The sequence below is a fragment of the Chenopodium quinoa genome, unplaced genomic scaffold (genome assembly GCF_001683475.1).
Source record: "Chenopodium quinoa cultivar QQ74 unplaced genomic scaffold, ASM168347v1, whole genome shotgun sequence".
In the NCBI taxonomy this organism is placed as follows: Eukaryota; Viridiplantae; Streptophyta; class Magnoliopsida; order Caryophyllales; family Amaranthaceae; genus Chenopodium; species Chenopodium quinoa.
The window spans coordinates 10,019,504-10,091,592 of NW_018742204.1; the positions used below are offsets into that span (position 1 = coordinate 10,019,504).

The 72,089-nt window shown below is 36.2% G+C and overlaps 5 protein-coding genes across 5 annotated transcripts; 3 read left to right on the top strand and 2 right to left on the bottom strand.

Moving 5' to 3' along the window:
• Positions 1–9,121: 9,121 nt before the first annotated feature.
• LOC110722472 lies at positions 9,122–9,652 on the bottom strand. The gene has a single exon (XM_021901766.1). It carries the CDS (start codon positions 9,650–9,652, stop codon positions 9,122–9,124), a length of 531 nt encoding a protein of 176 aa, XP_021757458.1.
• Positions 9,653–11,932: 2,280 nt separating this feature from the next.
• LOC110714596 lies at positions 11,933–17,459 on the top strand. Its single transcript, XM_021893176.1, has 3 exons — positions 11,933–12,253; positions 13,354–13,563; positions 16,541–17,459. The coding sequence occupies exons 1-3, from the start codon at positions 12,085–12,087 to the stop codon at positions 17,242–17,244; spliced, it is 1,083 nt and encodes a 360-aa protein (XP_021748868.1). The 5' UTR covers positions 11,933–12,084; the 3' UTR covers positions 17,245–17,459.
• LOC110714697 (sec-independent protein translocase protein TATC, chloroplastic-like) lies at positions 17,413–23,329 on the bottom strand. Its single transcript, XM_021893262.1, has 4 exons — positions 22,977–23,329; positions 20,722–21,005; positions 19,635–19,925; positions 17,413–17,770 (listed from the first exon to the last, which is right to left on the bottom strand). Exons 1-4 carry the CDS (start codon positions 23,254–23,256, stop codon positions 17,561–17,563), a joined length of 1,065 nt encoding a protein of 354 aa, XP_021748954.1. The 5' UTR covers positions 23,257–23,329; the 3' UTR covers positions 17,413–17,560.
• A 4,054-nt stretch (positions 23,330–27,383) lies between these two features.
• On the top strand, positions 27,384–29,061 carry LOC110722551. The gene is made up of 5 exons (XM_021901845.1): positions 27,384–27,656; positions 27,794–27,872; positions 28,036–28,428; positions 28,510–28,913; positions 28,993–29,061. The coding sequence occupies exons 1-5, from the start codon at positions 27,384–27,386 to the stop codon at positions 29,059–29,061; spliced, it is 1,218 nt and encodes a 405-aa protein (XP_021757537.1).
• Positions 29,062–45,388: 16,327 nt separating this feature from the next.
• LOC110722647 lies at positions 45,389–46,420 on the top strand. The gene has a single exon (XM_021901954.1). It carries the CDS (start codon positions 45,389–45,391, stop codon positions 46,418–46,420), a length of 1,032 nt encoding a protein of 343 aa, XP_021757646.1.
• Positions 46,421–72,089: the final 25,669 nt, after the last annotated feature.

The following is a 72,089-nucleotide window of genomic DNA, read 5'->3' on the forward strand; positions in this document are numbered from 1 at the left end:
TAGCATTGATTACGCCAGTTACTAATAAATAAATAAATATTTTTTTTATAAATATTTGATTCGAATACAAGAATGGTAGTATATCCTACCAAACGACCCGTTGTCAAATGGGTTACAATCTATTACAATTCAACCAACAAAACACGTACTCCGAATACTTCCATATATTAAAAATTCGATCACCCACTACATACAATACAAACACTCCAAATAATTCCACACAACTTGAATTCATCCACAACTATACAATACAATACAACAAAATTAACAATACTTTTGAAAAAAACAATTAAAACTTGAATTAAAAAAATCATTGATTTATAATTTAGAAATGTAATAACAATAACCAATAAGCTAAATAAAAGTTGATGTATATATAGAAATGTGTTATATTGTTTTATTGAGCTGTAAATGCGATTAATCATAATATCGATTAACAAGATATTTAGTCTTTCAACAAAAAAATAAGTCTAAAAAACTTAGCCCATTGTTTTTTAATCTCATCCAATTCTACATATGCAAATCTTGCCAAATATTCCTGCAAATATAAAAAACAATGCATGTCTAATATACTTTATAAAATAAAACATCAACCAAAACTCGTATAAAGCATTTTAGCTTGCAAAGAAGAGGTAAATTCATAACTAACCTCTTTCAAATAATTCTTGCAATCGCTATGGAAAGATACTATCTCATACATATATCTCATTACATAATAAGCACATTCGGTACTACCATATTGTTGAGCACACTAATCTATAGTACTATATAAAGAGAAAGGGCTTTTTGGGTGATAAATTTGGCTTTTCCCAAAATGCCCTTCTCAATCTTTAAAATTACCTCAAAAATTGCACAACTGTTTTTGTAAAAAAAAAAAAAAAAAAAAAAAAAAAAAGCATAACAGCTCTTTTACGTGAAACATGGAGTTAATCACTTAACTGTAATGGATGAACAAAATTGACGAAAAAAAAATATCATTAAGCCTATCATTGCTAACAAGCTAACTGCTAATATATATGCATGTTTATCCTAATACGAGTAATAAAAAAATATAATGTACTATGTCATTTCTCACTAACTACTAAGCATTTGACGATTTTTTTTCCTCTGAACAAATCTCCAATACTCAAAATCTGTAACACCATAATTGCTCTTTAATTATACTTGCCTCATTAACCTTTCACAAAAAAAATTGATTAACCCCAAAAATTTATTATTTTGTCTAATAATAAACCATTCAAGTCGATTGTCAAATTTCCAGAAACTATCTTTTATTTAGAAACCATCTTTTATTTCAAGTATTCATCTATTTCGGATTAATTTGATTATTTTCATTATTTCGGATATATGATATTATTATTAGTTGAATTTGCAGGAATTGTTGATTGGTTGATTGGTTGACATCGGACTCAACAAAGAATACAAAATCATGTAAACATTTGTTTACTTTTGGATGGAGTGACATTATCTTCAAAAAGGTAAATAATTTTTTTACTTTTAGTGTATGTAAAAAATAAATTTATCTGTCATTGATTCACGGATTCTATAGTTTGTTTGATTAAAAAAAAACAATGTGATTGCATGATATTAGATTTTGTGATTATAATTAGGATCATGTTTTAAGATAAACCCCATTCCTATATTTTATGTAACCCAGTACAAAATTTTTATTTTTTATTGCAGAATATCAAATTCATCTTCTCCTTTCCATTATTTGAACCCCGTTTCAAATGTCTAAATAATCAGATTGTATGATATTCAACCTGTCATAAATGATAAAAGAAAATATGGGCGAAAATGGTTCTTCCTGAAACGGTATGTATAAATAATTTTCTATTCTGACTTTATACTACACAAGTTAAGAGGCACACGCTATACGTATACAGTAAAAAGAAAATTATATTGTACACACGTAGCGTGTACCTCTTAGCTTGTTCAAATAAACATAGTACATTAATTTAATTAATTAAATAGTACTTTTATTACTAAAAGAACGAAAAAGCAAGAATCAGACGCTTACCTCCATTCTATTGTGTAGTAATTGTGGCTTACTCATTTTGAAAGCATTTGCTTTGAGGTGTGACCTATATACATTGTAAGGTCTAAAGAAAATCATAAAAAGCATCAGATTAAACAAATGAAAATAACTTTTAATTACATGCATATGAGTACGTAGTCTATTTAACTAGGAATGTTGAGTACTATAGTAATGATTTGAATATATAAATTGGTCAATAGGCCACAAGGCCTACTTCTTAGTAACTGATGGAAAGAAGATGAAACTATCTAACTGTTAAGTAGGGTCTTATTGTCAAGTTTAGGGCTGTACAGAGTGCGGTTTAGACCGCACCAAACCGCAATTTTGCGGTTTGGTGCGGTTTTAAAAAATGACCAAACCGCGGTTTGCGGTTTGGTGCGGTTTCAAAAAATATTGAGACCAAACCGGACTGCAAACCGCACTTTAATGCGGTTTGCGATTTTTATACTATATTTTCATTTAAATTATATAAAAGAACTAAATTATATGAGCTAATCTTTAACTATTAGTTAATTAAAGATTAATTAAAAGAGTTTAATATTTGAATTTTAAACTAATAATTATAAAATAAAATAAAAGTTTTGTTTTTAAAAGAATAATTACAATTTTAATAAAATATGGTTAAACCGCAAACCACACCGCACCAAATCGCATTTTGTGGTGCGGTTTGGTGCGGTTTTTTTTAAAAGTGCGGTTTAATTTGGTGCGGTTTGAAAAAATTACAAACCGCACTTTTGCGGTTTGGTGCGGTTTATGATCCAAACCGCACCGCGAACACCCCTAGTCAAGTTATGTCATATCCATAGTTATGAGAGGTAGGGACAATGTGATTACTAATTCCGAATTCCGAACAGAGGGATTATATCATGAGCTATAAGAATCAAATAGTTGACATGAGTTAAAAAATAGTCACTTTTTAAAAAATAGTCACTTAGTTATAAAGATATTAGTTATAAAGAGATGAGTTAAATCCTTCCCTTATTTATTAATCTCCTTTACACCCTTTCTGAAGAAAATAACTACTTTGTCTAACAAAGATATTAGTTTAAAACAAAAGATGTTACCTTGCGGATTCGTTCATAATCATAGAGTTGTGCATAGGCACTTGCTCCAGCAACAATCAATTTGGGTCTGAATAATGTGTCACTTTTCTCCATCTGCAATGGAGTTCCCAATCAAATATAATGAGCTTAATAACAGCCATATTAATTAGTCTGCATGCTTTTAGATTAAGGTATTACTTGATAAAAATAAGTAATTAACTGATGCGTTTATGCCCAAACGCTGAGGGTTTTCTTTTGGTCAATGTTAAACTCAAACGAAGCTAACACAAACCTATGCTAGATTTTGATCAATCGGATCAAAACCAAGCTTGCTCAATCAAACGGATCGAACAAACAAACTTAACTCGTAAGTCTGCAATAATAAACTCAAGAAAACTATTATTTCAACTATGAATAAAAATTACAAACTAATGGCCTTTTATAGACTAGAGTAACCGACATAAGATTCCTACTCCTAATAGGACAACTAGACTAAACACTAATTATAAACCCAATATAACTAGGACTCTATAACTAGTAGGCAACAAGTTGCCAACGTATTACTAAGAAACCAAATAGGAATTAACTTTCTATATTTCTTAAATAATTAATTAAAAGTAAGCTAAAACTACTACTCTAATTTAGTCTACCTTCTCGCCAATGTCGTCCCATTGGAGTACAACCAAATTAAGACTCGTTCCTGCTCTAGCCCCAAAACGACCCTCTGAGTAGGCCACGATCCAATTCAACGATAATAGAAGCCTACTTGGATGACATTTAAGAGATATAGCCTTATCGACCGCTTGACTAACTTGACCCTCTAAAACTCCCGCATCACTCTCCCCTTCTTCGAAAGGAATTGTCCTCAATTCCAAGAATACATCATCACTAAGATATGGAGATAGGTCACCAACATTAAAAGTGGCACTAACACTACCATAGTCACCTGGTAAGTCTAACTTGTAAGCACTACTTCCAATTTTCTCAATAACTTGAAAAGGACCTTCAGCTCTTGGCATTAACTTATTCTTACGCTTGTCAGGGAAACACTCCTTCCTCAAATGCAACCAAACAAGATCACCAGCTTGAAAAGTGGGTTGTTTTCTATGCTTGTTTACTCTTTTTTTATAAGTTTCATTAACTTGCTCAATTCTTTCTCTGACTTGTTGATGTAACTTAATCATTGCCTCCAATTTCTTTTGTGCGTCAATATTAGTAATCTCCTCTTTTGGAAAAGGAATCAGATCAATTGGAAGCATTGGATTTGTACCATAAACCACCTCAAATGGAAAATGCTTTGTAGCAAAAGACGATGACCTATTATAAGCAAACTCTGCATGTGCTAGCTTCAAATCCCGATCCATTTGAGTCTTACTCACCAACCCTCTCAATAGTGTACCAAGTATTCTATTTGTCACCTCGGTTTGTCCATCGGTTTGTGGATGATGAGAAGTACTAAAAAGCAATTTAGTTCCTATCAATTTCCACAAAGTCCTCCAAAAATGACTAAGAAACTTACTATCTCTATCGGAAACAATAGTTTTAGGAACTCCACGTAGACGAACTATCTCCCTAAAATACAAATCGGCCACGTGAGTCGCATCATCCGTTTTGTGACAGGAAATAAAGTGTGCCATCTTTGAGAAATGATCCACCACAACCATGATTGCATCCTTTCCCCTTTGAGTTCTTGGCAATGCCACAATAAAATCCATGGATATATCTTCCCTAGGTCTTTCTGGAACAGGTAAAGGAGTATACAAACCCTTTTGAAAAGAACTCTTTGCCTTTTGGCAAGACTCACAACGAACAACAATATTTTGAACATCTCCAAACATCTTTGGCCAATAAAAATGTTCTTGTAATACCTCAAGGGTTTTATTAATACCAAAATGTCCTGCTATTCCTCCTCCATGTGCCTCTCTGATTAACAACTCCCGCATATTACATTTAGGAATACATAAGCGATTTCCCCGAAAAAGGAAACCATCTTGTATGACATAGCCACCATGTGCACCCCTTTTACAAGAATCAATGACATGAGAAAAAACAGGATCAGCGGCATAATATTCCTTAATCACATCAAATCCAAGTAGTCAAGAATCCATAATAGAGATCAAAGAATGCCTCCTAGAAAGAGCATCTGCAACAATGTTACTTTTCCCATCTTTGTACTTGCAAGAAAAGTGAAACGGTTGTAGGAACTCAACCCATTTAGCATGTCTAGGATTAAGCTTGTGTTTCCCATGAATGTATTTAAGAGCCTCATGATCTGAGTGAAGAACAAAATGACTAGGCCTCAAATAATGGCTCCAATAATCTAAAGCACGAATTATTACATAAACTCCTTGTCATAAGTAGAATAGTTGAGTTTAGCACCACCCAACTTTTCACTAAAATAAGCAATTGGTCGTTTATTCAATAATAATACGGCACTGATACCAACCCCACTAGCATCACACTCTACCTCAAAAGGTTGACTAAAATCAGGTAATGCAAGAACCGGGGTGTAACACCCCAATAATTCTCTCTTAAAAACCTGTGAGAAACCTGTATATAACCTGAACAATTTCAAGAGAATTACTGGTGTGCTACCGCCACGTGTTCAAACGTTAAGGCTATCTCAGAAATTTGCAGCGGAAAACCAAAACAGTTTTAAATAAACCTCAAAACAAAGGAATTAAATCAAAATAAGTATTACAAGAAGGAACCATTAAGGCCCTTATTCAGAACCCAATAAAAAGTAGTAAGTGATTAAATTCAGTGTTCCAATAAACTCAAACCCAAAAGAATTAGTGTCAACTAAAATCGAATTAAATTAAATTCAAACTTTGCAAAATAAATAATATGGAAACAACCAACTCTCTACTCAAGATCCCACAACCCTGATGAATGCTGCATGTGTAAGAACCTGTGGTTATTCTGCTCCCCAATATTACAAGTGTAAAAATTGGATCGTCACAGGGTCATTGAAAGGCGAAGGCCATGACCAAAGAAAGACACACACAAAAGCACGCAGTCAGCAAAACTGAGTACATACAAGCTGCGAAAATAAATTAAGAAAATACCCAACATGCTACTAATATTCAAGCACAAGCATCATTAAATACAGACTCAATTCACGACTCGATTATCAAATTTATTAAGACCTCACTTATTAATATTAACTGACTCATTTATTTATTTCATTGGATTTAGCAATAGACAAGGTTGTCCAACCCATGTCCCATTTGGAACATCAAAAAAGAAAAACCCCATGCCTTCTTTCGGAAACATCAATAAACATCCAACGACCACGGGCACGACTCCGTGACCGTAGTTAGTACGAGAACTCACCTAACTCCTAGTTTTAGAAAAATAATATTTGAAATAAGAGACTCGTAGATCAGACGGCCTCGATAAAAGTACACGACTAATACCCCATGTACCCCAACCCCTGATTGTCATTACTCCAGATGTGCACCATTCCAGAGTTTTATTGCTCATCCATCTTGCACTTTACGTGATTTACAGGTTTAGACTTGGTGATGACTCATATACATATCAATACAAACATCCCAAAAGCAATTCAATCAAACATGACAAATTCTCAATTTAGATTCTTGATTTATTAGTGACAAACAACAATTATTAATTATTCCATTACTACCTCGGTGTATAAACACCTTGAGTGCATAAGGCACCCCAAAACCTTAACCTCGTCTTACAAGACTTGAATTTCTCCTTTACTCATCCTGTTTACATAATCATGAACGAGTAATAATTTGATCTTTACACCAATCACATACCTTTGTCTTTAAGCGCACCTTGCATAATTAAAGCACAAATAATACTTGCATTATAAACTAGTGCACATCATTTGAAATTCACAATGTATAACCAGACAATTTAACCCAGTCAATCCTATATATGATACTAAGTTCTCGGTCCGTCCTTAAACATGCACCTACAAGAAGGTTTCGTATCTTGTACGTACCTTGTGTAAACAATCCGGTTGGCCACTTTAAAACTAGAAGTCGCCTTCTACAAAGTCCTCTCCTAAACCAAACAATTAGAAATAAATCAATACCAAAGAAATTAAAATTACAGCAATACTAACTACTTTAAAACCTCTTAAATCACCAGAATAAAGCCTTTAGATTGTCCCCAAAAGTCAAAGTTAGTAGTATAATATCCCAACTTTAAGTTTACATGTTAGAATTATGAAAATATAGTGTTTTATATCAAATTACAGCAACTTTAAAGTGGGTAAATAAATCTGGAATTTTGTTTTAAATATATAAAATAACCCCATAAGCATAATTACTTGAATTAGTCATTATATAGCAAGTTAGTGTGTTAAAAAACCCAAGAATATATCAATTCAATGCAATTAGAGGCTTCAAAATAAAAGGTATGAAATCTAAAAATTATTTTTAAAGTTAGAATATAAAGTTCAAAGCTTTTTCAATCACAATATACTCACAATGATTATTTTGTAGGTTTAGAAGCATAAAAACACGAAATTAACACTACTTGTTCATAAAAATTGAAACTTTAATAAATCTGAAAATTTATTAAGATAATTATATTTTAATGTAATTTAAACATAGTATGATTAGATAGTTTGATTAACACGTAATCATGCCCTAAAACATGAAAAATCAATGTTTTAAACCCTAAAATATGCAAAATACATAATCTAAAATTTTATTTAATAATTTAGACATACAAAATCCATAAATTTATAATCTTTTGTAATTTATACATACTATTAAAGCCTAATAACAATAATTTTATAATTGAAATCAAATAAAATTTGGATCTTTAATCAAAATAATAAGAAATAAAGAAAGAGAAATAAGAGGAAGGAGAAGAGGGGAGAGCGAACTGCAGTGGTGCGGCGCAGCGGTCAGGCGAGCGCGGCGGCGGTCAGGCGGGCGCGGTGGCAGGGGCGGCGGCAGTTGAAGCTTGGGGTTTTTTTTTCTTCTTCTTGTTAGCTGCTCGTGAATGAAGGAGAAAGAAGGGAGTGAAAGCTCCCTTTTTTTTACGTGAGAGAGGAAAGAAGGGTAAGGGTTTTATTTGGGCTTTATTTGGCTTTGGATTTCCTAATTAGATTAGGAGTAATATTTGGGTTTTGGGCTATAATGTTAAAATTGTTGTACATTAGTTAAAAACATATTAGTTTACTTAAATCTTTTCATAAAAATTAACTTATTTAATGAAACTGACATAAAAATATTTGTAAGAATAATATATAAATAAATTATAATTAAGTTAAAAATATGGGGGATTACACGGGGTCTCACAAAGCTTTTGTTTTATTAATTCAAACGCTCGTTGTGTTGTACCTGACCACTCAAATTTTCCCTTCTTCAAGCATTCAGTTATAGGAGCAGTAACAGTACTAAAATTTTTTTATAAACCTTCTATAAAATGAAGCTAAACCATGAAAAGATCGTACCTCAGTAACGATAGTAGGGGTAGGCCACGACTTGACGGCTTCAATATTTGCAGGATCCACACTAATACCTTCACCAGATATAATGTAACCAAGAAATGTAATTGAAGGAACCATAAAAGAGCATTTTTCCATCTTTCCGAACAACTTTTGTTCCCTCATTTTATCAAATAATTGCCTTAAATGTCCCACATGCTCCACTTCACTCTTACTATAAACAAGAATATCGTCGAGGTACACCACCACGAACTTCCCGAGAAAGGACTTAAGCACCTCATTCATCAATTTCATGAAAGTGCTTGGGGCATTTGTAAGCCCAAAAGGCATCACCATCCACTCATATAGCCCGTGCTTAGTCTTAAAAGTTGTTTTCCATTCATCTCCTTCACGCATGCGAATTTGATGATATCCACTTCTCAAATCAATTTTTGAAAATACAGTAGCACCATGCAACTCATCAATCATATCATCCAATCGAGGAATAGGAAAACGATACTTAATAGTTATATTATTTACCGCCCTACTATCAATGCACATACGCCATGTACCATCTTTTTTTGGCACTAATAATGCAGGAACTGCACATGGACTTATACTCTCTCACACATAACCTCTCCCCATCAACTCTTCAATTTGTCTTTGTAATTCTTTAGTCTCCTCGGGATTGCACATATAGGTTGGTTTGTTAGGAAGTTGAGAACCAAGAATAAGGTCAATTTGATGTTCAATCCCACGTAATGGAGGTAAGTCAGGAGGTAAATCAATAGGAAACACATCCTTATACTCTTCTAATAAAGGTTTTAAGAAGGGATTTGAGGTGTTCTCCCCTTCTTTTGACTCCACCTCTTTCATTAAGATAATATACAACTTACTGCCATCTCTAATTTCCCTCAAAACTTCACCTTCAGTGGCAAACATATTCTCTTTTTTGGGCTTTTTATGGAGTTTGTGTATTTGTTCTCTGGTCAAAGGTTCTAAAATTATTTTTTTCTTGTTAAACAAAAGAGAATAAACATTTTGTTTCCCAAGGTACAACACCTCCCTGTCAAACATCCAAGATCTACCCAACAATAATTGACATGCATCCATAGGAACAACATCACAAAGCACATTATCAACATATGACCCCATGCTAAAAGAAATCAATGCTTGCTCTGATACCACTTGCTGCGTTTATACCCAAACGCTGAAGGTTTTCTTTTGGTCAATGTTAAACTCAAATGGAGCTAACACAAACCTATGCTAGATTTTGATCAATCGGATCAAAACCAAGCTTGCTCAATCAAACGGATCGAACAAACAAACTTAATTCGTAAGTCTGCAATAATAAACTCAAGAAAACTATTATTTCAACTATGAATAAAAATTACAAACTAATGGCCTTTTAAAGACTAGAGTAACCGACATAAGATTCCTACTCCTAATAGGACAACTAGACTAAATACTAATTATAAACCCAATATAACTAGGACTCTATAGCTAGTAGGCAACAAGTTGCCAATGTATTACTAAGAAACCAAATAGGAATTAACTTTCTATATTTCTTAAATAATTAATTAAAAGTAAGCTAAAACTACTACTCTAATTTAGTCTACCTTCTTGCCAATGTCGTCCCATTGGAGTACAACCAAATTAAGATTCGTTCCTGCTCTAGCCCCAAAACGACCGTCTGAGTAGGCCACGATCCAATCCAACGATAATAGAAGCCTACTTGTATGACATGTAAGAGATATAGCCTTATCGACCGCTTGACTAACTTGACCCTCTAAAACTCCCGCATCATTAACACAACAGGTTAACAACAAATAATTGCTTGAATCAAGCTTATACAAGTCAACGGTGCAAATATAATAAATTACAAATTTACTTGTCTTAACAGAAATGTCAATTGGAAGCAACAAAAACTATGCATTTCTTTAATGTTCAGTAGTTTAGATTGAGCATCCACTCATCCAGAGGATGAACCTTCTAAAACCATATTTTTTTTTTTTGAGAAAATTCTAAAACCATATATTACATTTAAATTGAATGAGCAAGTTGACTTTTTTTTTAAAAAAAAAAAAAAACCATAGAAGGTCAAACTGGGGTATTCGGTTCTCAGTTCTAGAAAATAGGTGCATGGTTGCTCAATTTCAAGCTACTTTTGAAGAAAAAGCTAATTATGCTTAAAAGAAAGGGAAAAAAATCCTAATTTTGGTAAGAAACCTTAGATATATATTAGAGGGGTGTATAATAGAGGAAAAATTGGCCTACCTGATCATAATCAATATATATAAATAGTGCTTTCATCCAATCAGTACGGCATTGTCTCAAAAAATATAGACACATCAGATATCTTCTTGGTGTCTGTTTGCAACATAATAATAGAAGCTACAAGCTTAATTACCAAAAAATTGCTTAGCAAATAATTAATTAGCTGATAGGATGCATGCCACAAACTGTTCACACATGTCATTTAACACAACATTCCAATATTAAAAAATTATAAAATTGGCAGAATTTACCACTGATCAAACTAAATGACAACTATTTATGTCGTTGTAATTTTTATTTTCTTTTTAACACAAGGCTTAGATATCTAAGAAGTTAGCTCAATTAGGTTGAAGCTTTGAGTTATCTAGCTCAAGGCTTAGATATCTAAGAAGTTAGCTCGATTAGATATCTATGACATCCAAATTTCGCAAACCATACAAGAATGGTACATACTTATTATCACAATAGTTAAATAACTAAAATTTATAACAATAGTTAATTTTTCTTGCTTGTATGTATTATCTCGATGATCATAATTAGCAAATAATAGGATTAATTTTTATTTTTAAAAAATTGCAGTTATTAAATGTTCAAATCTCCATCCAATCCAAATACTTATATATTTATGAGTTAAGTATTAAAACATGTTTAATATATGGATGAGATGGTAAGACATCTTTTTGTGGTTGTGAGTTCAAATCTCATGATAAACATTTTTATTAGAATATACTCATAGTTAAAAGATGACATGGCGAGGGTGTCACGTGACACATAAACCTTTTAATGAACGCTTTTTAATATATAAGTATAGAATATATAATAATAATAATAATAATAATAATAATAATAATAATAATTAATTAATTAATTAATTAATAAAACAATTAAAACGACAAAATTAAGCAAAAATATGTAGCCCAAAATGTCCAAATGCCTAGCACCAAGACTTGGAGTGCTCACTACTCGCACAACCGATTGATGCTAAATGAACGTGGGAGTGGTCCGATGTCACAAAGCGTTACACCGTCCACATCAGCGAACTTTCACGCACCAAGCCGTGGCCCTTGATGGACATGTTGTACGAACTCATTGCACCGCATTACTTCGCAAGAAATGCCTACGCTTGCTAACCCCTATTAAGCACCAACGTACGTACACATCCATGACAAGGTAATAGGAATTCTACATCCAGCAAGACAAGGTAATAGGAATTGGCAGCAGTAGTCGTCTTGGTTGGAACCTCAGCCTAAAACCCATTACCTAATACGAGTATCAAGTTTTCTATTGCCAAAATTGAGAGCGATAGAGAGATGGGGAAAAGCGAGATGGAGCGGCTGAACCAAACTCTAACAGTCCATCTGACAAACATCCATGAAACGCTGCAACTTATGGATCAAACTCCTGCTTCTTCTCTTCAAAAAGTTACCTGGGATGAAGTCGTTAAAATTGGTGAACAGCTCTCCAAAAACGCTACTACTGGTATTCTTTCTCTCTTTCTTGTGTCCATTCTCTCGATTTCATCAATATCTTTTATGTTTGTATGATTTCAGACTTGGGTGTTTGATGGGTGTTCTTATATTTCCATTATTATTATTATGTCCATTGTTTATTTTTGCTTGATACCATCTATTTGAATTGCTGCCTAATCAAAGATTACAATTGTATTTTTACTAATTGAATGCCTGTTTATGAAGTTGATAAACTAGGGATGTTTATCAAGTGGCAAAGTTGTAATAAAACTAGGTAAAACCATTAATGGTGTTAGCGATTTTGCCTATGAACCGTGTAAAGTATGCTATCAAGTTTACCACTAGATAGAGATATGCTTGTGTTTTCTCTTGTTTGTAGAAGGGGGATTAGTTTGGTGATCCTTTTGTGTTAAACAATAAATTTAGTTGTTCCTATCTCCGTCCAAACTCATGTCTCCTCCTAAGGGTTTATCATAGATTCTTCTAGTTAAGAATAGAGTAAGTTAAAAAAAATATCTTTTCGGGCAGAGTCGGCAGCCATATAGTTCGATGTGAGTCATGTGGCTGATAGATCACTGAATTCTCATTTGAAGATTGATAGATGAATCAAAGGTTGTGTGATACCCTATACTTTGTGTGGGGATGTGTACTTGTTTGAGATTGAAATATTTAGTGGTTTATGATACAAAAAGACCTCATTTTAATTGGCAAGCTATTGGATTTTGATATAAGCAACATGATGTAACATTGTAGAAAAGTGTTAATTTGTTGCACAAGGGCACAATTGAGATACTGGTAGGTGAAAACAAATTGTAAAGAAGACTATTTTTAGATATTTGTCCAAGGTTTCTAAATCTTATTAAGAGTGTGACAACGTTTTTAGGGCCTTCTCATCCTATGTGAGTACTATCACTTTCCTCTATGTAAGGAGACCTCACTATTTAATATAGCATACCACAAAATTGTCTACAAGCAGATTGCATATGAGCTGCTTCTTTACCTGATGTCTCTTGTTGAATTTTTGTTTGTTTGTTTGTTTATTTATTTATTTATTTTTAAAAAAAATTTGTACTGATGTTGAGTATTTGTTAATTTGTTATTATTTTGCAGCTGGAATGCTTTGCACTGGAGAAAAAACGAAAGTAGCAGCACTAGAGGAAAACATGGAGGCATATTTCAATGTGTTGCAGGGTCTTCTTTTGCTTGCCTATGGAAGTACAGTAGGTGCAGGACCAACTCTATCATCAAGTATTCACGCATCAATAAAACAAGTTGTCGATTGCAGTTTCTTGCTATGGAGGGAATGTGTTGCTAGCTATGGTACTATTCTTTTCCTCCCTTCTTCACCATGTTTACATTCTTATTCACTGTCATGCATTTCTAATTATGGTTCCAATTGGAGATATAAGCTATTATATGCTTTATGTATTTTGAAATTGACTGTATATGTTAATCATTGGCTTGATAGATTATGGAATGAGGCCATGGGAGTACATGTAGGTGTCATTATAGCCAATTGTATGTCTTGATCATGTCTAAATGTCTAATCATGTTCAGCCATGCCGTATTAAGCAATTCTTGCATAAATATAGAGAAATTGAGGTAGGTTTTTTATGGCATATGGGGTGACTCATATGGATAACTTTCTGGGAAAGTATGCCTTTTGATGGGAAATGGGGTGAATTTGAACGGTGTGTGAAGTGACTTGGAAAGTCTTGTTTATACATTAGTCTTTTACATAAGAAATTACCAGTATGATGTGGGGAATTATGCCAAGGTTTATTTTATTTTATTTAATTATCATGTATAATACAATGGAATAGTAAAATAATTATAGAGCCTCTTTGATTAGATTTCCACTTATTTACAGTTACAGAGTTGCAAGAGTTTGATGAATATGTTTTTGGAATAGAGGCTTTCTGACACAATATAGCAGTGCAGCATTCTGTAAATTCTACATTGAGAGTGTCAAATATGTCTAGCAATTGATTTTAGTATAGAGCCTCCTTGATTAGGTTTCCACTTTTCTACAGAGTTGCAAAAGTTTGATGTATATGTTTTTTGTAATAGAGGCTCTCTTACGCAATATAGTAGTGCATCATTTCACATTGAGATTCAATAGTGTCAAATATATCTAGGAATTGATTTTAGTATTGGCAGAGTTAAGAGACAAGGCTAGGGCTTATGCCTCTTCATCTAACGTCACACCTCTTAAACATTTCTAGATAGTAGGTGATTAGGAAAGGCCTCTTAGGCAGCATTTTCTCAGAGAGCAGATATGGTGCTGCCTTAAAATGATACCACATTTACAGTTGATATCTTCTATTAGAGATCATATGCAATTCAAATGAAGAATAGACCACTTTGGATTCTTATCACTCCTTTGTCTACTCATGCAAACTGGTTAAAGGATTTGGGACCAAATTCTTTGTTTCAATATATTGCCTACGTTTTAGCATCAGAAATCAAGGAAAAGTGAAAATGGGGACCATGCTTGTGACTACTTTTTGCTTTAAAGAGTAGAGAGATAGAGAGTAAGGGATTTACATAATATAATTGGGTTTCACAAAGCGGGGTTGTAGTAGATAACAAATATGAATAAAAGGTTATTTTTTCACCACATACCCCTGAGTTTTTTGTTTATTTATCATATACCCATGAAAATTTTCAAATTCACCATATACCCCTAAGTTATTACCAAAATTCACAATATACCCCTAATGAAAATAAGATGAATAGAATTTGGTTAATTATACCTCGAAATCACCTTAGATCTCTCCTGTAATCCCCAAAATCACTCCTCTTCTTTTTCCAGCCCCTAAAACCACTCCAAATCTCCATATTAGGGTGGTTTTGTGGGTGAGAAAAAAGAATGTGGGTAGTTTCGGAGGTAGGGAAATGTATTTAGGATGGTTTCGGTTCATAATTAGCTCTAATGATTGACAAAATTAAAAATCATTAGTCATCAAGGGTATATGGTGTATTTTTGTAAAAACTCAGGGATATTTGATGTATTTACAAAAGTTCAGGGGTATATGGTGAATAAACAAAAAACTCGGCGGCATACGGTGAAAAACCGTATTATATACGGTTTAAAGTAAAAGTCCTTAGAAAACAGAAAGTGAGTAGAACTTAGGAAAACAGAGGGAGTTTGAAAGATTCTACTGGTGACTGTATGATATTTGAAAATATATGCAAATTTATTTTAACTCTAATTTGTACAATAGGTTAAGAACTATGCTAATTTCACATCTTTGTGCATTACCCTCGTTGCTTCTTCAATTCTAAAGTTGTCATATCTCGTGCTGAATATGCTACTCAATATGTCATCTTTTTTAGTTGGTCCTTTTTTTATTACATTGTTACAAAAGAACTTTTTTTTTTGCCGTGGATAAATCTTCCTGTAAGAATGCTCTTCTTCAAGGAATGATCAATGATGCTGTAATTGCAGCTTTTTGCAAGGAATCAATATTTGGGGGAAGGGCATATTAGTCACAGTCTATTAGTAGTAACTTGGAGAATAAGCTAGAGGTTTGTTAGGAGGGATTTCCTATAAATAGGCTTCATTAGGAGGAATAAGGAGATGTTGAATATTGAGTGGTTTGTTATTGGAAGAGAGTGAGCCTTTCAAAAGCTCATATTAGGAGAGCATCCACCTCTCCAAAGTGGAATTATCATCCAATTTACTGTAATTTACATATTATCAATATATTCATCATTTTTCTTCCTTAAATTCTGCCATTGTAGATTGTAATCATGTCAGTTCCTAGCACTTTTGTGTTCCTGACAACTTTCATGGTTTACAAAAAGAACCACTGAATATTATGGCTAACAACCCTCTCAAAACATGAATAACCCTTTTTTTTATCCGGCACTGGATTAAATTACAGTAATCAATTCCCACATGAATTGCAAATAAGTGCTATGGCTAACTTCTTACTCTACCAATACCTTCTCATTCTCTTTCATCTGACAGAGAGCCCATTGTTGCAAGTCTGTTACCAATTCATTGAGAAACTATCCCAGCCATTGTAAATAATGAATAACATCCAATCGAGTTAGTATTAGGTGAGACCGTGAGACATTTCATGGACTTGGTATGTAAGTCTCTGTATTATAGCAGCCTCTGTTATCCTATAGATCCAACTGCCAACGAGTTTGAGTTATTGGCAATGTTGTTTGGTTATTGCAATGTTAGATTTATGATACCAACTAAATGATCCTTGGTTGTTCATTTTGTTTTTATTTTTATTTATCTATTTTTATTTTTATTAATATAATTATTCATTGCCATTAGGACCTCATAGTAGTGAGAAGAAGTGCTCCATTCCTCAATTAGCTGGCACAGTCTGGGAAGCATGCTCTGCTCTCAAGAAAACTCCTGCAACAAATATAGTTGCAATTGGGCGCGCAATGACACAGGTTGCTGTTTCTATGAAGGACGTGTTACGTGAAATGAATGAGCTTGAACCATGTTCATCTGATCCAACCAGTGAAGCAGACAGTCAAACATCTGATGCTGATGATGAGTTCGGTAAAGACCTGTCACCTGAAGAGATGAAAGTCGCTCAATTAGCAATCGGAGTTGTGTCAGAAGCAGTTATTGTCATCAAGGAACTTATACGATGCATTACTGGTTTGCTTAAGAAGGAATCTCTTAAAGATGAGAATGATGGGGTTGAGTCCTTGGAAAAGCTATTGAAGCTTTGTCGTAGCATTGGAGTTCAGATGGATGAGCTTGGAGCTTGTTTATATCCACCACAAGAATTATCAGCAATAGCTAAATCATGCAAAGAATTATCTGATTTGATAGATGAAGTGGGTAAAGAATTGGACTATTTAAATGGCTCCACAGAAGCTTTCTCCGAGAGATGCAATGCATTGAAGACTGCCTTGGGAAATTTGGAAGCAGAAATTTCTGATTCTCTTGCTACTAATGCAGTTCTGCAAAATTCCAATGGATTGGTTGTGGTAGAACAAATGCAGAATCTAGATGTATAAGATAGTTCATCTTTTATTCTCCCTATTAGCTCATATTGCCACTCGTGGTGAGTTGTTTAAAATCCAAAAAAAGGAAAAAAAAAAAAAAAACAAAAATTAATTATGGACATACTGGTACAAGTTTGTGCAACTGATTGTGTGAGATTTGAATGTCAGTATAACATGTAATTTTTCCCCAAAAATATCTTATAGAATAATCCATGATTTTCATCTCATTACACATTAGTACATTACAATCATGATACATGGAGTATATTAACTATACAAAATTAATAACAAACTATTGGCAAAAGCCATTTATGTCTTATTGTTAAAACTAGCGCCCTATGGCCTTCACCGCCCAGGCGCCACCAAGATAAAGCCCTAAAAGTGGCCCTGCTAGAAGCATTTGGGTCAATGGATCAGTTGATGGTGTCAGCACTGCAGCAGCGACAACAGCACCTACCACAACATATCTCCAAATTGACAGCATTTGATCTCCAGAAACCAAACCCGTTTGTCCCAGCAAAAGTTGTATGACTGGAACCTGTGAGTACCATTAAAGATCATAAAAACCTGCTCTGTGCATTAAGTACAAGCAAAGAAAGATTTTGCATCCACAAAACACCATGATTAAACTAACTGCCATCACCACAATATCCTACTCAAAATTTGCTAGCCACAAGGTTTGGCAAAGCCTGCATGTACACAAACCTCACCTTGGCTCACAAACCTAAAACAATTTCCAAAAGTCCTCACTGCATGCACCGTCTCCAAGAGGCTCTTCTAAGCAATTAAGAAACCCACTCTAGCTTTCACATTCACTATATTACCAAACTCTCTAAGAGCATCCAAGTCAAGATTATTTCCTCCTAGGCTACAAAAAAAAAAAAAAAAGACAGTAGCTAATTTATAATCCTGATTGTTAAGAAATTATTGTTTGCTAACTGATTGTTCTACAAATGATCCCTTACCTTAATAGATGGATAATTCTTTGGAAAAAAAAAATAAAAAAATTCATGTTCCCAATAACTTTAGTCAGATAAAATCCCTTGAAAGGTTATCCTTATTGATGTCCTACAATCTTAGAGATGTGCTACTATAAATTCATCTAGGCCCGGCCCGACACTTATACCTGTTCATATTTTAAACAACCTAACTCACATCATCCTTAGTTGCTCTCACCAATCACTTTACACATCATCAGGAAATCTCTAATCCTTTGCTTAATCATTTGCCAACAAACACAGGAGCTAAGCATAGAAATATGCCTATAGCTAGCATGAATTATGTTTTGGGCTGGAACTTGATTCTAGTGAAAGTGCAAAATCAACCCATTCCTTTCATTTCCTAAGCTGGTTCTTCCAATTGCTCTGGTACCTATAATTTAATGGTGGATCTACAATGAGTATACAAAAGTCCCACATCCCCACCATGAATCACTATCCTTACATTTAGACTGACAGCAATTAAAATAACTGCAGGAAATCTTTTTCCAAAATTAAACAGAACACAGTATTTAAAGAAAACAGTAGCATTCCACATTATTTACCACCAGGAATAGCATAACTATCTCTACCTTCAAGCCTATCTAAAGAACATAAACAAGCTACTTTCCCTCCATTAGTACTTTCTATGATTATCTGCCACAGCTTCTTTAAATGTCTCTTCTTAGCACCCTACTTTCTTAACTAGGTGAAATTCACTTTAAGAAGAAAGATATGTGATCACATTTAACACCCTAAAGTAGCTTAACATGAAAAACAAAACTGAAACTAGAAATTCAGAAGTCGACATAACATGCTATTTCGTATAAACACACTATTAGTATTATGTCATCTTATTTGGTCATTCATAGTCACACTAATAAGCTTACATAAAATTGACATTTGTAGTTATTCTTATGAATCTTGAAGTATGTGACGAATATATTCGAACACAGGACTCATGAAATTATAGACTTTTAGTCAACATCCTGACTTTTAGGTAACCATGTACAGAGTAACAATTAAACTAGGTAAAAAGACAATTATGCTGCATTTTGCATATAAACAAAAATGATTCCGGTGCTACTTGTTGAATCTTACATCTAAAAATTATTATATGTATTTGCTAATTGCGCTTATGAATTCAGATGTTTACCTGAAACTATTTTGCCTCTTATGTTGATAATTTTCATTACTGTTTATATTTTGTCCCAAACGAAATATATTTACAAAAATGTCAACAGACAACTATTAACTCCTCATATAGTCCAGTGGACAAAGAGCTAGTACATCAACAAGTCTTTCAAATATATTTTAAAAACATTACAAGCCTTGTCAGAAGTAAGATTTTATTCCCAGTCAACTCCATTTCAATGGTATTCAGAAGTTAGTAAAATTGTACAGATAAAGTCCAAGAAACATTACCTGGAAAGACAAGCCAGTGCTGAACATCAGGATAAGAACAAATTCGAAATATTGATCAATCGACCAAAGTGATTCAACAGCTCCTTCCGCATAATTTACAAAGAAGTTCAATGCTGCCGGAGTGAGAACAAGATAGGAGAAGGTAATACCAGCATAGAAAAGCACAGAGGATCCTAAAACAATAGGGCCCAGGAATCTTCTTTCTGCCCTAGTAAGACCAGGTAGCACAAATGCAATAATTTCATAGAGGATCACAGGGCTCCCAAGAAGAAGACCGCAATATCCGGAAACCTGAAGCACACAATAGATTCTGTTAGCAGTCTAGCAAGCTTATGCAATGTTTAGGCTTAAGATAAAAGTATAAAACAGTATAGGGAGGCCCAAAATGTTGTTACATAAGCATTTCTCTTACGGTTATACGAGCGAATCCAGAGTTTCAATAGAGATTCTACATTGTAAGGGTAACTCTAAGGTAATCAATAAGGCTTAAAAGTATGACCTTAACTGACTCAGCTACTCCAGATTTGCAAACCGACAATTCTTACTCATCCATCATACAGAAAATCTAGACAGAAGTATTGAGTAATTATTTTTTTCCCGAGTAACCTGCTCAGGCAGGATTTAAAGACAGGAACACGTCATCTACAACAAGTCTATTACTCCTTACCCAATCTTGTCTGCCTGCTATTGCCCATCACTGGAACAATTACAAATCTATGTTTTTTGCATCAGAACCAGCAACAGCAGTTCCAATCATGTTCCTATGGATGAAATCAATTGATACTTGATGGTTCGAAATTTACAGTGCTACATAGGAACGCTAAAACCTGTAATTAATTTCAGATCTTTTCTGATCATGTATCCCAGTAAAATCATCAATTCTCTCTTCTAAATTTCTAATTATATCAGATCTATCCTATGGGGCAACATTTGGAAACCTCCATCCAGAATGCAGATATATGCTATTGTTTGAGTTTTAGAGTCTTTTAACTTTTAGACTTATTGGTCAAAGATATTCTGTCGATTAGATAGCCTTATCCCTTATTATAAGCAGCAGTTAATTTCTCATGGTAGCAAGTTTTCCAACCTTTAATGTAGTGAAGAAGAACTCCCCCGGAGCTAGTTGCAGGAAACGAACACCTTGCTCTTTAACTGGGTTTTCAAGGATCATAACTAGATCTTTAGAGAAAGCAAAACAGCCCAAAATAGCAGCCCCAACAGCCAAAACTGATACAAATATTCTTTGTCGAAGCTCCTCGAGGTGATCCCATATACTCATCTCCTTATCATCAGGTAGGTCATCTTTACTAGGGTAAAGAAATTCATAGATAGAGCTCTGTCCACCTTCTTGGCCAACATTCTGAAGTTCATCTGCCATGATACAAATCTAAATTAGCTTTGAAAAATGAAAAATGTATTATCTTTCAAAGGACAACATAGAGTTCACTAGGAAACAACAAATCTGAAATGCTCAGCTGAGCAGAATTAGAAGGAGAATATGTGGGCACATCATCAACAATATGGCGACTTCTCCAAATCATAAATGGCGAATTAAATGGAGCATATGTGGCACGTCATCAAAAATGGGCTAGGCCATTTTTATTTTTACGGATACCTTTCATGAGATCATTAGAAATGAGAAGTACAGGAAGACAATCCCATATATAATATAATATACACACATATATAACATGACGGCATTCCCTAATCCTACTATTAACTTTTAAGATTCTTCTATTCAGAAACCTCTCTATTCTGTTAGGCAACGATATTAAAAAAAACAACTTTAATTTTTATAGTAGAAGCCAAGTGATTTGTAAGAGTCCCATGATAGACATTATTTAAATGTTGGATAACCCTAGCAGTGATATGGTATTATGTGAAATTCCAGAATACTGCATAAGATGTTAACAAATCAATCAAACATTCCACATAGTGAGCAGCTACTCATATACCATTATAAGCTCCTATCATCCATCATTCACTATTCTTCGACCATGTCTACTTCGAGTTCCACTTACCACAGCTTTTTTCAAGCGTTGAACAAAATACCAGTTCTGCTCAATAATTTAAACCAAGAAAAGAAAAAAAAAAAAAAAAAGGGAAATCTTCAAACAGTTCACCATAAAATTCATAAGAAAGAAATGGGAAATCTTCAAACGATTAATTTCTCATGGTAGCAAGTTTTCCAACCTTTAATGTAGTGAAGAAGAACTCCCCCCGGAGCTAGTTTCAGGAAACGAACACCTTGCCTCCAACATCATTTTTCCACATTCTTACCAATTAACCATGCAATAAATCCCTCGACTAAAAGCATAGATGCTTGAGAAAAACACCCAAAACTACTTTAACAGCACAAAAAACTTTTCGTTCAATGGGTTGGCAGGTTTCAAACTCTGTCACCTAGATTTTCTTACAGCACAACCTTGGGTTGAGTCATACTCCGATACAAGAATCAACACCGATACATGAATCAACATCATAAGCAGAAAATCCTTCTCTCCTATTCCAATATTTTAAGACATCAATAATCTAATACAAATATCCATTCTGCAATTTCATGCAGTAGCCATCTACTTTACCTAGAGCCCTTTGACATATTCTATACTATAGCATAAGTTCTGTGGGGATAAGCCACAAGAAGTTTGAATTTTTGCAATTTGCCTAAACTTTTGATTGAGTTTCATCTTTCATTCATATCATTGTAATAATAGCAGTAATTTTATCCATTCTACTATTTCATTGCAATAGCCATCTACTTCACCTAGAGCCCTTTGACATATTTTATACTATAGCATAAGTTCTGTGGGGATAAGCCACAAGAAGTTCGAATTTTAGCAATTTGCCTAAACTTTTGATTGAGTTGCATCTTTCATTCATATCATAGTAATAATAGTAGTAATTTTATCTTTTCTGCTATTTCATTGCAATAACCATCTACTTCACCTAGAGCCTTTTATACTATATAGCACAAGTTCAGTGAGGATAAGCCACAGCCAACAAGAAGTTCGAATTATCACAATTTGCTGAAACCCCTTTTGATTGAATTGTATCTTTCATTTCATATCATAGAAATAATAGTAGTAATTTGGCCCATTAAGATTAGAAAAAAAAAAAATCCAAAAAAATTCCATATTTCAGATAATCCTTTGACCAGGCAATCAATAAATGACAACAAAAACAATAAATTAAAAGAAGCAATTTCACATTTTTATATTTTTACTTTCTAGGAAAGAAACAATTTCACATATAATATGAAATATTATGCAAAAATCAATTAGAAAATAAGATATATAAAACTGAAATATTCAGAAAATCAAAGGAGAGGGGCAAAATACATACTGGGTTTATCTTCAAGAGTTGAGGTAAGACCAAGACTGGTAGAACCTTCATTTTCCTTCAAATCATCAACTGCAAAACAAACAGTTTTATCCCATTTTCTGGGAAATCTTGTAGCAGATAAACTGAAGGTTTGTTTGTGGGTAGTTATTTGCACGAATTCAGGAAAAAAGCGATGCTTTGAATTGAGAGGAAGAGAATTTAAGCAGCAGCAGCTGGTGCTGCTACTGGTGGTGTTGAGATGTAATCGAGACATTAAGGCACCGCCACCAATGCTCTTCATTCGTCACAAAAATATATGGAGATGATGTGTTCAGGACTTGAGGCTAGGACTCTACCAGGAACTCATTGCCTAATTTCTTACTCCGTATTTCATTTCGCTTTTATTTTCTTTATTTCTTAAAGATTAGGAAAATTTGTAAATTACCACTCAAAAAAGTCCTATTTTAAAATTATCATCCATTAAAAAAATTTATTTTAAGTATCCATCCATTAAATTAAAAAACATTTCAGATTACCACCTTTTTTGAATTTCCGGTGGAAATTCCGGTTGTGGGTCTCACCTTATTAACTTCCCTGCTTTTTTTATTCTATTCTTCGACCTAACACTCTAACTACTCCATTAAACTCAAAATTCAGCTTCTCTCACCAATTTCCTCACTTAATTCTTCCAAAATCATCAATTTTTTCCCTCTTTCTTCCTTTATTTCTCTGTCAAATTCTCAACCACCCCTTTAGGGTTGAATCAAAACCCTAACTTCACTTTTTTCCTGCAAATTGAATGCTTTGGTTGTACTTACACGTACTGTTAAAGTCGCCTTCTTGAACTGCACTTTGGGGACCAAAAGCGTGTAGTTGAAGCTCTTGTCAATTGCTAATGTCAATGGCGAATCCTGAGGTAAGCAATTTTGACCCTATACAATTGAATTTCGTATTTGTTTGTTGTTGATGGTATAATTGCAATTATGTGTAAAATTAGGGTTTAATGTGTAATGGATTATCTTCACAATTGTTTATTATTGCAATTGGAACTTTAATTGTTGTTTAATTGGGGGAATTGTTTAATTATGCTACATGTGTTGAATGAATAAACAATTGTGTTGGGTTGGTATACTATTGATTGCCAAACATGCTTTATTCATTACTGGCTTATTACTATGAACAGGTCCCTGATAATGAGGAATTTGTGGATGTTAAGATTAGATTAGGTGGTGGGTTTGTGAAAAAAAAAATAATGGGAAGGAATATGGTTGTGTATGAAGGAGGATGGGAGTTTTGGAGGCATAGTTGTAATGTGAGTGACATGTCAGTGCACTTGCTCTTGTTGCATTTGGGGGTTTGTTAAGCTAGATTTGCATGTGCCTAGTGTGTGGAGTATTTGGTATAAAAAAAAAAAGGAAAGCTTTCAAAAAAAAAATGGCAAAAGGGAAATTGTGAATGAAGAGGAAGTCAAGGGCTTTTTAGAGATTAAAAGTAAGGATGGCTTTGTTGTACTTTACTGTACTAGCCAAGAACAGTTTAGGGCTATAAGTGAAGAACCCAATACTGTTCAGCCTACCCAAATAGTCAAAACACTGTTGCCAAGCCTACTGAGATAAGAAGAAGCCCTAGGTTAAAACAGCAAAAAGACAAGGGGGTGACAGAGGGTGATAAAGAAGCAGATAAGGTTGCAGATAGGGTTCCCACAGAGAGTGTAAAAGGGAAGGGGAAGCAAGGTGAGCAGGAAGGCACTTCTAGGGGGAAGAAAGTGAAGGGAAAACCTCAGGGAAAGAGGAGAAAAAAGGGGGATTGCAAGAAGAAGACAAAGAGAAAGCTTGATCTTGAATCAGAATCTGGATCTGATTCTTCTGATTCTGATGACACTGAAATAGATTGCGGAGTGGGGGAGGAGGAGCGTGAAGATGAGGGACCAGAAGAGGCCAGACAACAGGAGGAAAGTGTGAGGCAAATTTTAGAAGAGGTGAATGCCAGTTTGAAGGATGTGCAAGATACACATGAAGACCAAGTGTTTTTGCAAAGTGAGCTGCTACAGAAAGAGGTAACTTTGCAGAGAGAGTACACCTCTAGAGGAGTTGGACAGTCCAAGAGGGTCTGATGATGAGCATGATAACAATACTTGCACTAGTAGAAAAATAGCAAAGGGCACCGGTTCAAACCCGGCCTAAGGCACCGGTTTGAACCGGTGTCAATGTGGGGGGTGCCAATTACCCCCCTTTTTGCCACCGGTTCAAACCGGTGCCATAATTGATTTTTGACACCGGTTAACCGGTGCCATAACTATTTTTTTTTTGGAATTAAAGTCAATTGGCACCGATTAACAGGTGCCAATTCATGTATTTTTTTTTTAGTTTGCTTTATCCACTTAGACATACAATCAGAGATATATTGATCAAAATTGATCATTAAATAAGAAATATAATCAGAAACATATAACAAGCTTGAATACGAAATATAATCAGAAATATATTGATGATTAAATTGTTATTTTACAATACAAAAAAATAAAATAAATTACAACATCAAAATCCAAAAAAAAAATTACAACATCGAAGAAAAAAAAAATTACACATCGAAGAAAAAAAATAATTACAACATTGAAATCAAAATTCCAAAATCAACACCTTGATTCTTCACCTGCATCGATTAAAACACCGACATTAATAAAAACTCACAATAAACTAAAATTACAAACATTAAACCCAGAAAATAAACCCAGAAATCACGAAATTAAAAGCAAGAAAATAAACCCAGAAATCCCCCCCCCAAAAAAACCCCCAAAAATACTCACGAACTGAAAATAAAAAAATTAAAAAAAAACCCCATAAACTCAAAATTATAAGAAAAATTGAAAAAAATACAAAATTCCCAAAAATTTTTTTTAAAAAAACCCAGAAAACTAAAAATAATAAAAAAAACACCCCAAAAGACACATGCATGTACCCAGAAAAATCGATTAATTAAACCGAGAAAAATCGAATTAAAATACAAAACCGATTAAATTCGGATAATTATACCCATAAAAATTGAGAAAACTCGAATTAAAATCCAATAATCGATTAAATAAACCCAAAAAAATTAATTTAAATCCAAAATCAAACCCAAATTTAAATCCAACAAAATCGATTAACATCGAATTAAACCCATAAATTAAACCCTAACCTTGAATGATTATACCTAGAAATTGTTGTTGATGTTGATGTCGGTGGGCTTTGCGGCGGTGGTCAACCTTTGTGGTGGTGGTGGCGGCTTTGCGGTAGTGGTGATGTGGTGGTGATGGTGGGCTTTGTGGCGGTGGTCGAATTTGTGGTGGTGAAGATTGAAGAGAGAGAGGAGATCGAAGAAGCTAGGGAGAGGAGATGAAAGAAGATCGAAGAAGCTAGGGAGAGGAGATCGAAGAAGCTAGGGAGAGGATATGAAAGAAGATCGAAGAAGCTAGGGAGAGGAGATGAAAGAAGATCGAAGAGAGAGAGGAGATCGAATAAGGGAGATAAAGATCGAACAAGGGAGATGAAAGGAGAGAGAAAGGAGAAAGGAGAGAGGAGAGAGAAGGAGATCAGAGAAAATGGAATGAAAGAGGCGGAGTAAGAAGCTAGCTAGTTATTAGGGTTATGTGATGAACCAGTTTTTTTTTTTTACATCTTTTGCCACCGGTTCAAAACTGAACCGGTGCCATATGTCTAGCTCGGTTAACAGCTGTTTCAATCTTAGCCTTTTTGCCACCGGTTTGCCTTGAATCGGTGGCAATATAGGGGTGCCCTTTGCTGTTTTTCTACTAGTGTTGGTTCCATGCTTCAACTGAATTCAGCAAACCAATTCAATTGGTGAAGTACCAGAAGTTCATTAACAACACAGTGGTGAGGAAAGCTCTCAGGGTTCTTGCCATTGAAGAGAGGTATGAATATTGGTGTTTGCACAATAACAGTAGTAAGATTACTATACAATGTAGGAAGAGGTGTTAGTGTAAATGGAATGTTAAAAATTGTAGACTTCCTAGTTGTACATGTGTTGGGGGTAGGAGATGTCACTTTAGGGGTTAGGAAGTCTGTAAACCAAGATTTTTGGCAGATTAAGAGCTTAAATTTGAAGCATAAGTGTCTAAGGGTTAGGAGCAACCATAACTTAACTGCTGAGTATTTAGCTGAGAAGTACATTGAGGATTTTAGAACAGATCGTGTGTAGAAGATTAAAGCTTTTAGAAGGAGAGTTTTAGGGGACCTTGGGATTGAATTAACATACAGTAAATCTTGGATGGCAAGGGCAAGGGCTAAACTCAAGATCTATGGCTCAGCATCAGAACAGTATGCTAGAGTTTGGGACTATGGGAAGGCTATTATTAAGCATAGCCCTGGATCTGGTTGTGTAGTAGTGGTTGATGGAGTGGAGAAGCCTGAACCTCCATTGTTTTAGAGAATGTATATGTGTCTTGCACCTTTAGCCAAAGGGTTTTTATCAGGCTACAACCCATTGATTGGGCTTGATGGCACTCATCTCAAGGCTCTATACCCAGGACAGATCCTAGTAGCAGTTGGTAAGGATGGTAATAACAACATTTACCCTATTGTCTGGGCTGTAGTTGAGATTAAGAACAAAGAAACATGGATTTTCTTTCTTGAGAGGCTGATGGATACACTTAAAGATGAAGAGGGAGGGCTTGGCTATACTTTTATGTCTGACAGACAAAAGGTAAGCATATTTTGGACATATATTTGGCAATTTCATTTCCATTTTGTACTTGGGTTGTTGAACTGACTGTTGTTGCTCATTTGTGGTTTGTGAACAAGGCCTGCTAGAAGCTTTGAATCAACTTGTGCCAATTGCAGACACTAGGTACTGTGTCAGGCATTTATGGGCTAACTTTAAGCTGCAATTCAGTGGCTCTACATTTAAGGAGTTATTTTGGTTAGCAGCCGAAGCAACTACCTTGGTAAGCCACAAAACTAACTAAGTAATTGATGCTTGTAAAATGAGTTTAATTCCTGTTAGTTGCTAATACTGTCCATAGACTAGGTTATATGGTATGTATTCACTGGTTATTTTTGCCTTTTTTATTTTGATTTTAAAGTTGCCATGGAGTCAATTAAGTTCCTATCTGAAGAGGCCTATGAGTACCTTGCTGACATCCCTCCAAAACACTGGTCTAGGCATGTCTTTAGCTCATTCCCAAAGTCAAACATGCTTCTGAACAATGTTTGTGAGACCTTTAATGCTGTTATAAAAGAAGCTATGGATAAGCCTACTTTGACCCAAATGGAGTGGCTTAGGAGGTATATGATGAAAAGGAACCATGACAAGTGGGAGTATTATCATAAAATGGAAGGCAAAGTAACTCCTTATGTGAAGAAAACATTTAAAAGAATTGATCATGTTGCAAGGAATTGCATTGTGCAAGTGTCTAGGGATGATGCATATGAGGTTGAGCTGAACTCTGATCTAGTCATAGTTGACCTTAGCAAAGGTACATGCACCTACTATCACTAGGAGCTGACAGGTATCCCTTGTGTCCATGCATATGCATGCATCATGGACAAAAGGGCAGACCCTGAAGACTATGTGGACACTACATACTCTGTGGACACCTATATGTTGGCTTATCGGTTTGAAGTACAACCAATGCCTGACCCACACCCTTGGGACAAGGTGAAGCTCAGAGCACCTATGCCACCAGCCATCAAAATCCAACCTGGAAGACCTAAATCTAAGAAAAGAAAGCTGGAACAGGGAGAAGAGGGTTCCCAAAACCAACATGTGCAGCAGCCTATGAAGAGAAGAAGTACTTGCAGCAACTGTGGGCAGCAAGGTCACTATGAAAAAACTTGCAAGAACCTTATAGTTACTCCAATTGCAGTCTCTTCACCAAAGAAAGAAGGAGGCAAACCCCAATTTGATAGTGAGTGGGTGAAAGAGAAGAGAAAGAAGAAAGAACAGAGAGCATTGCAAAAGGTAATATTCAAAGCTCCCTCTTTGTTCTATTTACAAGATGTGTGAGTCTGACAAATTTTCTGTTCTGTGCCAAATACAGCAAAGTGCACTTGGTGCTACTGCTGGACCTAAGAGCATTGGGAACAAGAAATTCCCACAACAGCAGTAGCAACAGCAACATCAACAACAACAGCAACAGAGTGAGCATCAACAACAGCAGAGTCAACCTCAACCATTTACCCAACCTAGCCAAGCATCAACAACTACTACTGATGCTACACCTACTCCTAATTCTAAGAAGTACAAGTTTTATTTTGATTTCACCAACTTCCATGTATTTAACTTTATTTAGTGGTGGCTAGTATTTTGTGACTTGTAAAAACTTGGATGTTATTTCAATGCCATAGACAGTTGGTTCAAACAAAGTTTGCTTGAATCCTAGTTTCATTAAGCTACACTTATGTTAATTAAGATGTTAGAAATACAAACCACAAAAAAGACATAAGAACACACTATGTATAAACCACGACTACTTGTTCATTGCATTACCAAAATATAGGTTCAACATTACAATCAAGTACTACTACAATAAATACACCTCCCTTAAACCAGTTTATTAACTATAACACAACCTAAACCTAAAATTAAGGACCAAACAACAACTACAACAATCATCAGCTTGCTGTCAGGATTACCACTACCATTAATCATCTTTTTCCCATCCCCACTTAAAGCCTTGCATTTCACTTTCAATGTATCCTAAGGAGAAATATTTTTGCGACTGAAAGATAATTCAATCCTTCAAATTCACATTCAAATATTTTTGCGAATGAAACAATACCATCAAATTCACCTTCAATCCTTCATAATCACTTACATCATTCTCAAGATCAATAATTGCAATTCTACGATCACTACAAAAATAATGAGAATAGGCAACACCTAAAATTGCAACACTAAAAAAAACTATTACGTACTCTTGATAACCTAAGGCAACAATTATTAAATGTTATTATGAACCAAATTATTGATACTAAATCCTTGTGCAACAATTTAAAAAGTGTTGCCATAAACCATTAAAGACAACAATCATCTAAAGTGTTGCTTTTTTCTTGACTAAGGCAACATGTTTAGGAAATGTTGCTGGAAAAAAAAACGACAATATAATTGTCACCTTACATTGTAGGCTTGTAGCACTTTTGCACATGTTGATCATCTATGACATTAATTCATTAAATACACATCATTAATTAATTAGTCAATGTGCTGCCAACTATATGTTGTTTTATCAAATTAAATGTTTTATAAGAAAACCATGGGTTACTCTATTTTTTTTTATGTATATCATTCATAATAATTGTTTAGGTAATTTTATCAAGGCAAATGGAGTAAAAATTCTATCGCTGTTTCACTTACATAATAGATTAAAAAGTTACATAATAGAAAAAAGTGAAAACGAGTGAATAGAATGCACATTACATCATTTTGATAAAAAAAATTGCAGATTAAATAAATTAGAGGAGTTAAAAAAAAAATCACTACAAGAAAAAGGGGAACTAGCTAATGATACTTGCGACTACATATTCAGTCGCAAAAAATTATTTTTGCGACTAAAAGAGACGAGTAGTTGCAAAATTTGCAACCGATTTATGGTAGTTTTTATGTAGTAGCTAATTTGCGGCGCTCATATAGGTTTTGCGAATATATAATGGTCGTAGAGTTCATAATTTATAATTTGTGACTAATGTTGCGACTAATACAATTTTTTATGACTATATTTGCAACTATCAAAATATCCGATCACAAATATCTTTTTCTACTCTTAGCAAAATACAGAGAAGCTGCCCGCTAAAAAATAAATAAATAAAAATCTCGGCCATGTTTGGTTGAAAGTTGAAAGCTTAAAGCTGAAGCTGATTGTGTTAGCTGATGTTGACTAACTGATTGTATTAATGATTTGACTAACTTATTGTATTAGCTTATTGCATAAAAGTGTTTGGTAAACCACTATTAGCTGATAGGTGTTTAACTACGTAGTATGTAAAATGACCAATAAGGTCATTGAGATATTTTATTAGTGATAGCTAGTAATTGTTAATTGTAACTATATGGATAGGTAATTATAAATAAAATGTGCAAATATGAAAATAATTAAAATTATATTTATAAGAACTATAAAAATTTATTAATCCCACTAATAGTATTTTTTTTTATAACAATCCGACTAATAGTATTTAATTTACCAAAACAATTTCATAATTAAAATAGTAGTACACTATGTAGTTTAATAATGACTTCGGTAATACAATAATTAGTCCCTTAATAATTACAAATTCATGTTGATAGTATTTTTATAAGATTTAGGATAATTCATTTAAGAAGATTAACCAATCAACCCACTTTTAACCCAAAAAAAAAAATACTACTACCGTACCTAGAAGCTAAAAGTCTAGAACCATTATCTTTACGAAGCACATTCACCATCATCCTCATCCCATCTCCTTATCAAAAACAATTTAATGAGAAAATTGGCATCTTTTTTTCGAGTTAAGTATAATGTTGGGTACTAACCTTTTCATTTTTTTTTTCACCTTTTGGGTACTCTCACTTTTGTTTTCACCTTTTGGGACCTCTAGTTAGGTTTCCGACCATTTAACTCAACATAAACTCACTTGAGCAAAAGTGAGTCCCCTATTTCAGTTTTTATCCAAAAAAAGTTAGTCCCCTCATTGGAAATTGTGCGAAATAAGTGATTACCTTCATTAATTCAAGCATACATATCCAAACACATATAAATATTTTCTAAATATTTATAACAGAAAAAAAATTCCCAAAAATTAAAGCTGCTGCAAATATTCAACTAGCCGTACTATATTCAACACCTTACTGAAACGATCAACAAACTCATAATCTAAATGTACATGATAAGTGTCATTTATGTAGCTATTTTTAAGAGTTTTCTAGTTAGTTTTTCATAGTTTTTATATCTTTTTACTTGGTTTTAATAACGTTTTACTACATTTGTCATGATTGCGTGTGAAATGTCGTTATTGCTCAATTTTGGCTTTTCTTGCATATTTTGGTTGCTTATGGCATTAGATTAAACTTTATTAGTTTATTCTTATGTTTAGGAACACTTGGATAAGTTCATTGCTCAAGATTGAAGAAATATAAAACATAAAAGAACAAGTAATGAAGAAATGTGCACTTGATTTGCAATGATCGAACTTCAAACGCCTATATCTTTTGATCTACAAAACATTTTGGGGCGATTCTAATTGGAGATGAAAGCTTATCTCGAGAGCTTTCCAACGACAGGTTATATGCCCGATTTCGTTGTAAAACGTGGAAGATATGCTCATTTGAAGCTGAGCGGTTAGCCCAGTCCGATAGGAGCGGGCGCGCACCCTATGAGGAGCGCCTGCTCCAAACTTTTGGAACGATTCTGCCATATTTTGTTGCAGCTAGGAGCGTCCGTGCACGAAATTGGAGCGCCCGCTCCTCTGCGCGCTGCTCGACTTTTTGCGGAGCTTCCTAGGCAATTTAGTAAGGGGTATAAATAGATTTTTTGCTCATTTTAGAGGGGGGAATTCATTTCTTCAGTAGTTTATAGATTAGTTTTAGGTTTTTAGAGAGAGAAACTCTCAAATTTAAGAGAGAGAAAGTGAGAAACACAATGGTTTTCATGGATTTTGGATAATCAAAGGAGGAATTTGATGATTTGAAGATCTCCATCTTATATCAATAAGCATTCTTACTCTCTTTTCTCTTTATGCTTTCTTTAATTTCTTTGTTAATCATGTTTGAGTAGGTTTCCTTCTACTAGGTGTTGAGTGAAGCTTTGTAATGGTTAATTGAGTTATTTGAGATAAATTTGATGATAATCGTGTGATTAAATTGATTGAATTGATGATGGCATGTTGTTTGTTTTAGATGGGATTGATCTCCCATGATAGCAAACTTAATTGCATATTAGCTCTAGTTTAACAAGGGATTGTGAATTAGAATTGTTATATTTGATTGCATATTGGGTAAATTTCTTCTATGCACCTTGTCAATGAGGGATCTAGGCTAGGAATTTGAGAGATTGCTCTTGAGTATAATTAATTCCCATTTTAATACTTTCTTTGCATGATTGATTTTCAATTGGATTCTCATTAACTTGTTAATTGTTAAAAGTGGATCTTTTCCCCTAGTAGACTTTATAATATCTTGGTCTTTATATGTATGTTAGTGTAGTTGTAGTGTCCAATATCCATAAACCGAATTCGGCATAGCTTAAGCATTAGATCAAGAACAATCTAACATTACCGTTCCTTGTGGTTCGACTCCGAACTTACCACTAGACTTGTTTAGGGGTTAGTTTAGGATTATAATAAATTTTGTTTGGTCGTGAGGAGGTTAGTCAACGACCTAATTTCCCCGCGCTCAAAATGGCGCCGTTGCCGGGGAACGGTGCCAATGCTTGATTGTTTTTGATTGCTTGATCTTTGTGTATACTTTTTCTTTTTCTTTTATTTTTTTTTATTTTTGTTTGCTTTGTAAAAAAAAATGGCAAGTAACTCGTTTCCTCAATATGAAAATAAGCCTTTTTGTGAATATTTCAATAGACTTGAGGGATATTTGGACTTTAATTGTTGTAGTCTTTGGGAGGCTTGTGAGATTTGTTATTTTGGTTTGAATGAGCAAACTAGGGATGAAGTTGAATGCATGCATAATTGTGAATTTAGAGCATTATCAATTGATGATGCTTGGGATTTTTATGTTTGGTTTGCTTGGGATGTCTATAACAAGGGTAATCATGATTATATTATTGATATGCAATGTGTTGATACTTCTAATATTAGCATGAATTCCCATGATTTGTTACATGATCCCTTAAGTGAACCTAGAACACATGATTTCAACTCTATCTCCTCTTTTGTTCATGATGATGAGGTATATGCTCAATTTGATGCTAATGGTGTGTTTCAATATTCTTCATTATTTACCATGCCTTCTTGTGATGTGCTTCGTTCCCTTAATGATGAATCTCATGTGTTTGATTGTGCCCCCACTCCCCAATGTGATGTATATGCTCATGATCTTAATGTTGATTTTTTCAATCTTGGTTGTACTTCTTCTTCTCTTGTTGAGCTTCAACCTTCTACACCTTTTGAATCCCTTATTGCTACTTTTGAATCTCAAATTAGGTGCATTGAGCTTGATAATGAGCTTGGGCCTAGTAAGGAAATGATTCTTAATTCTATGAGAGTTCAATTAGAGATAATGAAAAATAATGAGGAGCGTCTTGAGGAGGGAATGAGAAGAAAAGAAGAGTTCAAAAGCCAATTGTCACCCTTCATGCTTGTTTGTGAAAAATCCCAATTTAATGTGTGTGTTGAGGATGATGATGATGATTTTGAGTAACCAAGAGAGTGTGAGGATCCCATTGGTGAGCATATGAGTGATGATGAAGGATTTGAGAATGAAGGGAGTGTTGATTTTGAAAATCCTAACCCTCTTTCCCATCTTGATGAGTCTCAAGTGCATGATTGTGATCCTTTTATCCATGAGTATTTGGATTCATTTGAGGTTATGTCCAATGTGTTTATTGAGTGTCAAATGAAAACCCATAACCTTTTGAGTGAGTTCATTAAGAATGCTTTATGGGAGAGAGATGATTTTGAAATGAATTTGCATCCATTCATGCATGGCTTTGAGATTTTAGGCTTTAAGGAAGTTGAGGGAGGTGTTGTTCATGATTGTAGTGAAGGGGATTATTTAGTTCCTCTTGGAAGTTGGATGTTTGAGGGAGATCATAATCATGAATGTTCTTCTTTTGAGGATCCTATGATTGATTTTCATGCTCAAATTGGTGATTTGAGGAATGGTGGTGAAGAAGAGACCATTTGTGAGACCATTGCTCCTATCCCGTCCTCTCATGTCCCTTTTTCAAGGAATTTCAACCATATCCCCTACACCCCTATATCCCTTCCTTCCTTTGTTAATGAGCCTATTGGGGACCCCCTTGCCTATGAAGATTTTCATGTCCCTCATTCGTCTTCTATTGAGGAAAAGGGTGATTTTGCCACCCAAAAAGATTTTTGTGAAGAGAGTTTGCCTAAATATTCTTCTTCTTATTTTCTTGAATTTTCTTTTGATTATTCGTCTTCTTTGCAACTCCCTCTTCACTTTCTTTTACGTGCACTAATCTTGGTGCATGCCCTTCTTATATCATTTGCCTACTTGTTATCTTATGAGATGTGTAGTAGTGCGTTTGACAAGCTCTTGCGATCGTTGCAATGTTATTTACTAGAGCGGTCAAGCTTGGACCTTAAGCAAGCCTTTCTTGGGAAGTAACCCGTGTTTTATTGCTTTCATTTTCTTTTCTTTTTAGAATAGATTTTCTCGATCTCATGGAAATGTTTGTGTGCCTTTGCTAGGTACATAACTTGATTTACTTTGGTGCATTGGTTTGGATCAAGAATCAAGGAAGCTTGGCACCACAATTGCTAGCATATGGAAAACAAGATTCAATTCTTGAGAAAAGTGGCTTTGAAAAGTTTATTTGGGTCATTTGTGGGTATATACACCCACCTAAAATCCGGTAATATCTTTCCTTGATCTTTCTCCATTGGTTGATACCTAAAGTGGGTTTGAAACATGACATATGTTGGGTTGTTGGATTGATCTCCTTGTTTTCCCCTCCCATGGATTTTTTGATTTATGATTACGTGTATTGTCTCATTCAAGCTTGGGGGAGGGTATTCTATCATGTTTGGTGGGACGTTGATTCATATATGCCATGCACATTTGTATATGCATTTCCATGTTCTTTATCTTGAAAATCACAAAAAGATTTTTGTTTCTATCAAGGCAAATTTGCAATGTGTTTTCTTTTGCTCTTGCTTTGGACATAATACTTTTGGACTTGTATTCTTGAATGTCTTTCTTCCTAAATTTTAGAGGTGTGCACGGTTTGAGAATGTGTTAGGTTGACTCTAGGATATGGTATGCTAAGGTAGTTGGTTAAGAACTTTGGGACCATGAAGCTCTAGTTCACTTGCTTGTTATAAGATAGAGTTGTTCTCTATAATAGATATGAAATCAAGAGTTAGTTGTTGCTATCTCTAGTGAGGTATAATTGTTCAAGCCTTCATCATATTTTGTTAAGCGGCATTTTTGGATCCTTGGCTATTGCATTCTCATATCTAGAACTTGACTTTTAGCTCTCAAGATCACGACCGAGCCACTTTAGGGGATGACAAAGGCATTCCTCTTTCAATCTTTGGATTTGGTTTGCATTTGCCCCTCTTGCTAGCCCCTTGGACCCATATACACTAGTAGAAAAAACGCATTTGGCACCGGTTCAAACCCGGCCTAAGGCACCGGTTTGAACCCGTGCCTATGTGGGGGGTGCCAAATACCCCCCTATTTGGCACCGGTTCAAAACCGGTGCCATAAACAGGTTTTGGCACCGGTTAACCGGTGCCAAGAATACTAAAAAAAATATTTATCCTCCTTTTGGCACCGGTTAACTGGTGCCAAAAATGTCCATTTTTTTTTTCACTTACCAATAAAATCAACTGAAAAAAAAATAACAATTCACAACAAAAATTGAATTGGTTTCAATATATATAATCCAAAATTTACAATACATAATGAAATCCAAAATTACAATATAGATCAATTACAACTAACATTATAAATAAATAAAAAAAAATAACATTATAAATCATAAAAAAAATTACAACATGAACATATCAATATTCTTGCATAATCTGTACACACTAATTAAAACAGAAAAAAAAATCAATTGGTAAAAATAAGCTTAAGAATATATAAAAATTATCAAAAAATTGAAAAATTATCAAAAACGAAAAAAAAACCAAAATTATCAAAATATAAAATATAAAACAGAAATTGAAATCAAAATATAAAAAATTATCAAAAACGAAAAAAAAAACAAAATTATCAAAATATAAAATATAAAACAGAAATTGAAATATAAAAAATTATCAAAAACGAAAAAAAAAAACCAAAATTATAATCGAAAAAAGAAACCAAAAATTCGAAAAAAAAAATCGGAAAAAAAAACAAATAGGAAAAAAAATAGGAAAAAAAACCAAAATCCAAAGTAAAAGGAAAATTAAAATCGAAACCCTAAAAACGAAATCCAAAATAAAAACCAAAATCGAAAAACAAAATCAAAATCAAAAACAAAAAAAAAACCAAAATTGAAATCGAAAAAAAGAAACCAAAAATTCGAAAAAAACAAAATCAAAATTGGAAAAAAAAAATAACAAATACGAAAAACAAATAGGAAAAAAAACCAAAATCCAAAATAAAAGGCAAATTAAAATCGAAACCCTAAAAACGAAATCCAAAATAAAAACCAAAATCGAAAATCAAAATCAAAAACCAAAACCAAAATCAAAAAAATCCTAGAAATTGTTGTTGATGTTGATGCCGGTGGTGGTGCTCGAACATTGTGGTTGTGGCGGCGGCTGTTGTTGCGCTAATGAGAGGAGATCGGCTGTCCTCGAGCTTTGGTTGCTGCATATATATGAGAGGAGATCGAAGGGAGTTGAAAGACTAATTAAAGAAGAACGAATAGAGAGAGGAGATCGAAGGAGATGAAAGAAGAACGAAGAGAGAGAGAGGAGAGAGAAGTAGAGGAGATGAAATGGGGGAATGGAGGCGGAGAGAAGGAGGAGAGATAAGGAGATCGAAGCTTATAAGGGTTTTAGGGTTTAAATTTTCCGGTTTTTCCTAAAAACCTTGGACCGGTTCAGTGGCACCGGTTCAAACCGGTGCCCTTTGTATTTTTGGCACCGGTTTGGTCTGAACCGGTGCCTTTTCCCTTTGTTTAAAATCCCGCCCAATTTTGGGCCGGTTTTTGGCACCGGTTTGGGCTGAACCGGTGCCATATGGGGGGTGCCAAATGCAATTTTTCTACTAGTGATACTTTCTTTTCTCTAGCCACAATACAAGCCTTCAAGCCTTGGTTTCACTTTAATTTCTACCTTTAGTTTTGTGAAGCAATTTTGTTTTGGAGCTTGTTTTATTATTTATGGTGCAAGTTTAGAATTATGAGTTCATTTGCAAAGCAAGTATGTGTTGTATATAATTTTGTGCATAAAACCAAATGCATTTTGAGAAAAAGCCATCCAAAGTTAAAAGAGGCAAGGACATAAAAAAAAAAAAAAGAAAAAAAAGCAAAAGCTTGGAAAAAGAAAATATCGAAAAACAAGTAAAGAAGAATGTAAAGCACAAAATAGGTTTTGTTATTGTTGTTTCCCCTATTTTTGTTATTTTGTGTTAAATAAGCTTGGGGGAAAGTTATTTAATAAGCATACTTGATACTTTTGTTTTGGAATCGTTTGGATCTTGTGGAAGAAGTTCCACCCGGGCTTCACATTGGTTTACCACCAATTTCAAAAGTTATCCACACCTTTACTCTCTTAGCCTATATGTTACAACCTTGAAAGTCCTTTTGATCCTCGAAGGTTAAGTCGTTCAATGATGGCGGGAAATAGGAATCAAGCCTATAGATCAAGTTTGCATAGCCAAGATGTCGGGTAGCCTTCTCATTGTTTTTAATTTCTTATTTATTTTCCGGTTCCTTCGTGGAATCATGAGAAGCTTGAAGGAGTTATGTCTTCGATAAGTGCAATTATTAAATATATCAAGGATCACTATTATGGAGATAATAAGTTCATTCTATAGGGTCGTCAATGTTTGGTGCTAGATATGACAATTGATCTTTGGGCTAGCTTAATGGCCCAAAGCCTTATAGAATGGATCCTACAAGGTCACACATAAGAGTATTGGGTTAAACAAGTTAGAGGCCCATTATTGGGCCTCATGAGTACATGACATACCATGTTGATAATTGGGCTTGGATAGTTAGAAGAGTCTAATGGGTTTTGGACTTGATATGGTTTTATTTCTAGATATGATCTATAAATATAAACCATTCCTAGGGTTGCATGACAACAATTGACATACAGTGAATTGTCACACAAGCAACCAGGTTTCTCAAAAACCCTAACTCTCTCTCTCTCTACTCGGCCCTCTCTCTCTCTCCTCCCTGTCCGTACGACCCTCCTCCTTGGGTGGCGCGTGGGTGGTGTTGTGGTGTGTTCATGGCTCAAATCTCCGTTGAAGGTTGATTGAAGTGTTTAGTCACAATTAACTAGCATTAGTGGAGGTTTAATCCATGCTCGTGGACTAAGTAGAGGAATCACGCTTGGGGTTCTTTATCTCCCATTGTTCTTGCTCGATCGCACGTGGAATCACGCTTCAAAGGTACGATTATATGTTCTTTATGTGTTATGCATTAGATCTTGGGATTAGGTACTGTATGAATATGATTCATGTTTTTCCGCTGCGTAGTACCTATATTTTCCTACAGTGGTATCAGTTAGCCTATTGCATTTACGCATATTGACTATAATTCTTTGATAGTCCACAATTTTAATTCAATTAAGAGAGAGATTAATTTAATTATGGTTCAATTATTATTTTAATGTGATTAAACTTTTGGAATCGATTAAATGTGATTTAATTATGCTCAAATAGCCATGAAGATGACCGTTTTTAGCCCTAATATGTTCGAAAATTTCGAAACCCTTAACCCTAAATTTCGAATTTTTCGAAAATCCTAGCCTTAATATGATTTTTGTGCTTGATTTTGATTTAATTCGGTTTATTTTATGATTCATAATTTTAATCGGATTGATTTATGCATTAAAAGCGTTTTGTGTATGATCATCGATTTAATTTTAAAAGTTAAAATTAAATTGGGATTAATTTTATGATGAACCCTAATTTTAAGATTGAATGTTGATTTAATTTTAAATTTTGGACTGATTTGATTTAATTTTAATAAATGTTATTTTAATTAAATTGAAAACAAAAAAAAAATTATTTAAGGTCGGCAACCGCGGCTGGGTGGCGCAGCCACGGCGGCTGCCGACCAGGTGCTGGTCCAAGAGGGAGGGAAGGGGAGGGCGGAGGTCGGGGTGACTGAGGCAGCAGCTGTCCAAGCGTTGCACGCTGCTGCCGTGGCTGCCACTGCTACGGGTGCTGCTGCAAAGCAGCTAGCCACCGTGGCTAGCTCCGGCTAGCCAACCACGGTGGCCAGCAACCGTGCAGTCACGAATTTAAAAAAAAAAAAACTGTTTTGAAAAATTTCAAGATAATTATGAATTATTTTGGGATAAAATCAGTTTTATTTTGGATAAGATAAAATAGTTTGAAAATATGATCTTTTATTTTTAAAAGATAAAATTGGTTTTATTTGGATAAAATCTTTTATTTTAGGATAAAATCAAATATTCAAAAGTTGTTATATTTGATATTATCCATATTTAAAGTTGTTAAATTGGTAATTATCCATAATTAAAGTGGTTAATTTTGGATAAGATTTGTTAGGATATTCTGAGCATATTCCAAAAGGATAATTATTGATTTAAATATTGTGATTATCCCATAATTAATTTTGGATATAATTGATTTAAATTTTTTTGATTGGCTAGTAATTAGGATAGAATTTCCTAACATTGTTAGGTTAATCTTTGAGGATAAATATGATATATCTTTTAAGATTAAAATAAGATTTGATTCTATCTCATGACTAATTTAGAATATATGATATTTTATTGATAGTCATGAATAATATATGATATTATCTAATTGCATTAATTAAAATATGAGATATTTTGGTGCCATGTTTCCTTAATTTTGAACATTCGATGTTGTAGTTTAGGAAAGCATGATGAGTGATTTATTATGTGGCACTTTATAATATATGATATTATTTACTGCTATATAATGACTAGTATGACCCAGTAGATTACTAAATACGATCTGCGCATCGTAATGTATTTTTGTAATCTTAGTACGGTCTACGTACCGATAAAGTATTTTTGTAATTTTATTTCATTTTATTTAAGTAGTAGATAGAATAGAGTAAAATTACAGGTTGCAGTTAATCCAAGAAATCCATGGAGTGAAGGCCCAAAGGAGCAAGATGGATGAGATCCATGAAGGTTCAAGTGGGAGCTTTTGCTTTATTAGTTTTCTTAGGATTAAGGGGCCATACTATGTCATGTTTTATTTATGCATTAGTAGATTATGTATGTTAGATTTTATTGATGTTTTGTGATGATGCGCTAGAGTTCACTATTTAATCACAACATAATAAATCTAGGTCCTAGTAATATTGAGGTTGCTTTTCCAATCAAAAACCCGATGAAACCTTCGATATTTATGATGGGTCATGCCAAAGCAGGGTGTCATATAATATATTAGGGGAGTGGGGGTAAAACAAATTTTACACTTTTGATTGGTTATACTCAACAAGGTTACCTAACGAGTTTAGAACCTTGAAGCTAAGGGTAATAATTAAACATGTGATGGATAATTATTCAACCAAGAATTACAAAGAGTTGTAATCAGTAAAGAGTTTACTCACCTTGAACATGTAATAGTTGATGGTAGGGCCAAAGTCCGGTCAATTATTGCACAAATAAAGGATCTTAGAATCATTCTATTCAATAGGGATCAATTAAATTGAATGAATGTTTTAAAGTTACTAGTTTTATAATCGCTTATGGTACTTTAAATTTTTATTAAACATAATTGAATTTTGCGTTTACTCACAAGTAACATGTCGTTCTAGTTTTATTATTATATATAATCTCTCGATTGAAAATAAAGTTGAGAAACGTTCTCAAAAGGTTAAAAGATAATCCATAAACCTATATTCCAATTTTGCTAAGATGGTTCTAAAAGGCAAGTTTTAGAAATCCATGTCACATGTCTAGAATGGTTTTATTCAAAATGTTTGAGTAAAATGCAAACACATCTTCATTTTGAAAAGTGTTTCAAGGGATATAATGAGATGGGAGGTACAAACCCTCTAACAGACAAGTATAGAATTCCAATAAAATCTCTTATCTTCAATATGATTGAATATAAGAAAGTGATTGGAAATTTCTATGATTAAAAGTTGATCAAATGACGCTATTCTTCATCCATTTTATGTAAGAGTTAAATAGTTGATTAAACTCTAATATGAATGATAATTGAATAGACTTAGCAAAATCATGAAAAGAGCTTAAAGTAGTTAAGCAAAACATCATTTTGAACCTAAGAGAAGTGTTCAAAGTGGCTCAAATGAGAAAGGTTTAGGAATATATGAGGATTGCATTAAGAAGTTATAGGCCAAGAAATGCAAACAAGTTGCTACTTCTCAAACCTAGAACTACTTACATGCTAAAAGTTGTTATGAACAACAAATGTTTCAAATTAAATGGACCAATTCCAATTGATTAGAAACTACCTCATATAGTTAGAAGGTAAAAGAATGGAAATGTTCCAATTTAAGAAATATATTATAGAAATTGATTTAGCACATTGCTACTACTTCTTGGACATATGATGTCTTGTTTAGTTCTCTCTTATTGAGAATGAGGTTGAACTAAATGAAGAAGTATGGCTAAGGGAGAAATAAATCTACAAGTTTAGAAGCAAATGTTGTTACTTCACAAGTAAAATCTACAAGTCTGGAAGCAAAAGTTGCAACTTTACAAGTAGAACCTATATTTCACCTTACCTTGTTATTGGCTAGAATTAAATAAATGTTATTCATTCTTTCCGTTATCAAAACACCATTCAATGTTAGTAATGACTAAGCATCGAAGATTCAAAAACGTGGAATAAATGTTATTCTATGCTTCATTGAGTCATAATGTGTTTTGAAATTGCTAAACAGGTTCAAAGTTCTATATGATAGAAATAATTGAACCATTTCTATAAATGAATTGTCTCTAAAATGTCAAATAATTCGAACAAAAATGAACATTGCATGCGAAAGATCCAAAGGGATGGACTTTCCATATCATTAGATTATGAATCCATTGATATATGTAATTATCATTCTAATTTGAAATTTTGACAAAATTACCATTTAGAGAAATGATGATGTGAACTCAAGGTCGAATACATATTGATGTAAGAAAACCAAAGGTTCAAAGACTAGAGACGCACAATAAAACTTCATTTGTGATATGATCACTACTTGTGCTTAGTTGAAGCATAAGAGTGAAAATTTTGAAAAGTTCAAAATGTTCAGTATGAAGTTCAATATCAACTTCAAGATAATAATTGCATTACAATATGATTGTAATTGTGAAAATTTGAGTCAAGACATTTACTTGGCAACACATTCAAAATATTGCGATATGATCGTAATAATGAAAATTTAATCCAAGACCTTAATTGATGAACATCCAAGAGTTGTGAAATCGTTTTACGACAAACTTCGAAAGAAAACCTTGTGAAGTGTTTATGAAGGGAGCTATCAATCTATATGAGATATATTTTGATAATGGATAAAATTACCTATCTTCCAACCATTATTCAGGGGATATACTTTTAAGATAAGCTACAAAACTAAACAAAGATACATAAGTCAAATCAATTGTAGCAAAGGTTTCATATGTGATATGGATAAGAAGAGTTCTTATAAAGTCTTTCTACAAAGCAAGGAATAAAAGTTGTATTAAATCGTTTAATGCACGATCAATTCCTATACAGAGCACGGGGTACTACTACACAAATCATACTTAGCACAAAATGTTTGTTGCTCAAGTAGGTGCCCTTATGGAAATTGTTCCAAAAGGTCAAGTGGGAGTAGTATAAATCTCGAAAAGAGTTCGAGAAAAGCAACAAAAAAAACATGGCTCAAACCATGGTTGGTTCACCCTATGCTAAATGTGCCTCCTCAAAAAGGTAAGTGGGAGTATAAGAATCTCGAAAAGTTCGAGAGCCTTGAAAGAGTTCAAGAAAAGTGATTTCTAAAATCTTGAAGAAATTTGAGAAGTAATCGAATAAAAGCAACAATATGAGCATGATTCACCTCATGTTACAAATGACAACGCGTGGTCTCATTAAGTGTAATAGGAATAATAACCATGTGTCGAAGGTAGTACATTCCAAGTGCACATCCTCTATTGTCGTTTCTCATTGAAAACTAAACAAAGTTGTTGTATAAGTTTCAATTGTTGCATCAAAACCCACAATGATGACTAGCATATGTAAAAATTATCCAAAGAAATATGATTTCATATTGATTAAGAGTTCTAAAATATTCATTTTGGAACATGATGATTATGCAAGTAACAAAGATGATTTGACAAGTAATGACTCCAAATGGTTTAAAAACCAGGAAATCTGAAATAGATTCTAAATCTGTAAGCAATTGTATGACACTTGAATAATTTGCCTAATTGGATGAGACCCATTATAAGCAAAACAGACAAGAAAGAAAAATGTTTTCTAACTAAAGCAAAGACTTATTAAAGGATTCAACTAATTCATAGTATGACTATGACTACGATGAAAACTTTACATTAGTCATGTTGCAAAGATCTATTAAAGATATTTTAGTGATTACTACCTTATAAGATTTGGTAGATGGACTTCAAAACACTTTATTGAAATTGTTCATGAAAGAAGATTTGTATATAATACAATCAAAAGTTTGAAGATCCAATAATCCTAGGGATGCATAGCATTGATAACTTGCTATTTGATATGATTTTAGGGTGTTTTGAACCTAGTTTACTTGATAAAAATTGCGTTTTGGTTCATTTTTACTCTATTATTATGCAATTTTTGTGTATCCTATGCTTCACGGGTTGTAGGTGTTTTTGTTGAGATTCTAGGTTCAAAAGAACGACCAAATGGAGCCCATGGATACAAAGCCGAGGTTAGAAGCAAGAAGATGGATGAAAGAAGCCAAGGAAAGGAGCAATATAGAAGAAAAGATGAAAAAAAAGGGCTTAGAAGACCCTGCACGGCCGTGCCAGACCTTGCACGTCCGTGCAGGAGGTTCCAGAAAGTTTTAGCAAGCTGCCAAGGCCTGCACGACCGTGCTTAATCTGGCACGTCCGTGCAGAAGAGGGTGCACGGCCGTGCCAGACCTTGCACGTCCGTGCAAGAGTGCTCCAGAAACTCAGAACATTCTGCCAAGGCCTGCACGGACGTGCCAAACTAAGCACGTCCGTGCAGATGTAGCTGCACGTCCGTGCCAATATCTGCACGTCCGTGCAGAACTGCTCGATTCTTAGCAGTACGTTCTGCCTCAATTCTGCCCCCTCTGCACGTCTGTGCCGAATCTGGCACGACCGTGCTTATGCTTGCACGTCCGTGCCGAATTTGGCACGTCCGTGCAGACTTGTAGTCGAACTCCTTCCTTGTTTTCTCCGTCCTTTTTATTTGGGGGTCATATAAATACCCCTTTAGAGCTCATTTGAGGGGGGTATGCAGTTTTTTAGAGCTTTCCTCTTAGTTTGTAGTCTTAGAACATTAAATTCTCAAATCATTAGTTAGTTCTCAATTATTATCTTGGAATTAAACTCTTGCAAGGCACACCCGAGTTTTCCATTGTATATTCGGATTCCGATCCGGAAGAGGTTTTTGGAACTAACGAAGAAGATAACATGGGAGAGAATCCTCCTCAACCATTGTTAAGAGACTATGACCACCCCAACGCATTCCAACTTCGGAGTGACATACGTCTTCCCACCACAAATGCAAACAACTTTGAACTTTCACCTCAACTCATCCGTATGATTCAAAGCGATCAATTCGGAGGTAGTCCTCATGAGTGTCCTTTTGCTCATTTGGACAACTTTCTTGAGTTGTGTACAACCATCAAGCAAAACAACATTTCGGAGGAGTTCATCAGTATGCACATGTTTCAATTCTCCCTCCGTGATAAAGCAAAACATTGGTTGAGAACGGTTGAAGAGGGATCATTAAGTACATGGGACGAAGTCACTAGAGCCTTTCTTGGAAAGTATTGTCCTCCGGAAAAGACCGTCGAATTAAGAAGAAAGATCACCAATTTCAATCAAGACATTGATGAAACATTGAGTGAAGCTTGGGAGCGTTTCAAAGATTACACAAGGAAATGCCCCCACCATGGTTTTACATCATGGATCATTGTACAAAGCTTCTATGACGGACTTACTCCTATTTCAAGGGCCAACCTTGATTCCGGGGCCAGTGGTAGCCTCAAAAAGCTATCAGTGGACGATGCATACAAGATGATTGAAGAAGTGGCCAAGCATTATGCATATGGAGGTGATAGAAGGCAACCTCAAACAAAGAAGGGCGGAATTCATGATCTTAGTGCAATAGATCTTATTGCATCAAAGTTTGATATGCTAGCTCACAAGCTAGATCAAGCCACCCTCACACCCTCAAGCTCTTCCTCGCAAGTCATGTCTTGTGAGACTTGTGGAGGAAATGATCACTTGTCCTCTTATTGCAACTCAACGAATCAAGAGCAAGCGGCGGCAATTGGGCAAAGGAATGAACAATACTCCCAATCCCACAATCAAAGTTGGAAGCCCCAACATAACACGGGATGGAAGCAATGCAACCAAGGCCCCCCACAAAATAACTACAACCAAAATCAAACCCAACCTCAAAACCACTACAACCAACCTCAATCACAAAACCAATAAGCTCCATACCGCCATCCCAACCAAAGGGATCAAAACCACCAAAGACCACAATATAACCAACCCGCTCCTCCTCCTCCACCTCCTCAAAAGACTAGCCTTGAGTCCGTTCTTGAAACTTTCATGACTCAACAAATAAGGAACAATGCGGAGATGAATGCAAACATCCAACAACTTCAAGCACATAATAAGATAATGGAGGGCCAATTGGCTCAAATTGCACAACAAGTTGGAAGTTCATCCTCCAATCCTAGTGGTCACTTTCCAAGCTCAACGGTAGTGAACCCAAAGGAGCAAGCTAAGGCTATCATTTTGAGATCGGGAAGGGGTTATGAGGGCCCGGTTATGAGTGAAGAGGAGCCACAAAAGAGAGATGAGGGAGTTGTGGTGAGAAGTGAGGATGATTTTGAAAATGAAGTAGTTGAAGTTGAGAGAAAAGAGCAAAAAAGTGATGAGGGAGCCACAAAGAAAGACGAGGGAGATGAAGAAAGAATAGAAAAGCCCCCTATGAGAGTATATAAGCCCCCCATTCCGTTTCCTCATAGAATTGTAGAGAAGAAGTTGAATGAGAAGTTTTCAAAATTTCTTGAAGTCATGAGAGGACTTCAAGTGAACATCCCCTTTCTTCATGCTATGTCACAAATGCCTACCTATGCAAAATTTTTGAAGGATCTTCTATCCAACGAGAGTAGGCTTGAAGAGAGTGCAACCATCTCCCTTCCTAAGGAGGTGAGTGCAATCATTCAAAACAAGCTTCCCCAAAAGCTTGGTGACCCCGGTAGCTATGCAATACCGGTGAAGATTGGAGATTTGGAAGCTATGGATGCTTTATGTGATCTTGGGGCAAGTGTGAGCTTGATGCCCTATTCTATTGCAAAGACCTTGAAAGTTGGAGACTTGAAACCAACAAGAATGTCCTTACAACTAGCCGACCGCACGGTTAGGCTACCTTTGGGGATTCTTGAAAATGTGCCGGTTCAAGTTGGAAGAGTATTTGTGCCATGTGATTTTGTAGTAATGGAGATGGAAGAAGATTCAAGAGTACCCCTCATATTTGGGAGACCATTTTTGAACACCGCGGGAGTGGTGATTGATATGAAGGAAGGAAGATTGACTTTGAATGTGGGAGATGAGAAAATTTCATTTTCATTCTCACAAACTTTAAAAAAGCCATTGATTGATGAAGTTCATAGAATTGACACATTGGAGAGGGACTTAGAAGAGTTCCGAGAAAGATTGTATGAAAGAGATCCTTTACAAGCTACCTTAAAGGGAAGCTTAGTTGAGGAGGGTGAAGAAGCAAAGGGGTATGATCTCTTGCTCAACCAACCTTTGGCCCACGAGGTGATAAAATTTGAAGTGCTTAACGTGGAGGCAAAAGAGGAGAGGACTACGCCTCCTCCTAAGGTTGAACTTAAACCCCTTCCCCCTCTACTTAAATATGCTTTTCTTGATGATAGTGAGAATTATCCCGTTATTGTCAATGCTAAGTTCGATGACACCTCTCTTGAGAAACTCCTAGTTGTTTTAAGGAAGTATAGAGATGTCATTGGGTACAAAATTGATGACATTAAGGGGATAAGTCCCACCATATGCATGCATAAAATTCTACTTGATGATGATCATGCTTCCTCGATTGAGCACCAAAGAAGGCTCAATCCCAATATGAAGGAAGTGGTAAAAAAGGAAGTTTTAAAACTTCTTGAGGCGGGCATAATCTACCCTATCTCTGATAGTAAGTGGGTTAGCCCGGTTCAAGTTGTGCCTAAAAAGGGAGGCATGACCATCATAAAAAATGATAAGGGTGAGACCATTTCTACGAGGTCGGTCACCGGGTGGAGGATGTGCATTGATTATCGAAAATTGAATAAATCCACCCGGAAAGACCACTTCCCACTCCCCTTCATTGATCAAATTTTGGAAAGACTAGCATCACATAGTCATTACTGCTTCTTGGATGGATACTCGGGATTCTTTCAAATTCCAATCCACCCCGAGGACCAAGAAAAGACTACATTCACATGTCCTTTTGGCACCTTTGCATATCGAAGAATGTCATTTGGGCTTTGTAATGCACCTTCCACATTTCAAAGGTGTATGATGTCTATTTTTTCCGACATGCTTGAATCATCAATTGAGGTATTCATGGATGACTTTTCTGTTTTTAGTTCATCTTTTGACACTTGTCTTTCAAACTTGATTAAAGACTTAAAAAGATGTCAAGAGGTGAACTTAGTTTTGAATTGGGAGAAATGTCATTTCATGGTAGAGGAGGGAATTGGTCTTGGTCATGTGATTTCTAGTAGGGGCATTGAGGTAGATCGTGCCAAGATTGAAGTAATTGAGTGCCTCCCACCCCCTACAAATGTGAAGGGGATAAGGAGCTTTCTTGGACATGCGGGTTTTTACCGCCGGTTCATAAAGGATTTTTCAAAAATCGCAAAGCCGCTCACTCAATTGTTGGTAAAAGATGCCCCTTTTGTGTTTACTAATGATTGTTTGCTAGCATTTGATAGGTTGAAGGAGGCCTTGATTTCGGCTCCTATAATTCAACCCCCTAATTGGGAACTTCCTTTCGAGCTTATGTGTGATGCTTCGGATTTCGCCGTTGGGTCTGTTCTTGGACGAAGGAAGGATAAGAAGCTCCATGCTATCTATTATACTAGCAAAACATTGGATGAGGCACAAAGGAATTACACAACCACGGAAAAGGAGTTTCTAGCCATTGTTCATGCAATTGAGAAGTTTAGGTCCTACTTGTTGGGCTCTAAGGTCATAGTTTTCACCGACCATGCGGCCTTGAAGTACCTCTTGTCTAAGAAGGAACCTAAGCCAAGATTGATACGGTGGGTCTTGCTCTTGCAAGATTATGATATTGAGATTAGAGACAAGAAGGGTGCCGAAAATGTTGTGGCCGATCATCTTTCACGGTTGCCTATCTTTGTAGGTGATCTTGATAACTTGCCAATTGATGATTCATTTTCGGATGATCGACTATTTGCTATCCTTCAAGTACCGGCACCATGGTTTGCGGACATTGCAAACTACTTATCTTGCTCTGTTCTTCCTCCCGACCTCACCTATCAACAAAAAAGGAAGTTTCTTCATGATATTCGCCAATACTTTTGGGACGACCCCTTGCTAGTGTTGATGGCCTTTTTAGAAGGTGTGTCCCGGATGATGAAATTGAAAGTGTTATCACAATGTGTCACTCATCACCTTGTGGAGGACATATGAGTGCTAACAAAACTTTGGCAAAGATCTTACAATGTGGTTTCTATTGGCCTTCCATGTTCAAAGATGTGTGGGGTGTAGTGAAAGCTTGCGACCGGTGTCAAAGAACCGACAATATTTCAAGAAGAAGTGAAATGCCATTGAACAACATTCTTGAGTTGGAGATTTTTGATGTATGGGGCATAGATTTTATGGGGCCTTTCCCAACCTCTTTTGGGAATAAATTCATTCTTGTGGTCGTCGATTACGTGTCAAAGTGGGTAGAAGCGGTTGCATCTCCTACTAATGATGCTAAGGTGGTGGTCAAACTCTTCAAGAAGGTCATTTTTCCCAGGTTTGGGGTGCCACGTGCCGTCATTAGTGATGGAGGTTCGCATTTTGCAAAGCGGTCCTTCCAAGCTCTTCTTCAGAAGTACGGTGTGAGGCACAAGGTGTCATTGGTTTACCACCCTCAAACAAGTGGTCAAGCCGAAATTTCAAACCGGGAGATAAAGGTTATCTTAGAGAAGACGGTGGATAGGTCTAGAAAGGATTGGTCTACGAAGCTAGATGATGCTCTATGGGCCTATCACACCGCATTCAAGACTCCCATTGGCACCACCCCTTACAAGCTAGTATATGGGAAATCATGCCATTTATCGGTAGAACTTGAGCATCGTGCTCATTGGGCTATTAAAACGTTGAACTTTGACCTTCAAAGTGCCGGTGAAAAGAGGTTACTTGACCTCCATGCCTTGGAAGAGCTAAGATTGGATGCATATGAGAATGCACGGATCTACAAGGAAAAGACCAAGGCTTGGCATGACAAGCATATCAACAAAAGAGAGTTCAAGGAAGGTGACAAGGTCCTACTATTCAATTCCCGGTTGAATTTGTTTCCGGGTAAGCTAAAATCAAGATGGAGTGGACCTTTTACCGTCAAGAGGGTGTTCCCATATGGTGCAATCGAAATTGCCAAAGAGAATGGTGAACCGTTCAAAGTAAATGGCCAAAGGCTAAAAGCGTACTTTGACGGTTTTGTGAATGAAGAGGTAAAAGTTGTTCACCTTGATGAGTTCGATATTCCTCACTAACATTTGATCCCGCAATGTCGTCAAGCTAGTGACGTTAAAGAAGCGCTACCGGGAGGCAACCCGAGTTCCTCACTCCCCCTCAATTATTATTATTTCATTTGTTTTATTTTTATTATTATTACCCCTTTTTTTTCTTTTATTTATATATATTTTTTTTGTTTTGTAGGTATCTATAAAGAAAAAAAAAAGAAAAAAAAGGGGAAATAAGAAGAAATCGTGCACCATCAGGTATGCACGGACGTGCAGAACATTGCACGTCCGTGCAGACGAAGGCAGAACCTGACTGGTGAAATCTGAAGCTTCGCACGTCCGTGCCAAAAATAAGCACGTCCGTGCCAAAAATCGGCACGTCCGTGCCAAAAATCGGCACGTCCGTGCCAACCACTGCACGTCCGTGCACTCGAAGACAGAACAGATTGCCATTCTTCCAGGAAACTGCACGTCCGTGCCAAAATCTGCACGTCCATGCAGATTCAACCTGCACAGCATTATGACGGTTTCTACTACTAAAAAAAATAAAATAAAATAAAAAAATTATAATAGCAAAGCCCCCCCCCCCATACTCACAATTCTCACTCCTCTTTCACACTCAAACACTCCTTCCTCCTCCATACTCCATACTTCATACTACTCCTATTTCTCACCCTTCAAACTCCATTTTTCACTTAAATCCCAACTCTAAACTACAAATTTCACTTCCCTTTCAACATTCTTCACAAATTACTACCCCTTTTCACCATAAAAACCCCAAAGTACCAAAATTTTCTCAAACCCTAACTTTCAAAATTGATTTGGGGGTTTCTTGAATTTTGATTCTTTAAGCAAATTGGGTGAACAAGGACCATCAATCAACAACAAGGAGTACTAGAAAGGTTCATTTGCGGGTTCTACACCCACGATATTCTTGGTATAATCTTTCTAATCTCAAGTTCTTCCTTTGTAGTTTAAATGCTTGTTGGTTGATTTTATGAGTAGTAATAGTTGAAATTGTTGACATTTTGTTAAGTAATTGTGATTGTTGTTAGTTTAGTAGTATAAAAAATTTTGGGTGAATTGTGAGCATTGAAATATTGGTTGGTGATAGTTTTGTGTGAGTATGGATGCTTTTGGTGTTGGATTGTTGAATTGTTGTTGGTAAATTATGCACATTGACAATTTTGGTGTTTGATTGTTTGAATTGATAAGATCATTGTTGGTAATTTTCGGGCTTGTTCTTATTGTGTGTTGGTTAGGTGGAAGACTTAGAGCCTTGTGTGTTCAAATACTTGTTCATTAGGTGTTGTGCTTGCTTGAAGTGTTCTAAAAAACATTTGATCATGTCAAGAAGAAACCAACCAAGAAACACCTCATCCGCTAGGCTTAGAAACCCTCCACCTCCATCAACCGTCGAACCACCACAAGTGGACACCCTAGGTATTGTCTTTAATAATTCGGATTTCATGGACAACTACCTAAGAATTAGTAGGAGAAGAATTCGGCCAACGAAATTTTACAACCATGAGGTAGCCGAAGCCTTAGGTGTAGAGAATGATGTGAGGCAACTTTTTTTTCAAACCGGTGTCCCAAATTGGTTAGAAATACATGCTAACACCTATAAACGACTTACCTTAGAATTCCTCTCCTCACTATATGTCCACCGAGATAACCGCAACAACCCCCGTTACCTGACCTTCCAATTGATGAACACCCATCACAAGATGACCATAGAACAAGTGAACCAAGCATTTGGGTGGCCAACGGATGGCAAATTCGGACCTAAGGATAAGCCTTCCCGAAAGCATAACCCGGGATCTTTTTGAAGGAAAATCACCGGCCTATTTACTAGAGATCCTAGGACCGACAAGGCCACGACCATAGTACACCCCGCCTTTAGACTATCCCAGCGCCTAATAGCTAATACTATTTTTGCTAGGGGAGATAGTTCGGGTGTAGTTTCTAACCGTGAGTTGCTTTTTCTTCGGCACTTGAGTGAGGGTGACGAGAGGTTGAACTTAGGGGCTTGGCTTGTAGACCACCTAGATGATGTATCCTCGGGGAGTGGAGTGATAAAAATTGGGGGGATGATCACTATTATTGCTGCTTTTCTCGATCTTAATTTTGCTGATTTGGAAATCATTCCCGGGCCAACGACACTCGACATCCGCTCCCTCAAGGCTATGCATTGGTTGGAGGAAGATGAAGAGGGTAGGACCTACACGTGGATGGTAAGTAGGCGCCCCTATGCAACTTTGCCTAATCCGGAAGCCACGGTTATTTACAACCCCGAGAATTGGGTCTTTGAGCCGGATTTTGAGTGGATTCCGGGTGGAGAAGATGACCAAGCCCAAGGCGGTGAGGAATAATTCCAACAACAACAACAACAGCAACAACATCATCAACAATTTCAACAACATCAACATCATCAACAATTTCAGCAACAGCAATTTCATCAACAACACGAGTTCCAACAAAGGGACCAAGAGGGTTACCAAGATCAAGGTGTGGGTGAAAATAACCCATACCTCTCTTTTGAGCAGCAAGTAGCCAACATGAATGCGAATTTTGCCCGCATGACCACCGAATTCGAGACCTTAAGGAAATCAAACGAAGATATGAGGACTTCTTTTGACAACATGAGAACAAGTTTCGAAGGTCTCAGATCGGAGTTGGGCGATTTCCGCACTATGTACCGGCATCTCTACCCAGGGGGCTCAAGATCCCAAGGGGGCCCGAGCCAATGAGTTAGTTTCTTCCTCCCCTTCTCTTTGTGCTTGCATTGCTTTAACATTGGGGACAATGTTTATGATAGCTTGGGGGGAGTGTTCTCTCATTTGTCATTGGTTCGTGTCGTGTTTTCGTGTTTCCATGATTGAGTTTGCATGTTGGTTATTCCCATTCTCTTCTTCCCTAACATCCAAATCCTTTAAATCCAAATTTGCTCCCTTTGAAATCCAATACCCTAAATCCAAATTTCTTATCTTGTGAATACCTCTCTTATCTTTTCATTTAGATGTATAGTTTTTTTTTATTTTTATGCTTAGTTTAGCTAGCCTAATGCTGTAATTTTTCATTGTTACTCAAAAAAAAAAAAAAAAAAAAACGAAAAAAGAAAAAAATATTGAAAAATGAAAAAAATTGCCCAAGGATGAAACTCAAATGACGACGCTAATATGTTTTGCTTGCTTGACTCTTGAGTGATGAGTAAAAGTTCTTTTAGAAGGGTGTATGCAAGAGTTGGGGTCATTTAGAGGTCTATTAATCCTGGTTGCATTAGTGTATATGAAATGAAAGTCGATGGATGCTCAATTGCACGTCTAGCATAGGATATTGTTAAATTTGCCTAAAGTAGGATATGTTTGAGTCAAATTGCGGTCCCTTGTGCCCTTAATGTGCCTCCTCTCCTCCCCGAAATGAAACTCTATTAAGGAATTAGCTCTACTTGTATTATGTGTAATAAGTGGCATAATAAGCCACACGTTTCGAATAAAGAAAGAGTCGCTCACAGTTAAAAGAGGCGAGGGCAATAATGTAAAAAAAAATAAATAAAAAAAAATAGAAAAGAAGGGAGAACAAAAAAAAAAAAAAAAAAAAACTCCCCCAATAATTCTCAAAATTTTGATTTTCTTTTCTTTAGAGGTCAACTTGTGGATGCCTCCCACACATTGTCGAATATGTTGCTTATTGTTTCTTGTGAAATTCCCGAGTTAGAGTGTAATTAAGGGGCCTTGGGTGTGCATTTTGGGAGGTGGACTAGCATTTTGAGATTTTATAACCGAGAGAGGGCTCATTACAACTTTGGAATATCTAGGTGTGCTCTAATGAACTAGTAAAAGGCCAAAGGAAGTATCCTAGTGCAACCTTGTTTAGTTCTCCTCTCTACCCCCAACTCATGTGTACATTTGTATGATCGGTAATTCTTGAAAGTCGTTCACTTGTCTTGCTTGTGTCTCATATCCCGATGAGTTGATTTGGGCGAAAAATTGAACTTGTGCGATTTTTGGCGATGTGTTGTGGACTGCGTGAGTTGTGGGGCAAACTCATTGGAAACCCTCACGAGATAAAAACTCGTCCTCTAAGGCGACTTAGAGGTTTAAATTGCTTCTCACTTGTGCTAAAAGTGATGATGGTTGTCACCATGCGGATTTGTTTATGTATGCTTCCCCCTTGTTGCCTCTCCTTGGATTGATGATTAGCAATTTGTTTTCCTCCTTTGGTTTGACATTTTTGTTTTGCTCGAGGACGAGCAAAAGCTTAGCTTGGGGGGATTTGATAACTTGCTATTTGATATGATTTTAGGGTGTTTTGAACCTAGTTTACTTGATAAAAATTGCGTTTTGGTTCATTTTTACTCTATTATTATGCAATTTTTGTGTATCCTATGCTTCACGGGTTGTTGGTGTTTTTGTTGAGATTCTAGGTTCAAAAGAACGACCAAATGGAGCCCATGGATACAAAGCCGAGGTTAGAAGCAAGAAGATGGATGAAAGAAGCCAAGGAAAGGAGCAATATAGAAGAAAAGATGAAAAAAAGGGCTTAGAAGACCCTGCACGACCGTGACAGACCTTGCACGTCTGTGCAGGAGGTTCCAGAAAGTTTTAGCAAGCTGCCAAGGCCTGCACGGCCGTGCTTAATCTGGCACGTCCGTGCAGAAGAGGGTGCACGGTCGTGCCAGACCTTGCACGTCCGTGCAAGAGTGCTCCAGAAACTCAGAACATTCTACCAAGGCCTGCACGGACGTGCCAAACTAAGCACGTCCGTGCAGATGTAGCTGCACGTCCGTGCCAATATCTGCACGTCCGTGCGGAACTGCTCGATTCTTAGCAGTACGTTCTGCCTCAACTCTGCCCCCTCTGCACGTCCGTGCCGAATCTGGCACGTCCGTGCAGACCTGCAGTCGAACTCCTTCCTTGTTTTCTCCGTCCTTTTTATTTGGGGGTCATATAAATACCCCTTTAGAGCTCATTTGAGGGGGGTATGCAGTTTTTTAGAGCTTTCCTCTTAGTTTGTAGTCTTAGAACATTAAATTCTCAAATCATTAGTTAGTTCTCAATTATTAGCTTGGAATTATTCAAATTCAATCATTGTAGAAGACAAAATCCACCATTGTTGCTCACCTTGAAGCTTCATAGTAACCATTTCTTACTCATCTTTTCTACTTCCCTTTACTTTGTTGTTAATTATTTGCTAGTTCTTGCATGTTTTGGATTGTTAATTAGCTTAATCCTTAGTTTGAACTTGTTCATGAATTGCTTGAAATCTTTAATTGCTTTAACCCCCATGGATTGTGAGTAGTCTAAATTCTAGGGTTTGGGCAAAACCCTCAATGTAGTCACTAATTACTTGTTGCATGTGCTAATTTGGTTGTTGTGGGATGTTAATTAGTTGAGCTTAAGTGGTTTAATTTCTTAGTTCTTGTATATGGCCATTGCTAGAACTATTTATCCAAGCTTTCTCAACGAAGGATCGAGAGATGAACTTGAGTTAGCTCCCTTATGCTTGATTGACCCGAAATGCCATGAGAATAGGGATTACCGGTCAAGGGAATGTTTATGTCATCGTGATTATGCTTTAACACTTGTTTTATGCTATGTAACCACGAGAGTAGGTTGTATTCATGATTCAAGTAATCCCTCTAGCTTGAGAGAGTAGTTGGGTGCTTTAGATGACTTCCCCTAATTTATCCCATTAATTACCTTGATTGTTGCATGCTAATTGTGATTTGTGATGAAGTTGAGTGGTATAACCCAAGCCCTAGATTCCTCTAAATATTGTTAACCTCCTCTTAGCTTAGTTGAATTGTGTTAGAAGAAGTTACTCAAAACCAACCCAATTTAGAATTCGTTTAGCTTATTTAAACGGTAGTACTCGGTGGTTGATTCAACGCCTCTCTTGGGTTCGACCCTTTCTTACCCTTACTATTGTTAGTGAGACCAAGATAGGAATTATTATCTTTGGTAGGCTCGACGACGGCCTATCAAGCATCATGGAGTTAGTGTTCTTAATTTTGAGTTAATCAAATTGTTTGATGTTCTCGTAAAATGAAGAAAAGATCTTGTGTGTACAAGATGTTTAGTGGGAGCTATGAAGTCTTCTTGGTCTAGTATAAAGAGCAAATTATTCATTGCTTGAAGAGTCAAGTGGTGGGTAGTGCATTTTGTATGAAAAACCTTGAAGAGAATGATGAGTACATTTGGGATTCAAAATCTATAGAGATAGGTTTTGATTGATGTTTGAGTTTGGTTAAGAAACTTATATTGATAAGATTCTTATAAAGTTCAGCGTTATATTGAAAGGAGTTTCAATCCCATGTAACATGGCACATTGCTTATGATTCAATACTTTGAGAAAGGTTGATGAAATTAAGGTCTTGAGTGATGATCCTTATGCAGTTTGCAAAGGATGCATCATGCATGTCATGGACTATACTCGTCTATTTGATTCACATGTTTTAAGAACAAGTGATGATAGATTTCAATTGAAATCCAATGTTACGTTGGAATACAAATTAGAAATTTATAAGTTCCTTCTGAAAGGACGAAGGAAAATTCTTAGTGTATGGAGATGAAAATGATTATAATATTTAGAAATTGCAAAATTCATGTTTATGAGAATGTCTCATGAACTCTACTTACTAAATCCCTTCCATTTCCAAAGCATGAGAAACATGCTAATGAAATTGGATTTAGGCAAATGACGTAATTAGAAGTTGTATTTGTTTTTGGGGAAAAACAAGTTACATGTGTAATACATTCATTTGCAGAATTATGTTTATCAATTGAAACAAAGTTTCAATCTTATTTAATCATGGTTTCAAGATTAAATAAAATGTCCAAAATAATTATGAATTGATGGGCTTATCAGGTTGATGACCTGGTGAATAAAACCCCACAGGTGAACTAAATTCATATATTATTTAAGTTCCTAGTTCGGAATCATTAAACTGGACATAAATGATTTCAATTCATGGACTAGCATGTAAGATTGATTGGATAGCGCAGTTTCATGGCTATAGGAGCGTAGTGAAGCTCGGTCAATCACATGGATATGCATGAATGATGCATGATCGAACTATAGACCTACTTTGAAGTTCAAGTATAGAGCTTCCAGATATATTAGTGGATTCCTTTGACATGAGTGGAACATTGATTTCATTCAATGGATGTTATGGCTGTGGTACACTCAAACGTCTGCCCGTAATTGGAGATTATAAAGGGTGTTTCCCGGTTATTTCAGAAGTTGAGTGGGAGCTTTGGTTGCCACAAGATTGGATAGAGTCTATCTATTTAATTAGGAATGTGTCTTGGCCCCTTGAAGAGGGAGAATTCAGAAAATGCATGGGCGTGCTCAAATGGATTACATAGTAACCCTTTGTTTTGTAATTCTCACTCAGTTTTCAAGAAAAGATTTGTAGACTAATATGATCACGACATGAGATGCAATCATATTATCAAATCGACACACATTGACTTAAGGAATTTGAATATTGCGCACTTGTCTCAGACAAGTGGGAGTTTGAAGGAGTTATGTCTTCGATAAGTGCAATTACTAGATATATCAAGGATCACTATTATGGAGATAATAAGTTCATTCTATAGGGTCGTCAATGTTTGGTGCTAGATATGACAATTGATCTTTGGGCTAGCTTAATGGCCCAAAGCCTTATAGAATGGATCCTACAAGGTCACACATAAGAGTATTGGGTTAAACAAGTTAGAGGCCCATTATTGGGCCTCATGAGTACATGACATACCATGTTGATAATTGGGCTTGGATAGTTAGAAGAGTCTAATGGGTTTTGGACTTGATATGGTTTTATTTCTAGATATGATCTATAAATATAAACCATTCCTAGGGTTGCATGACAACAATTGACATACAGTGAATTGTCACACAAGCAACCAGGTTTCTCAAAAACCCTAACTCTCTCTCTCTCTACTCGGCCCTCTCTCTCTCTCCTCCCTGTCCGTACGACCCTCCTCCTTGGGTGGCGTGTGTGGTGGTGCGTGGGTGGTGTTGTGGTGTGTTCATGGCTCAAATCTCCGTTGAAGGTTGATTGAAGTGTTTAGTCACAACTAACTAGTATTAGTGGAGGTTTAATCCATGCTCGTGGACTAAGTAGAGGAATCACGTTTGGCGTTCTTTATCTCCCATTGTTCTTGCTCGATCGCACGTGGAATCACGCTTCAAAGGTACGATTATATGTTCTTTATGTGTTATGCATTAGATTTTGGGATTAGGTACTGTATGATTATGATTCATGTTTTTCCGCTGCGTAATACCTATATTTCCCTACAAAGCTAACTTGAAAATGGACTTGAAACTAGTAGAGAGAACGTGGTTTGATTAGTTGGAACAAAAGGTAGAATGTGTTTCCTTTAGTTATCTATGCTTAGCATATGTTATGTTTCAATCAACCTTGGACATCTTAGAACGTGCATACCTTTATTATTTTAGAAAGATTGACATTCATTAGTGTTTGTTCCATCATAAAAGTCCACTCTAGAACGCTTGTAACTTTTCTCTTACTTTGATTTATTTTATTTTATTATTTATTTATTGCTTTGCCTTGATTTTTGTCAAGAGTTATGGGTTAAACTCTTAGGACACCCTTACGAGAGCTTACTCATCCTCTAGAGCAATCTAAGGGGTTTAAAGTGCTTGATGCATACGCTAAATGTATTCGTGATTCCTACGAAAGTGAGTTAGTGTATATTCTTTCCCTTCTAGTTTTCTTTGTTTGTATAAAATGCATCACATTCCCTCGTGTTTCTTTTGTTTTGCTCGAGGGTGAGCAAAAGTTAAGCTTGGAGGAATTTGATAAGTGTCATTTATGTCGCTATTTTTAAGAGTTTTCTAGTTAGTTTTTCATAGTTTTTATATCTTTTTACTTGGTTTTAATAACGTTTTACTACATTTGTCATGATTGCGTGTGAAATGTCGTTATTGCTCAATTTTGGCTTTTCTTGCATATTTTTGTTGCTTATGGCATTAGATTAAACTTTATTGGTTTATTCTTATGTTTAGGAACACTTGGATAAGTTCATTGCTCAAGATTGAAGAAATATAAAACATAAAAGAACAAGTAATGAAGAAATGTGCACTTGATTTGCAATGATCAAACTTCAAACGCCTATATCTTTTGATCTACAAAACATTTTGGGGCGATTCTAATTGGAGATGAAAGCTTATCTCGAGAGCTTTCCAACGACATGTTATATGCCCGATTCCGTTGTAAAACGTGGGAGATATGCTCATTTGAAGCTGAGTGGTTTGCCTAGTCCGATAGGAGCGGGCGCGCACCCTATGAGGAGCGGGCGCTCCAAACTTTCTGGAACGATTCTGCCATATTTTGCTGCAGCTAGGAGTGCCCGTGCACGAAATTGGAGCGCCCGCTCCTCTGAGCGCTGCTCGACTTTTTGCGGAGCTTCCTAGGCAATTTAGTAAGGGGTATAAATAGATTTTTTGCTCATTTTAGAGGGGGGAATTCATTTCTTCAGTAGTTTTTAGATTAGTTTTAGGTTTTTAGAGAGAGAAACTCTCAAATTTAAGAGAGAGAAAGTGAGAAACACAATGGTTTTCATGGATTTTGGATAATCAAAGGAGGAATTTGATGATTTGAAGATCTCCATCTTATATCAATAAGCATTCTTACTCTCTTTTCTCTTTATGCTTTCTTTAATTGCTTTGTTAATCATGTTTGAGTAGGTTTCCTTCTACTAGGTGTTGAGTGAAGCTTTGTAATGGTTAATTGAGTTATTTGAGATAAATTTGATGATAATTATGTGATTAATTTGATTGAATTGATGATGACATGTTGTTTGTTTTAGATTGGATTGATCTCCCATGATAGCAAACTTAATTGCATATTAGCTCTAGTTTAACAAGGGATTGTGAATTAGAATTGTTATATTTGATTGCATATTGGGTAAATTTCTTCTATGCACCTAGTCAATGAGGGATCTAGGCTAGGAATTTGAGAGATTGCTCTTGAGTGTAATTAATTCCCATTTTAATTCTTTCTTTGCATGATTGATTTTCAATTGGATTCTCATTAACTTGTTAATTGTTCAAAGTGGATCTTTGCCCCTAGTAGACTTTATAATATCTTGGTCTTTATATGTATGTTAGTGTAGTTGTAGTGTCCAATATCCATAAACCGAATTCGGCATAGCTTAAGCATTAGATCGAGAACAATCTAACATTACCGTTCCTTGTGGTTCGACTCCGAACTTACCACTAGACTTGTTTAGGGGTTAGTTTAGGATTATAATAAATTTTGTTTGGCCATGAGGAGGTTAGTCAACGACCTAATTTCCCCGCGCTCAGTACACAACTACGAACACATCCAACATCTAAAATCAACACAAATTTGCATAATTCAAGCAACCACAAAAAAAAAAGTAAATATATATATATAAACCCTAAACCTTATTTCAACCCAGATAAAAAAAAAAAAAGATTTTGAACAAAAAAACATGCACATTAGTAGTGTATGATGTTTACCTCAATATGCTTGCGGAATGCTTAGAGAATTACCATATTTGGGAGCCACCAAAGATGATGAATATTTTGAAGAAGAAGAGGGAATTTGCAAAGCAGGAAAGTAAATGAGAAAAATGGCGCCTAAAATGGCTAAATACCAGTACAATACGTTTGTTTTTTTTTTGTTTTTTTTGTTTTTTTAAAATAAAGGAATACAAAGGGTTTTTTATTTGGACCACTTATTTACAAACCTCGCAGTAGAATTTTACCCTTCCCTGTGCACATGTGTACGTCCATAACAAGCCCTCATCCAATCATTGTCATCTGCAATTAAATAAGGGACTAACTTTTTTGGGGGAATTTTAAGGGACTAAGGCCCTTTTCTTTTGAGCTTTTGGGCAGAGCAGAGCAGATTAAATTTCAACAGAGCAAATTTTAGGATAGCAGAGCGAGCCGAGCCGAGAAGATTTCAATATTATTATTAATACTATTATTATTATTATTATTATTATTATTATTATTATTATTATTATTATTACTAATACTACTACTACTACTACTATTACTATTATTAATTAATACTATTATTATTATTATTATTATTATTATTATTATTATTATTATCAATATTATTATTAATGTTGTTGTTATTACTATTACTATTACTATTACTATTACTATTACTATCACTATCACTATCACTATTACTATTACTATTACTATCACTAAGTGCATATACCATTGATTTAGGTGAGTGAAAATATAAATATATGTATACCATATTTAACATATGTTAATAGTAGAAAGATAAAAGACAACGGTTTACTTATATTTATTTCACAAAAATTTTAAAATAAAATGGTTTAATGAGTAATAATGATTTTAATTATAAATTTGTCTTAATTATATATTTTTAACCATAAAATTAATAATGATATACAAAGTACTACTTAAAAAAACCTCTCTTTTTTAATTCTTAAATTGTATGGTAAGATTTGAAAAATAATTCAACTCAATGAACTAACAATCAATACCCACATACATATAATGTTTCTACACATTGTGAATCTAATATAAAATGTTTATAAAAGAAATTGTTATTAATTGTTATTATTATTATTTATTTTTTTGAAAGAATTGTTATCATTATTAGAAATTATTAATTAATAATATTATTAAATATTAATTCTAAATAGTTTGAATTATTAAATATTAATAATGATAACTATTATTATTAATATCAATAATTATTAAAATTATTTTTAATATTAATAATTATTAAAATTATTCAAAATAATAAACTATTATCATCAATACAATATTAATTTTTATTATTATTGAATATTAATTATTATTGTTATTATTAATTATTATTTGAAAATAGAGCAGAGCAGAGCAGATTTCTTTTGAGCAGACCAGAGCAGATTTGATTTGAGCAGAGTAGGGAAGATCAGGGCTCAGCAGAGCAGAGCAGAGCAACTCGATCTAAAGAACGGGGCCTAATTTCTTTAACCTTAGATACTCACTTATTTAACCCAAGGTACTCACTTATTTAACCTAAGGTACTCACTTTTTGGCCGGATTGTACTCTTGAATACCCAAACGGTGAAAAAAAAAGTGGGAGTACCCAAAAGGTGAAAAAATGTAAATATTAGTACCCAAATTTGTACTTAACTCTCTTTTTTTTCAGATCTAATCCTCCTACTCAACCATCATATAACTAATATATAAAGCTAAACTTTTAGCCAGGTCACGAAGCTGCGACACTTGGCGCTCCAACTTTTTGGCAAGTGTCGCATTACGTTGGATAGATTTAAATAAACTTCATAATATAAAAAAAAAGGTTAATTTATAATTCTATTTGGATAGAATTTTAAGATAAAATTTTAAGTTTAGAATTTTATATTTTCGATAAAATACCAATATTTCAAAGATACAAATTGAATTATAATTTTATTCAAAAAAATAATTAGATTATAATTCTTAATTTTTTTTAATTTTATTTTGAATAGATAATTCTAAAAAATTATCATATAAATTTATTTTTTATGTCATAATTTTTTTTTGGAGCGAAGGAATTAGTTTTAATCGTAAAACATCTATTTATAATATATACTAATCGGTTAAAATAATATACTTTGTAACTAATAGAATTTTATTACTACATAGACCTGTCAATTAGGGTCGGGTCATGAGTCATCTCGGATTGGGTCACTTTAGGTTACGAGTCAATAAATGTTCAACCCTTGCCCAAAGTTTTGGGTTCGGGTCAACCCAACGGACATTGAACATTTATTTTATTTAATTTATTCTTTGTTTTTTTTAATGTATTAAATCGAACATTTCTAACAACATTAATATTGATCATTACATGCCTACTAAATAGCAAAGCGTCATAAAAACACATCAATAAGCATATCAATGGTATATTTTAAATTTGACATATAGATTAAAAATTTATCTTTAAATTCAATAAACAACCCGGGCATTGCACGGGCACAAAACTAGTGAAGGTATAGTTAGTTATCCTTCAACTCCAAAATTATTCTCAATTTTAAAGCAAGTTATAATACTCTCAAATTGAGACATGCATACTTATCTTTAAATAAAAAATTTGATGAAAATGGAGTTGTTCTCCTCCATGTCGAAGATCAAAGGTGTTTCGAGGTTTTCTGATGTCCTGCGGGAGAGTTACAATTCCGGGACTGGTATCCTTGCGCCTGTACCTGCAAAACAACGGAGACTCCTTGTGGTGGGAGCTCCGCCTCCAACAGTCAAGTTAGTACTTGTTTGAGGAGTGATAAATGCGGAAAGTAAAGGTGGGAGATCTGGTTCCTCTAGGGGAGGAGTGATCAATGTCTTTAGACTTCTCTAGGTGAGAGTCATCAATTGCTGAATCCCCTTTAATGAGGATTAATTATGTATTTATAGTCTTGAGAAGCGTGCCAATTTTAGGTTTAGGTTAACCAGGGCAAATTGGGCTTCTCTTGGACTTTGGGCCTTGGTGGCCATTTTGCCTATTTGGCATATGGGAGGCCACGTGGCGTGGCCTGATTAGTCCATGTTGGACCTCTTAGGGTGACAAATGGCGGACGCTGATTGGCCCACGTGGTGGACACGTGGCAGGTCCGGATTGGTCCATTTGTCATGGGTAATTTTTACCCTAAACATTTGCCCCTCGGAAGGAGTAATTTCTCTTTCCAGGAGGGATTGCTCCTTTCGAAAGTTAGACCCTCGAAGCTTTGCTAGGTCGGCATCTTGTCTAGTTCTAATGGGAGATGGACTTGATTAACTTAGAAAATTTTGATACCTTGGGCGGTATGACATTTTCAAAGTTAATCAATCATAATAATGATTGCCGCCGAACTAGACAGATGCCGATTCTTTGCCCCACTATGCAGATAGCCCCTGATCAGGTGGACTGTCAACTATTGCATAAGGGGTAAGCGTTTAGCATTATTCGGCCATTGGCCTCTTTTGATTCAATATACTAAGTTTGGTACTTAGTTTATTTCGTTGGGGGATGGCTAGTCGTCTGCTTTGGTGGCTGCATAGAAGCAGGCGTCAGACAGGACGTCCAACCAAAGTAGCTACGCCTGTTGGGTTACAGACGGCAACTTTAAGTATATCCAACCTAGTAAGAATAGTGGTCGAGTACCTCTGTTTACCAAAAAACAGGCGGACTCCTCATACCTTTTAGGTTCCGTACTAAGGAGGGCGACTGGTTAACCTTGCGGTTAGTCAATCACTGCCTATTTTGTTTGAGTGGTAGGGAAACCAGGCGGCGGGGGCCGGATAGTCCCCTTGATTCGCCAAGTTTTTCTTGGCTATTAACTCAAAGGTTGTTAACCTAGCAGGAGTAGTGGTTGAGAGCCCCTGTTTGCTAAAAACAGGCGGGCGACTCATACCTTTTAGGCTCCATACTAAGTTTGAGAGAGTGACTATGAGTTAACATGGGAGTTACTCAGTCTCCGTCACACTCTAGCTTGAGTAGTAGAGGTACCAGGCGGCGGAGGCCGGCTGATCCCCTTGATTCGCCAATGTTTGTTGGCTATTAACCCAAGGAGTGGTTACCTAGTAGGAATAGGGGTTTGAGTGCCCCTGTTTGCCAAAAAACAGGCGGTCTACTCAAACCTTTTAGGTTCCATACCAAGTTTGAGGGAGTGCCTATGAGTTGACTTTGGTATTACTCAGTCGCCGTCACTCCTGCTTGAGTAGTAAAGGTACCAGGCGGCGAGGGCCGTCTGAACCTTTTGATTCGCCAATGTTTGTTGGCTATTAACTCAAGAGGTACCCCCTGAATTTTTCCCAAGTAATACAGGGGGTCATCCGACTTAGATGTCAACTGCTACCACTGGTTTGGTTAGTGATAGAGTTATCCTTGTCTCAAAAACGGCTACGTGGTTGCCCTTGGGGACAGTCGTATAGGTGCCGTGTAATTAGTTTATAGAGAAATGTTCCACCCAAAAGGGAGCTGCTCTCTGCGACGAATTTCATCCGGAGGGATGCCGCCGGACGCCTGCTATGATGTTGGGACAGGTCGTATTAGTTTAAAGATTGGATCAGTTGGCTTGGCGCCTGGACTGATCATTCGGCTTGTGGCCTTGGTTAGTTCTTGGTGAACGTAGGTGCTAAGTAAGAGGAGGGTAGCCTCCTGTTTAGGCACAGGGTCGGCCAGGCCCTGATCATTTTTAGCTAAGTATAAGGGGGGTGGCTGTGTGCTTTGGAACCAGTCGGCCCTCTTCTATGGAGAGTAGCCGACTATATGTCCAGACGGCATGCCCCTCTAGTGATAGAGTAAAATAATCAAAGCAGAGAGTAGCCGACTATAGAGGTACCGCTGCTATACTCAATGGAGAGTAGCCGACTGTAAAGGTACAGCGGCATGCCCCTCTGATGATATAGTGATATAATCAATGGAGAGTAGCCGACTGTAAAGGTACAAGCGGCCTGCCCCTCTGATGATAGAGTAAAATACTCAATGGAGAGTAGGCGACTGTAAATGTATAGGCGGCCTGCCCCTCTGAATCAATATCAAGTATTGAAATAATTTCAAGTGTTAGAGTAGATAGATCACTAAGCTCCCTTCCATGGAGGATTGGTGACTCTACTTTCTTCGAATGGGGACAGGTGGTCGTGCTAAACTTGTTTTAATGTGGTTTGCGACCTTGTTGTTCGGCCCGCACATTTGCCGCCGGTCTTTAGCCCCTTAGTGAAATTAATGAGGGTCGACTGCTTTCATAGCTACGAGACTTCGTCGTATAGGGGGCCGACTACTATTCATGCCGCCTCTCTTGCTTGATAGACTTAGGCAATATTCTTTAAATGAGAATGACAAGTGATCACATAACTGGGATAATCATAATAATGATTGAGGTAGCTTTAACAAGGCTATGAAACCACGCAAACCATAGAACCAGACATTCGGCATGCCGCCTGTTTTGAAAAACATCCTATTCTTTGATGGATTTCATGCCGCCTGTTTTATAGACACGAACTCGGCATTTAGAGTTGCTTGCTGTTGGTGTTTGAGCTTTGCACATGGAGGACGTTTTCTTTTCATTTTTATTCGGCCAGCTTATCTTGTCCGTATTTAATTTGAAACACGGAGCTTCAAGTGAGGGCAACTCGGACAACTAGCTTTAGTCAACCGTCCATTTATTTTGTACGATCATACGTTGTTACATGCTAGGAAGGAGGTGAGTTCATATTGCCCTTATAAGGAGTTCAACAATAACCGCCGAGTAGCTATGATCCGACCCTCCATGGCTTGCAAATTTATCCTGAATTTTGTCGACATATATACAATTTGCAAAGCCATATATTACTCGACTTTAACAATGCTTAACATGTGAAGCTTCCGACCACTTAAGTCCGCCTGTTATGTTGGCCGACTGTTTAAGAGGTTTGGTAAGCATGACACATGCATTTAACTAGATTATGGGTGGCAGCATGTGGTTAAAGCGCAAAGCTTCACACAATATGGTCAGGCTGATTTGCTAGGTGGCCGGCTGTTTTAAGCGAGTTGACACCGTTGGCTGTAACCATGCGGCTGTTTCTTTTACAAACAATCAAGCCTAGATGCTTGGAGCCAGCATGGTGTCTCTTGATTCACTGCTGTTTGCCCATGATACTTCGGAATTTCAAGAAGCACTTATCTTTAGCTTACATGTGGAGCATGCTGGCTGTGATGTTGCTAGCTGGGCATCTTGTTGATACACACTCCCATAATCGGCTTGTAATACATGAGGATGTTGGATGTATCCTTTTGGACTTAACAAGCAATTCCAAGTTCGACGTTGAATGGCCGAATGATCAGGTAGCCGGCTGTTTTAAGCAAGCTGGTGCGTCAAGCTGGGACTGGGCTGGGGCCGCCTACTCAAGCCCTTGCTCAGTCCAAGCACAAAACTCGTAGCCTGAACTTACATAGCCTGAATTTACTCGACCAGGACCCTTCGAAATTCAAGAATCTCATAGCCTGAACTTACATGAGGAGCAGGCCGGCTGCTTTCATGGTTACAAGAACTTGAGCTTAGCTATGCTTTTAATAATCAATGGTTGCGAATGCCGCTTCGTTCTTTGCGAATGGTTTTAATGGCTAATATCCTTCTTGTAGGCTAGCTGATAGTATGAGATGAGCAATAATTCTCTCGGCTGTCGTTGAATGATTATAGAGCCGATTGTATTGAACCAACCGAGTGTTGATTTTGGATGCTTGTATGCGTTCTGAAGTAGGAGCCATTAAGCTCTTGTTTGCAAGGGTCAACAGCGAAGAGCTGAATGCTTAGCGCCTGTATAGATGGCCGCTTGTACTCTCAAATCGAGCTCACTGTATCTGGATGCCGCCTGCTCCTTCATCAAAGCATTCGGCCATCCAAATGCGAAACGCAAACAGCGAGAAGTGTGTTGCTTCGAATACATACAAGGGGCAGCCATCAACAATACCAGTCGATTTTAGCCTTTTAGTCAAATGCATGGTGATGGCTTGTAGCCGAATGTATCTCCAAATGCATAGAGATGGCTGTCTGAGCTATCAACATAGTACCAGTTGACTTGCTTATTATGCATTGCCTAACAAAATTCAAAGATTGCTCAGTTTTCATGGAGTTGAAACCTTTTCGCCTCGAACTCGGCATTTGGCCGTGTATTTCAGAGTTAGCTTGGCACATAATTGCTGCTTGTATTAATGTTTTTCTGATCGTGCTGGGCATTATTTAGACCAAAATGATCAGAATACTCGGCCCTCATTACAAAAGCATGAAGACCCACATTAGCTTATGTTCTTTCAACCGAGTGCCTGCTGTTTTGATGGTGGCTTGTTGCGTTAAGTGCCGCACATGGCTGGATGTTTTTGTGACTGGGATGGGGCCGGCTGCCGTCTTGAAGAGCACTTGTGGCCGCCTATTACACCTTGCGTTCAGCCATGCATATCAACACACACACGTTTTTGTTACGCTGCCTTTGTCTCGCATGATAATGCCATTTGTGCCTCGATATTGCAATAGACTCATGCTATTTTTCACACAAGAACAAACTTTACTTGATCGGCATTGGGTAACATAATGATAAGCCGGCTGTTTTAGGGTGAGCTTTGTTTATTTGCATATGATGATTAAACACATAAGACTCCCACACATCACTAGCCCCCTTTTTCCTGCGCTTAGTACACAAGGCCGACTGCTTGGGGCTTGTATAGTGTTGGCTGCTCATTGAGTCATGCTGCTGCCTGTTTGCATGGAGCTTCATACTCTCAGATTGAGCTCACTTGTGATTTCATATGAGGGATGGCGGTTCTTCCCAAAACATTGACATTGTATGCACGGAATCTCTTTTAGCTCGGCATTCCAAGCCATTCTGCCAATAGCCTCTTTTATTTTATTTTTATTTTTTTTACCATCATAATAATGATATGATAATAATAAATAGCTTACAAGCTTGACCGTCTGACTCTTTGCATTCGGCCGTATGACGCCTGCAGTAGTTGGCCGCCTGGCCGGATGCTCGGAGGCTGGTATATTGCCGGTTGTACCCAGTAGTTTCATGCGAGGCGCATGTAACTTCAACTGGGAGTTGTTTGATCTGGCCGACTGTTCCTTTGGTGGAGCAGTCGCCTTTTTATTGACAAGCTCTTGGATCTTTCCCTTGAAAGTAATCATGAGAGTCATGAGTTCTGTCCTAGTAATAGGAGCAGATCCTTCGGCCGCCTGCTGAGTCTCAGGCGGTGGGCCGGCTGGCCGACTGGGACCAGCCTCTCGTTCCCTCCTTTCGGTAGGACTGGTGCGCCGGGCCCTTAGGGTCCCGTCTGAAGCTGTGTGAGCTTCAACTTTAAATTCTTCCTCAGTATCATGGTCCGACTGAACTTGAGGGTCGTCTAGGGGACGCCTCTCTTCTCGAGTCGGTACAGACGTGGATGCCATCTCAGAAGTACTCTCCCCACAGACGGCGCCAAAATGTTTCAGGGTTTTCTGATGTCCTGCGGGAGAGTTACAATTCCGGGACTGGTATCCTTGCGCCTGTACCTGCAAAACAACGGAGACTCCTTGTGGTGGGAGCTCCGCCTCCAACGGTCAAGTTAGTACTTGTTTGAGGAGTGATAAATGCGGAAAGTAAAGGTGGGAGATCTGGTTCCTCTAGGGGAGGAGTGATCAATGTGTTTAGACTTCTCTAGGTGAGAGTCATCAATTGCTGAATCCCCTTTAATGAGGATTAATTATGTATTTATAGTCTTGAGAAGCGTGCCAATTTTAGGTTTAGGTTAACCAGGGAAAATTGAGCTTCTCTCGGACTTTGGGCCTTGGTGGCCATTTTGCCTATTTGGCATATGGGAGGCCACGTGGCGTGGCCTGATTAGTCCATGTTGGACCTCTTAGGGTGACAAATGGCGGACGCTGATTGGCCCACGTGGTGGACACGTGGCAGGTCCGGATTGGTCCATTTGTCATGGGTAATTTTTACCCTAAACAATAGGTTTGTTTGGTTGTTTTTTTTTTTGGATTATTGTTAATGATAATTGTTATTGTAATCTAGGGATGTTAATGGGGCGGATGTTGGCCTTCCCATCCCCATCCCCACCTAAAATTTTCATCCCTATTTCCGCCCCTATCCCCGCGGCGGTCCAAAATTCATCCCCATCCCCGCCCCATCCCCCACTTGGATATTCATCCCCACTTAATCCCCACCTAAGACCCGCCTAATCCCTACTTAATTAAAACCCACCTCCCAATACACAATCCAACATATTTAATATTACGTATAAATTACAACAAATAAAATTATTATTAATATTACACACTTTTTTTAGTTATAAAATTAGTGTAGTACAAATTATTATATCTACTATTTTATTTTACATATTTTTTTTATGTATAAAATAGTATAAAAGTATATAATTTTGTTTTATAAAATATATAGATCTGGGTGTAAGGTGGGGATAAGGTGGGTACGAAGTGGGGCGGGTGGAGCGGGGCGGGGATGGGGCGGGTACAATGTAAATCCACCCCCGCCCATCACCCATGGTGGGTATGATTTTTATCCCCATCCCCGCCCCACCACCTACCAAACCAAGACCTATCCCCGCCCCACTGGGGCGGGAATGGGACGGGTCTCCTACTTGACCCGCCCCACTGACATCCCTATTGTAATCCGTTTACCCCTTTCACTGATTTTGCTTAATTTTCTATTAATTAAATTTTTCTTATTAATTTCTAGAGAGAAGGGTGATTTGTTTCTGTGATATTTGGGCATTTGTGTAATTATGCAAGGTAATCAAATCAACTATTTTGAATACGCTGGGGTTTGGAGCGTTTTCAAAATAAGCTGATTCATACCAATCAGCTAATGTAATATGCTGCTCACCAAATACCTCAATTAAATGATTGGTTTGGTCAAACCCTCTAAGGCCCTGTTCTTTTGAGCTTCTGGGCAGAGCAGAGCAAAGCAGGGGTCAACAGAGCAAATTAAATTTGGGATTTGTTAAACATCGCCCGCAAATCTCCACATAAAGCCCACAAATTAGACATGGTTTGACAATTTTTCCCATTTCTAAAATCGTACCCAAAGTGAACAAATCTCGATCTAACAAATGTGGAGTCGTACTGGGTTGCCCAGGGAGGCCGGAGAGGCGAGGGTCGCCGGAGATAGGCCGGAGAAAATTTTTTAGATTTTCCAAAAAAAAAAAAAAAAAAAGTTAAAAAAAAATAATTTAAGGTAGCTGGGGCGCCTGGCCAGGACGGCCCGTGGCTGGTGGTGGCGCCAGGTCCGGCAGCCACGTCCACCGGCCTGGCGCCTGTCCCAAACGCCACTCACCGTGGCTGGGCGTCCTGCCCAGACGCCAGGCCGGTGGACGTGGCTGCCGGACCTGGCGCCACCACCACCTTGCCGCCACGAGCCACCACTACCTTGCCGCCACGAGCCAACCACCTTGCCGCCACGAGCCTCGACATCCCCGTACTTTGATTTTTATTGAGGTTGTGTTTTTTTTTTAAGGTCAAGGGCAATATTGTAACTTCAATATAAGTTTGTGGGCTTTATGTGGAGATTTGCGGGCGATGTTTAGCAATCCACTTAAATTTCAGCAGAGCAGAGCAGATTTCAGGATAGCCGAGCAGAGCAGAGTAGAGCCGAGCCGAGTAGATCAGATTTCAACATTATTATTAATACTATTATTAATGTTATTATTATTAATGTTTTTATTATTATTATTATTATTATTATTATTTATTATTAAAATTATTATTATTAATTATTAAAATTAATAATAATAATAATAATAATTAAAATTATTATTATTATTAATTAATTAATAATAATAATAATAATAATTATTATTATTAATTATTAAAATTATTATTATTATTAATTAATAATAATAATAATAATTATTAATTATTAAAATTATTATTAAT

Excerpts from the sequence above, each read along its gene's own strand:
- LOC110722551 (XM_021901845.1), top strand. The coding sequence starts at position 27,384 with ATGTATATGTGTCTTGCACCTTTAGCCAAAGGGTTTTTATCAGGCTAC. Across the intron at positions 27,657-27,793 it reads TTATGTCTGACAGACAAAAG|ACACTAGGTACTGTGTCAGG; the intron begins GTAAGCATATTT and ends TGCCAATTGCAG. Across the intron at positions 28,429-28,509 it reads CATAGTTGACCTTAGCAAAG|ACCCTGAAGACTATGTGGAC; the intron begins GTACATGCACCT and ends ACAAAAGGGCAG.
- LOC110714596 (XM_021893176.1), top strand. The coding sequence starts at position 12,085 with ATGGGGAAAAGCGAGATGGAGCGGCTGAACCAAACTCTAACAGTCCAT. Across the intron at positions 12,254-13,353 it reads CTCCAAAAACGCTACTACTG|CTGGAATGCTTTGCACTGGA; the intron begins GTATTCTTTCTC and ends ATTATTTTGCAG. Across the intron at positions 13,564-16,540 it reads GGAATGTGTTGCTAGCTATG|GACCTCATAGTAGTGAGAAG; the intron begins GTACTATTCTTT and ends CATTGCCATTAG.
- LOC110722647 (XM_021901954.1), top strand. The coding sequence starts at position 45,389 with ATGGGAGAGAATCCTCCTCAACCATTGTTAAGAGACTATGACCACCCC.
- LOC110722472 (XM_021901766.1), bottom strand. The coding sequence starts at position 9,652 with ATGGGGTCATATGTTGATAATGTGCTTTGTGATGTTGTTCCTATGGAT.
- LOC110714697 (XM_021893262.1), bottom strand. The coding sequence starts at position 23,256 with ATGAAGAGCATTGGTGGCGGTGCCTTAATGTCTCGATTACATCTCAAC. Across the intron at positions 21,006-22,976 it reads AACTCTTGAAGATAAACCCA|ATGAACTTCAGAATGTTGGC; the intron begins GTATGTATTTTG and ends GTATCATGGCAG. Across the intron at positions 19,926-20,721 it reads TCTTCTTCACTACATTAAAG|GTTTCCGGATATTGCGGTCT; the intron begins GTTGGAAAACTT and ends TGTGTGCTTCAG.